Source organism: Eucyclogobius newberryi, unplaced genomic scaffold, assembly GCF_026437365.1.
Source record: "Eucyclogobius newberryi isolate DKJ021-1_F unplaced genomic scaffold, fEucNew1.0.hap1 SCAF_19, whole genome shotgun sequence".
Taxonomy (NCBI): domain Eukaryota; kingdom Metazoa; phylum Chordata; class Actinopteri; order Gobiiformes; family Gobiidae; genus Eucyclogobius; species Eucyclogobius newberryi.
Window position 1 is genome coordinate 26,687,042 of NW_027315823.1, and position 67,500 is coordinate 26,754,541.

A 67,500-nucleotide genomic window follows, 5' to 3' on the forward strand; every position below is an offset into this window, starting at 1 on the left:
CGTCTTTATTGTCCCTGTAGGAAGGTTTGTCCCGTGCATTTGACCCGTCTCCAGATCGTTGTGCTCACTGGACACAGGCTTGGTCAGGACTGCTGTAGCCGGAGGGTTTGACCTGTTGTGCATGTTGTGGGTTGATAAGGGAAACCGGAGTGCCTGGTATCTGTGATTTGTCCTGACTCACTAAAGCTTGGATCTTATTGTGCTGCATGCAAATAACCAAACATTTGCCATTCATGCAAGGAAAATGTACACATAATAAACATGGAGTCGCAAAACATATTGATACTGCTATTAATGAATTAATGTTTATTGTAACATGAATTGAGTATTGTGGCATTATTTGGTCACAACAGAAGTGATATTTGCGGAGAACTGTCGTCTTACCCGGAGATCGTCACGTTATCCCGGCGGATATCCTAAGGAAAACGCAACGAAGCAGACGGGCTGGACGTAAACTCTGAGAGAAGAGAGGAGAAAACAGGAAGTCGGTTCCCGTCGTAGTCATGGGTAACGTGAGGTCCCTTCAAAATAAAATGACGGAAATAGCGAGCCTCATGCGGTCCCAGAGGATTTATAGGGACAGCAGCGTCTTGATTTTCACAGAGACCTGGTTAACAGCAGAAATGCCAGACTCTATTGTAGGTTTGGACAATTTTCATCTGCTGCGGGCGGACAGAACTAGAGAATCCGGGAAGAAAAGAGGTGGAGGTCTGGCGGTGTATGTGAACACGAGCTGGTCCAAACCCGAACACTGCACAGTGAGGGAGCAGCTATGTAACAAGGATATTGAACTATTGGCTATTGGCATGAGGCCATACTATCTGCCCCGGGAGTTCTCACATGTGATTTTAATCGCAGTCTATGTGACCCCGTCTGCCAATGCTGAAAATGCTTGTGAAGCACTGCTCTCCTGCACTTGTAGGCTGCAAACACAGCATCCACAGGCTCTCTTCCTCATCTCTGGTGACTTTAACCACGCTTCTCCCTCTTCTGTCCTACCAACATACACCCAGTATGTTACCTGCCCCACCAGAGAGAATAGAACATTGGACTTGTTTTTTGCCAACACCAAGGAGGCTTATTCCTCTTCCCCCCTCCCTCCCCTGGGCAGCTCGGACCACAACCTTGTACATCTGAGGCCTGTGTATGAACCCATCGTGCGCAGGCAGCCTGTGGTGTCCCGTGAGGTGAGGATGTGGTCTGCTGAGAGCGAGGAGGCTCTGAGGGACTGCTTCAGCACCACTGTCTGGACTGAGCTTTATGACCCACATGGGGAGGACATCAACACCATCACAGAGTGCATCACGGACTACATCAACTTCTGTTTTGAGAACATTGTTCCCTCCCGGACGGTGCGGTGTTTTCCAAACAACAAGCCATGGATTAACCGTGAACTGAAGGCTCTGCTGAAGGAGAAGAAGAGAGCCTTCAGGTCAGGGAACAAGGATGAGCTGAGGACTGTGCAGAAGGAGCTGAGGAGGAAGATCAGGCAGGCTGAGGCCGGCTACAAGAGGAGGATGGAGGAGCAGCTGCAGCAAAAGAACATTCAGGGAGTGTGGAGGAGCCTGAAAACCATCTCGGGCTTCAAAATCCCCCCTGCCCAGACAGAGGGGGATCTACAGTGGGTGAATGATTTAAATGCTCACTTCTTGAGGTTTGATCGGTCACCCGCCCCTCCCCCTGCACAGCTGCATGCTCCCTCTTCCACAGCTGGACAATGCCCTGCATCTGTTCCTCTTCGCTTATCTGCCCCGGACCATCAGCTCCCCACTTCGCCTGGACTCACCCATCCCCCCAGCACACGGTCCCCCTGCCAACCACTGACTGTCACAGCAGCACAGGTGAGGAGTGAGCTGAAGAGGATTAAAGTGAGGAAGGCAGCAGGACCTGATGGCATCAGCCCCAGGCTCCTTAAGTCCTGCGCAGATGAACTGTGTGGAGTTATGGAGCATGTCTTCAACATGAGCCTGAAGCTGAGGGTGGTACCACAGGTCTGGAAGACCTCCTGTCTGGTACCTGTGCCTAAGACACCGCGCCCCAAAGACCTCAACAGCTTCAGGCCAGTGGCTCTCACGTCCCACCTGATGAAGACACTGGAGCGGCTAGTCCTGGACCACCTCCGCTCCACCGTGAGCTCAGCCATGGACCCGCTGCAGTTTGCATATCGGTCTGGCATCGGAGTGGAGGACGCCGTCATCTCCCTGCTGCACCGCTCTCTCTCTCACCTGGAAAAGCCTGGCAGCTCTGTGAGGATCCTGTTCTTCGATCTCTCCAGTGCCTTCAACACCATCCAGCCGCTGCTCCTGAGGGACAAGCTGGAGACGGCTGGTGTGGAGTATGACCTGGCAGAGTGGATCCTGGACTACCTCACAGACCGACCCCAGTTTGTGAGAGCCCGGAACTGTGTGTCTGACACTCGGACCTGCAGTGTGGGGGCGCCCCAGGGCACTGTCCTCGCGCCCTTTCTCTTCACCCTTTACTCTGCAGACTTCAGACATGACACGGACAGCTGTGTCCTGCAGAAGTTCTCTGACGACTCTGCCATCATCGGACTCATCACGGACGACGATGACGCGGAGTACAGAGGACTGGCGCAGGACTTTGTGGACTGGTGTCAGCGGAACCACCTCCTCATCAACGCGGGGAAGACCAAGGAGATGGTGGTGGATTTCCGCAGACGCCACCCCACTGCCCCCTCACCAGTGAACATCCAGGGACGGGACATTGAGAGAGTGGACTCATACAAGTACCTGGGTGTTCATCTGAACCACAAACTGGACTAACACAGACGCACTGTACAGGAAGAGCCAGAGTCGGCTCTACCTCCTGAGGAGACTCAGGTCTTTTGGAGTGACAGGGCCACTCCTGAAGACCTTCTATGACTCTGTGGTGGCATCAGCCCTCCTGTACGGTGTGGCCTGCTGGAGCAGCAGCATCACAGAGAGGGAGAGGAAGAGGCTGGACAGAGTCATCAAGAAGTCCAGCTCCGTCCTGGGCTGTGCTCTGGACTCGGTGCAGGAGGTGGGGGACAGAAGGGTCCTGGCTAGATTCACATCTATGCTGGACCATGAGTGTCACCCCCTGCAGGACACTCTGTCCGCTCTGGAGAGCAGCTTCAGTGAGAGACTGATCCACCCTCGATGTGCGAAGGAAAGGTTCCGTAGGTCTTTCCTTCCTGCTGCTGTCAGACTTTATAACAAAAACTGTTAGTACTGAACACTCGCAATACTGACCTAACCTAATACTGATGTGCAACTCTGTCATATGTGCAATTGCTGTTGGAATTCATGTGCAATTCATGTGAAATTCATGTGCAATCTATGTGCTGTCGTGACACATATTCATGTGCAATTACTGTCGTGATCACATGCAATGGTATTTATGTATTTATTTATTTATTTGTCTATGGGAGTTTTTATTTATTTATAGGAGATCTTCTACTGAAAGTGTTTTTCAGACTTCCTATAAGTGATCTGTTCTTCTGTATCTATCTCTGTATCTACCTGCGTTGCACCAATGAAATTTCCCCATGTGGGACAATAAAGGAATATCTTATCTTATCTTATCTTATCTTATATTTCTCTGCTTCCTCAATGTAAAAACAAAATCAAAATAGCTTTAATTTTCATAAGTGTATGAGTTGGTTGACTTTGGGGTTAAAAACGTGGATCTATCTATTATATTGTCTATTATATTATTGTTAAAAACCTATAGCCTTGCTTGCACCTTGCACTGGTTCAGTTAGAACGTTAATCCACAGTGATCAGAAGCCACTGTCCCATAGGTGGTATTGTTGTGTCCTTGAGCAAAACCCTTAAAACACATTTGTCAAATTTGACAAACTTTGACAAATGGGATTTTTACGTTGGACAATAATGTGCCTTAATTTCATTGGATGACTTTTGTGGCCCTTTTTCCTCTTTCTCTGGTTGTGTTCTGTTTCTTTCGATTCTGTTTTATAATGTTTGAGAACCGGGGGGAAAAAGAGAAAGAAATGAGAAAGTACGCAGACAATCCCAATCAGAGCTATAGATCATTTAAGATCAGCTTATGGTGAACTAGCTTATGGTCAGGCCAGTTAGGAACAAAGAGGTTTCCTGGCCGAGAAGGAGGGTCTAGCTCCAGGGGACATTGGGACATCTGTCTAAGGACAAGGGGATGCTGGGACATTTAAAATTCCCTATGAACATTGTTTAATCTCTTCTCACTGTCGCCCTTTGAAGCAAATGCTGTTTTGGGCCTCACAAAAATAAATGGAATTGAAGTGAATATATAGCCTGTCTCTGTAGCTTAAAAACATATTTTCTCCATTGTATTAAAAAGAAGCAGAACCTCAAATCGTTCCTGAACGACGCTGTGTCTTGAATTTCTGAACTTCTGTCGCGAAACAAAATCATGATAAAAGACAAACAGGCTTTTTGTTTATATCTCTTATGGGGGAAAACACAAGTGTATTACATTATAATGCATGACGCAGAATTCATGAACGAAATCAAGGGGAAGGTGATTTTAACCAGCTCACTTCAACATAAACACGTTTTTTTTCCCTCTCTCTCTTTTTGCTTGATACTTTGACAAAAACACATTTTAGATTTGATTGGACCGGTATCTAACTTGTATTCCTCCTGCAGAGCTGACCAGTGGGCCTCTGCTCACACCACAAAAGACTCTTCCCATCAAGATCCACTTCATTACCTCGACTAACACACAGCAAAAACGTTTATTCAAATGAGCCACAATCAAATCCTCTGAAACCAAAATGGGAGAAATATGTGCTGAAACAGATGATATTATTGCAGAGAGGGGGAAAACCCACATTCAAAATAATTACAACGCGCTACATTTCACGCGATATTTTCTTATTATGAGCTAATTTATTCTCTGTCAGTGCCCCACTTTGTCATCAATACGTGCCCTTTAAAGCAGAGTACAATTAAACTTTATCAGCCTCAACACAACAACAATCATTAGCGAGCGGCCGACTGTTCGTCTCCGCGCACGAGAAGAAGCCGTGACGTCCGCGCACGCGATTGGACGGTTTTAAAGAAAGACTCTCTCTATCTGTAATTGATTGGGCCGTGCAATTTTCCACCTGAATGGCTGTTGGTCACTCTCGCACAGTTATTGTATGACTTCTGGCAGCGCTTGGCCCCTGTATAAAGTGCATGAATGCTCTTAAAGTGGTGCCGCTCTGTGCTGGGGGAATGGGGCGCGTAAGGGGGGAGAGGAGACGGAGGGTGAGGTTTGTGTTGTGCCAGTGCGAGATAGGGGATAAAGTGACACGCCACAGTCTGTCCGGTCCCGTCTCGTCAGGAGCAACGCAGCAGATCCTCAACTGCAGTGACATAATGATCGGGAAGATCTCGTGCCACAACGTCTCACAAGAATATTCTGGACACTCTACAAAATAATCGTAGTAGATGCATTACTGATCAATTGGGAAAGAGAAGGTCATTTTGTTTTGACAGATGAAGAATGGGAAAATACAGTATACAGTATTTTCCAGACAAAAAGTCGCACCAGCCAAAAAATGTAAAGAGAAGAAAAAAAAACATACAAGTTGCATTGGAGTATGAAATGCGGTTGCAAGTGTGAAAATAACAAATAATATCACATTAAAGTCGCTCAGGAGTATAAGTATAAATATAAGTATAAGTCGCACCCCGGCCAAAATAATGAAAAAAGGTGCAACTTATAGTTTCTTAAAATACGGTGTATATATACTTCTCAATGGAGGACGGCAAAATCACATGATTGGAGGGAATTTTTCTTTTCTTTTTAATAGAACACGGTGTTTAATTGCTCTTGTTGCTTGGAGACGCTGTGGTTGGAGGTGGCCCGCCTTTACTGGGTTTAACAAAGCACTGCAGACTGTTTTTTGACGTCGCCGTCCCACTTGACTTTAGGACGGTGTGTTTGGGCCTCAAAACTCTTGCCACGGACACAATAAATGGACACCTTTGGAGCGCTTACTCTGGCAGCGGATGATGCAAACTGCAGCAACAACCAAGGACCTGGTCCAAATTATTCAAAAATTATTCAAAAATTAAAAATGCATTCCTGGTTTGAAAACTGACCTTTCAGACAGACTTTGGACCAAATGCAACTCCTGGACAACTTTATTTTCATTCATTTATATTGTGACATTGGAGGGTTTTGGGGTCATTTAAGCTCCATTCACACATCATTTCCAGTAAATTGCCATGTGCAGATTCACACTCAGCTCTGACCCACATTCACATGCTCTCTTCACACTTATCCTGGCATTTGTCTCTCTGCCTTCTATCGCTATGGCAATGTGCTGCATCATTTAAACTGAGTGAAAATGCAACTTAACTGCCCAGTGTAACCCGGGAAACCAAGCCTGTAAATAAAGAAATGAGCTGCAATATTTTGATACCGTAACTATTGTATTGTCATTGTAAATGTTTTTCTGTTATTAAGCTTTACGGTAGGCTTGTATAACATCGCAGAAAACCGCCCAACAAGCTGTAATTTATGTTAAATTCTAACTAAACACAATTTTTTATAGTTATTTTAGCACAGGCTTTATTGAGAAGACAGATTGGGAGGAAATGGGTTGAACTGACTCATGACATTGTGTCCAAACCACAGCGACCAGAAACATCACTGAACACGTGTTACTTACTGTATGTTTTTCACGGTAAACTAATCATTTCCATTTTCTCTAAAGTGTTCATTTTGCTTGTCAAATACAGTGCGAACAACAAAAAACAGGAAGACCGCCTTGTATTCATTTGACAATAGAAAAGCCTTGTATAACCAAAGACACAGCACGCCCTGTGGAATATTATGTGACATTAGCAGTCGTTCTGTTGCGTTAGCAGCTATTACAGTGCCTCAGCCTCTGTGTAAAGAGGATTTTGTTCAAAAACAGGACGCACTGACCTCACCGCACTTTGCCTTTTCATGCTGTGCTTCCCATTCCCTGCACTCGTGTGTTTTTTTTGTTTTTTACATCCACAAATAGCAATTCTGAGGCCACTTTTGACTCGGCTTTTCAGCTGGAGCCAGTATGTTTCAAATGCTCTTGAAGGAGGCAATGGTAGAGCTGCTGGATGACATTTATAAAGTCATGTTTGGTTCATTAATGCAGACCAGCATGGCCCCGACAGTCACAAAAGGTGCATAAATAATGTAGACAAAAGCAACATCAGATCAGGGAGAGGAGTCAGAGGAGTGTAGGACAAAGCCGGGTCGACTCATCTGAAGGACACAGGCGCAGCGTGACAAAAACATTATTAAAGCGGGAAGATCTCGGACCAAACTGTGAGAGGTGAGGCGAGACGTGACCGAGGAGTAAGTCAAAAAGAGAAAACTATTTAATCTGCTATGGGATAAAAATAACAATATGCTATAAGATAAAAAATAAGACTTAAAAAATATATATATATATATTAGCGATTATAGTAATCCAAATGGATCTTCCTCAGGTCACCTCTGGAAATTCAATTTTGGATTGAAACGTTATTGATTAAAAAAGAAGACAAGCCTGCACACTTAAATGCAGTTGGAGTAAGTGCGCAGGCTTGTCTTCTTTTTTCTTTTTTTTTACATTACAGTAGCCTGGCACCTACAGTGATTGTATACCTACATTATCCTACACTACAAATATGTCAATGTTTTGTTGTGAAAACACAAACATATATACAAGCAGTAACTGTATTTACTATTTGTTTAAAGAGGCCACAGATTAAATGTATAAACTGAATCAAAAATATAGCCGCAAGCGGCAATGATCGGCCCTCACCACGCCGCCACCACGCCACAAGAGGAGGGGGCACTAACGCGCCCCAATGGTCCTTTTATTACACCTACTGCTGGTCTGTGACGCTGTCACATCTTCTCCCCTTTGTTTGACCATCAAAAAGCAATTTTATTTTGAATTCTTGGCAAAATGTGCTGCACAGACACCGTGACTCTTTGAATAAAAATGTGCATAACTTTTGATGGTCCACCCCTGAAGATGAGTCTCACCAAATTTCAGTATGTCTAACGCCCTAAGAGGAGTTTGTGAAAGTCTAAAGTGTAAACATGTTCTGGCGATTTCCCCATTGGAATAACATGGAAGGTTTCTGTCATTGCTATGGCAAAGCCGTAACAATTATGACATGGGTCTCATTGACTTTGTTGATCGGGATGCCAAAATTGAGTTTTGTGTCAAATTTCTTAGAATTTCGCAAAACTAAACATTTAACCTGCATGTAAGATCTGTAGGGGGCGCTGTGGCTCCAAATTAATTTATTTCACTTCAGGTAGGTTTAGGGCAAAGAGTTTAACAGCTGATTCTAATTTGACGCAATTTGGACTTTATTTAACGGCAGCAAATTAAAAATTTGGGAAATTTCTGAAATTCTAGCTAAAGTTTGCGGCTTCGCCGCACAGAGACCGTGAGAGGTATCAATGTAATTTGGATAACTTTTGATGTCCCACTCCTCAGCACCATTTTCACCAAATTTCAGCTTTTTAGGGCCACCGCCCTGGGAGGAGTTCGTAAAAGTAGTCATACTTAGCCTTTTTTTAAACAAAATGGCCGACATTTGGTTGGGCGGACGGCGTTGCTGTAACAATAAAAACATATTATGTTTTTATTTCTCTTGTCACCATCTACCTCTGCGCCAAATTTCATGATTTTACGATCAGATTTTTTTGGGGGTAATTTCCTATCTCTCAATGCATTTTTGGTACATTTGGGGGCGCTTATGCGTCAATTTTTTTAATTTTAGAAAAAGGAGATAGCCAGAATGTAGAGGCACGATTTTTAGAGGTGTGCAAATTTGTGTGACTTTTCATCAATGTTCACTGGGTGAAAAATAGGGGGGTTGGTCCCGAGAAGAAGAAGAAAGAAAGAAAGAAAGAATAATATTCCGATGCAAAAACAATGTTTCCCATTTTTCAAATATCATAAACTATACATTTTCTCATGGTGTGGGTCCCTGGTCACTGACGGGTACTTTCGTTAATTTTGAGTGGGCTTCGCCCACTTTGTGTTTTTGGCCCTCTATACAGTAATAATGTATTTTTTTTGCATTACATGCTTATATGCACGGAACATGCAAGAGATGGGGAACGTATTCGTGAGGTACTTAGCGCAAATGAGTGCTTTATATGGGGATGACGACCGCGAAGCACTTGTTTAGTGCGCACTTTTGCACTTCGCCCGTTTACAACGGTAATGTTCCATTTTCCTACTACTAATTAGTATGCACGGGGCGTGCGTGAGTGGAGGAGTGCGTTAGTGAGTGTTTGGAAGTGGGCGAGCGCTTTCGCAGCCGTGCTTCGCACGGCCTTACGGAACTAATAGGCCTCTCGCCAGCTTGTGGCGCTCGGGACTAAATATGTATGTTTCTGTGATGCTTGTTTACAATGTTCATTGATAACTTTCAAATAATTGTTTGTCAGATTTGATAACATGACCTCAACAACAAAATCATTCTGCACACGTCAGTGATCAGTATAAGGTGATTTGTAAGTTATAAAAGTGCATGGATTTCAAATACAAAGACTCAAACTTCACTGTTCCACTTGTTGTCTAAGTTTCCCATATTCACTCTAATGTTGTGTCAACAGTTGTCTCCTTTCTGAGTGCAAAAGTCAGGCTCTATAGTCAGAAAATAACTTCAGGATTCAAAAAACGCAGGATGACCATCATTCTCCACACTTCTAACAACACAAAACCAATCTTTTTCGGTTTTCCACTCAATCCTCGGGTCTGTAATGATAAAGGTAGAAGGTGGGAGAGCAAAGCCTTCTGGGAGTCTGCAGCTCCAGTCGCACAGCCTCAGAGGACACGAGCAAAAAAATTACAAACAACAACGACCGTGGTCCAGGGCATCAGATAAGGAGACATTATACAAGACAAATCAATCAAGGTCACCCCAGCCTCCTTTTGCTCTGGCATTTACACATTTGAATTCATCATACTCTGAGAACAGGTTTATGCTTCAGACTGTGCCGGGCTGAAATCTCATATTTGATGGTATTTGTCTGTGAAGCTTGACCTTGGCATCTCTGGCTTTTGTTACTGTTGTCCTGCAGCGCCACCTGCTGGTTACAAATTATGAGAGCTTAGATTTAATAGAAAATAAATATACACAGCAGGAATGTTTTGATTAAAATGCATACATTGTTGTCTAGAGTAAAATGAATGTACATAAAATACGTTAGAGACCAATTATTTGATCAATGATGATAGAAACTCTTTATTTGTAATGCAAAATGTTTTTGTTTAAAGACTTAATATTGAACAGCCTTGGAATGATTAAATTATCAGTAACGAAGAGGAAGAGTTATTATGCAAAATATTTTCTTTTGACTGCTCATGCAAGCTGGTCGTTTTGGTGATGACAATCGAATCAGGATCTCATCCCCGTTACAAAATGCCTTTTTGGTTAAATACCATACCTATATTTTTCCTCTGAAATGCTCTGATTGAGCTGGATTTCACCAATTACAGTCAAGTTTGAACTCTCAGAAGCAGACAATAGCTTTATGAACCATTTATGCCTGGGGCACCTCATTTTCAAACAGTGAAATAAATCCTCGCTTTGGCACATCACTAGTATTCACATGCATTTATTGTTTTGTCGACTTGCACAGCTTTAGATCTAGAACAGCCGATCAGCTCTCAAGTGCCACACAGTATACTATACTGAGTATAGTGGATCTTTCTTATAAGTTTGAAAAGATCAAATGTTGAATAATTAGATGAAGACATCTTGGGTTGTCAGATTTCTCCATGAAGTTCTGCTCTTGGAAACAGGTGGAGGTGGAAACAGAATGTACTAATAATGAAAAAAGTTTGGTTCCCCAGGTTTAAGGCATACACAGTGAAGAGACTAACTGCCTGAATAGTGATCAAATTGAAAGATCTACAGAAAAATATATAAATGTGACTTGATTTTTTGTTATATCACCAAATGGTAAATGGTCAAATTTGTATAGTGCTTTTCTTCCTTCAAGGCAGGGTAAGCGCTTTACATCAAGGAACCACTCACACACTCAACACACTCACACACTCACACACCAGTGCACGCAGACTCTGGGGGCAGTTTCAGTGTCTTTCCCAAGAAAACCATAACAGTATTGACTTGAAGCAGCTGCGATTGCTCCGCCAACTTGTGGGCCAATGAATCCGACCATGAGCACTCTGCCACCAGTTTAGTGAACATAACATGATTATATGTAAGATTTTACAAACAATTTGCCAGTTTATAATGTTTATCCTGGTTGAACATGAGCAGATGTGACATATGGGGAGGTATCTCCACAACCTTCCTAGCAACTATACAGGAAACAAGGGCATAAATCCATATTCATATCACTTCCTGTAATATTCTACGTTTACTTTTCACTTTTGTCTTCACCAACTGCCACTTGACTGGTGTAAAACTATGAGAATTATTTACCACAGGTTGACTCCCACCAAACAAAATCATAATTTAAACAAAAACAAAAACATTTGCAATTTAAAAAACATCTTAACACATATATAACACATTGTGTATTGTGCTTTTCTTTCCTTTTGAACTGTCTCTCATTTAAATGTATTATTCCTTTGTATGTTTGGAGCACTTTTCTCCACTCCAGCCGGGGAAGCAGTTACATGTAAACTTTGCAGTCATCCGTGCCACCTCTCGTTGCCTGAGCCGTCCCAGGACCCTGTAGTTCCTCCCGCCTCCCGTGGGCTTTTTGTGGGACTGTATCTTCCACTCTGAGGGGTCGAGGTGGAGGAAGGCCCCAGAGCTCGGGCTGCGCCGCTGACACCTACCCCGGGACGAGCAGAGCGTCTGACTGCACAGGGCGGCGGCCGAGGTCACGTTCACCAGATATGGGCCCAGCGTTTCGTCGATGTACGATTTGACGGCCTCACAACTGGCCTGCAACAAAGAAAGAGACAGAAATCAACAAACCACTGTGTAACTAAACAACTGATATTAGCCTGTATATCATTTTAAATACAGTTACGCTGTTTGGTTTAGCATGTACGCTTTCTGCTCCGCCACCTGCCTGGAGATGTTATTGATTTTCCACAAATGTTCCAACGTTTGGCCTTAAAGTGTGTATGAGAAGTTTTTATGATTGTCTAATTTTGACTTTATTTGGATAATTTGTACCGGTTGTAAATGTAAATGATAGTTTTACACCAATCAAGTGGAAAAAATATGAAAAATCTGTAGAAAAAAACAGGAAGTGACATCACAACAGGGAAGTCTATGCATAATCTACACAATAGAAACAACTTTTCTGACCATCTAAACATTAATTTAGCTAAATAAAGGTGATCTTGTTTTTTTTTTTGTCAAATTTTGAAAAAAAAGAGACATTAGGTGAGTTTTGGCCCAGTGGTTCTCATTTATTACTGTGATGTCAGCAATTACAAACAGGAAGTAAAAAAAGGTAATTTAAAAATATATATTTTTTAGCAAAATTTCAAATATATTTATTTTAACTGCATTTTATTTCAATCACTAGTCCAACTTGTCATAGGCACTTTGAATTCACAGTAAATATCTTCATGGAGACGAGCGAGAGATGCAACACAGGGCAGGAGTTCTCATTTATAAAGCGTTTGTATGTTCAGAAATTATAAATTTTTGATCTATAAAAAAGCCAACATGACGTGGAAATGAGCGGTCCAGTCCAAAAACTCTGAACTTTTCGTATCGGTGCTTTCAGAAATGAGGCAGAAGGAGGTTTGTGCTCAAGTAAGACGAGAAATGAGGGAGTTTGTGTAGATGTGCGTTTTTATCAGGGTATTTCCGTAACAATAAAAATATCTGCTGTAATACAATCAATGCCAGACACACTAAATGAAATGGCAACTGGGAACCTTCAGTAACATCTCTATATAAAGAAGCAGGTGTCAAACCCTCCAGAAAAGTTACATAGTGCACCTTTAAGCACAGCATATACATGGAATTATGGATCAGACACATCAAACATGATATAATTTTAGTCATGAAATCTTGCTGCTGGTCTATCCTGGTGTAACGTTTTTATACTTTTAACACACCTTGAAACTTATTATGGAAATTACAAAGGGTTTTATAATAACTACTTATTAATTTGGTTATCTTCTTTTACTTATTGCAATGATGGTGCAAAAGTGACTAAAGCCCATCATCACAGTAAACTCTAAAGATGGAAAAAAAGAGGTTTCATTGTCACAAATGCACTTCTCTCATGGGTCAAAGGCAGGGGTAACCCATAGTAAGTGTCATAACAAGGTAATAAGCTCCGGTCACATTGATACAGGCATAAATGCAGTTAAATGTGATCAGCTGAGTCCTTTTTATCTTGAGATTACAGACCACACTTACTTTGCAGCATCACTGACTGCTTCCTGTTCCGTTCGGTCGATAAGCAAGCCCAAACTCAAGAGCACAAAACACTTCTATAAGTTCTCTTTTGTAGTCAGTCGCCGTGAAACGGTACAAATATAACTTTTCTTTGAATTTGCTGACGATTGAGTTTTCTGCTTGAAAAGGGCCAACACTGCTCTCCACTTTGTCAAACGCTTTATTCGGGACAGACATTTTACCGCAGACTAACGGGATGTAAGTGTGCAGTAAATATATGTTTATGTTATCACTGCACGTTTTAGAGTAGGATTGTATAGCTTTAATACTAAACTGTAGTATAGACGTTTAAGATTTATGAAGAGGTGATTCCCAATAACGAGTTGCTAAAAAGCATGATTCCAACCCTGTTATGTGATTGTTACAGTAATGATGCGTGTCGAAGAAAACAAAACAACAAAAACCTTAGAGCTTACAACCAAAACCTCCTTCAGCAGTTTTGTTTTACCTGAGATCTGGAGAACAGATGGTCTCCCCATAACACCACACCAGCCGATCCTAAAGCAGCACTTTCCCCAATGGTGTAGACAAGATGATCCTGCAGAAAGAGACAAATAACACATCAAAATCACAGTTTGGCTGAAAATGACTATAAGAACTGCACAAAGAAATCCTGTGCAGTTTAACTAATGACAAAACATTCAAACATCGACTGCCAACGGGTTTAAGCAAAACATTTCTTATTTTAGTCAGGTTGAAAAAAACAAGACTATAATGTCAAGATTATTAGGTTAGTCAAAAATCCTGATTATTATTATAATTGTCAAGAAAATAGAGTTTGTTTATCTTCTTTTACTTATTGCAATGATGGTACAAAAGTGACTAAAGCCCATCATCACAAAGATGGGAAAAAAAAGGTTTCATAGACACCAATGCACTTCTCTCATGGGTCAAAGGCAGGGGTAACCCATAGTAAGTTAAGTAAGCAGTTAAATGTGATCAGCTGAGTCCTTTTTATCTTAAGATTAGAGACCACACTTACTTTGCAGCATCACTGTTCCGTTCGGTTGATAAGCAAGCCCAAACTCAGCACAAAACACTTCTATAAGTTCTCAATAAACTCAGTCTTTTGTTAGTCAGTCGCCGCGAAACGGTTCGAATATAACATTTCTTTGGTAATCCGTACCGTAAAGTACCTAGTTAAATTTGACACAAACGTTTGACAAGAAACGTTATTTACAATAACTTTTCTAATCTGGCTGTTTGTGTCAAATTTAAGTTTATTTTGTATTTTAGAAAGTTTCATTTCGTAAAAGCCCACAAGCTCACAAACTTGAAGAACAGTAACATGTTAGACATCGGGAATGAAAGAAAATGAAAGATTTCACAGAATTATAGATAAATCACAACAATCAAAACAAAACTTTGACATCCCTACCTGCCACATAAACACATTTTGAAGCGCGATATATATTACGATAAATGATAATATGGAAATTACTTTATGCCACTGACACAAAAAGTTGCTGGAGAATTTAATAAACCTTATTCCAAATGAAATATAGTATTATTTAAAAATCACACACAAGCAGTAATAAATAAATACGGTGACTAGTGTCATAAATAAATAATTTCAATTTCACTGAACGAGCCCCCAAAATGATTGCTCCAGCTTTCATTTATTGAACGTCAAGTCGATATACCGTATTTTCCAGACTATAAGCCGCAACTTTTTTCATAGTTTTGGCCGGGGTGCGACTTATACAATATTTATACTTTACTTATATACTTAAACTCCGGAGCGACTTCTATGTGATATCACTTGTTATTTTCACATTTGCAACCTCATTTCATACTCCAGAGCAACTTATACATGTTTTTTTCTTCTCTATTATGCATTTTTTGGCTGGTGTGACTTATATTCCGGAAAATACGGTAAATATTATCATTATTGGCTGTGTACCTGTGAGAGAAAGTTCAGTGAGTAGGTGTAGACGATGCGTGCGTAGGGGAACACGGGAGGGGTTTCGGGAGTGGCTTGTGCCGCCGCCCTCATCGCCTCCAGGATGCGATGGTGACTGTACAACTGCACCACCTCGTTCAGATCCCGGAGCTGCAAACTGAGGTAGATGTCCGGGTACAAAGCCGACGACACGTTCCACAGCCAAAACAGCTCGTCGTTCCTCTTCCTCTCCGTCGGGGGACACTCCCCTGTGTAGTTGCCGCTTTTGTAATAGTTGTAGCAATTCGGAAAACCGTAAAACCCCCACAGACCGTCGGGTTTCTCTTCCCTTCCTAATTTCAGCGTCTCCTCCATGAACTGACGACCCGCTTTCTCAAACTCGATCCTGGCCTGTGTGTCGACTTGTGCCGGGCTCCAGTCTGGATGCTTGGACCGCACCAGAGCTTTAGATCCGTCCCAGTAGATCTGCTTCGTGTCCCAGTTTCTCTCCCAAACGGGGCGCCAGCTTTCCCAGTCCACCACAGCCAGACCCTGGAAGTCTCGTTTGGGAATGTAGCGCCGTATGTCGTCAGAAGCAGCTCGGAGGTGCTCGTCTAGGCTGGAGTTTTGTGGCACGCCTCCGTTGATCGGCGCCTCCTGGTTGCCGTACCTGGAATTGGGGATATCATATTCGTGAAGCTTGATTAAAAGTGCACTATGTAACATTTCTGGTGGGTGATCTGTGGCCTGCAACCTTCAAGAACATGTTTTTAAACTGTTAAAAATACTTTGAAATATGTATTACAATTACAAGCAAAGCCTAAATAAAAGACAGCTAAATTTGCATAAAAATAAGTATAAATTGGAATCTTATTGAACAACAATTAATTGCTCTATCTTTTTTACTTATTTATTTATGTTTTAGTACCTACCTTGTTAGATACTAGATAGATCTAAAGTTTGTGAGTTAAGGCAAAGGAAAAGAAATCCATCAGTCAATCAAAGAGAGGAGAAGCAGGGAAAACAATTGAACAAAAGTGTAAAAGTTAACTTGGTCGTTCCATTCTCTCCAAGGAGACAGATACTTTTAATTCAACACTGTGAAATGTTCATGGAAAAGCAATCGCATGGTTTTCATTTATTGCTTGAACTGTTGATTATTGATTATCGCTGACCTGGGATAAAGGCCGAGTTTGTCAGCGTAGAAGATTGTGACGTTGTCGCCCATGAAGGTCTGGTTTTGGTTCTGGACGATGTTGAACATGCCCAGGTCCAGGTCGATGCCATACTGGGACAGGCAGCTGGCGGTGGGGGCGTTCCACACCGTGAGGAAGGGCATCTGGGCAAAACTGGAGGAGACTGACTGCAGCGCTGAAGAAAACTGGGTCAAATGGAGGAGCAGCAAAATGACAGGCCAAAAGAAACCCATCCCTGTAACAAAGAAGTATATACTGTATTACCAAGGTCATTAGAGAGCAACGTGACATGATAACAATACAACCATAATCTGGAATTATCTTCTATTTACCAGACTTTAAAGTTAAGTTTTTGTTTTTAATGTTTTTAATGATCAATTATTATGAACAATAAAACAAAAGACTTAAAAAAAATCTGAACATGGCAGTAAATATTAAAGTTTCTAACCCTTAGCAAGACAGAAAAACATGTAGACCTATTGATGGGTCGTGATCACGTGATGTCACGACATCAGTCGATTGTGATCTAATATTTCATAAAGATGGTGGGCAGCAAAATATACCTTTAGATATTCCATGGCAAAGTCCAGTGTAATCAATAAAGAAAAGTGTCACATCATCACATTATGGAATGTGGACATATCGGCTTATTATTGATCTGAAAAGATTGAAGCTTGATTTGATTGACTGCACACCAGGTTCTGAACCTTCTCCAGATGATCTTCTAGCTCAGTGCTGGTGAGCAATGATAATGCAATAGTTTGTTTGTCCAATGGCTTTTCAACTAAAATAAGCAGAAAACAGTGAGCCTATGTCCAGGTGATTAGAAATCAACATTTCCTGGATACAAGCTGACAACCCTAAAGCAGGGATGGACAATATATAGGTCATTACCACTATCTTATCATGTAAAAAAATATGACATTTAGTGCTGGTTTTTGTTCTAAGCTGCTCCAGCTTCTGTGGATCCATGTGTCATTCCAGTTTGTCTTTTTAAACAGACTTATGAGTCAAAATGCAAATGAACAACAATGAAGTTATAGTGGCTGTATGGCTACACAAACCAAACAAATAATTTACCCTTGGAATAGAACGTATAATATTGACAATAACAAATCTTCCCAAGCCTTCCCTAAAATGCAGTCATAGTTAAAGTAGAACAAAATGTACAGAGATGAAAATACATAAGAGGAACTTTGTTTTTCTCCACCTCTCACACTATTACTGCTGTCCACAAGTTCTGCTTTGTGTGGTTTAATTATTCTCATGTAACAAAACATGACATAATGTATACTTTAAATTTGAATACAAAAGGTTTGGGCTACAATTACAAGCGTGCAGCTTGTGTCTCAAAACTTTAAAAACATCTGTATTTGCCTTTCTTCTTCTTTTAAAAAGTACAAACTAGAAATTTAACGGAATTTTCAACAGACAACAATAACGTGCCCACTCAATGTCACGCATGACAAGTGAATTACTCGTGTTTTTCATTACTAACCTGGTTAATAACTATATGAAGACTGCGGTGTAAAGTTTGTGGTGCGCGTTTCAGGTTCAGTCTCATGATCTGAATGAGAAAGAGGAAAAAGGGGAAGAAACCACAAGCGCTTGTGTCCGGAAAACCCAACAGCCAATCAGAAATGAGAAAGGGAGAAAAGGACCAATCAGACACGACCTCCTAATAACCCCTTCAGAATCCTCGTTTAAAGTTACAGGAGTGTTTAAAACCTCAAACTTTTTTTCATTTATATTTATTATAGTCAAAATTCTTTATAACAAGACATTTAGAACAAACACAATAACAGTTAAAAGGGAACTACCGCATTTAGCCTCGGAGGATTTGCGTGGTTTGCGTAATCCGTAAAGCCGCGCGCGTAATGACGTCTTCTGCCAGTGCCACAGTGAAATCCGCGCTTCATTCAACAGCGGTTAAAGTTGTAAAAATAACTCTGGGTTGGTTTAACGACACCCTGCAATTACATGAGGAGGGGGCCGCGCGCAGACTGAAGCTTGGAGAAAACACATCTCTGCCCCGAGGACGCACGGACCTGGCGCCTCCAGAAAGTGCACCATCCTCGGCCCTATAAAGCCAGAATAGCCCTGTGGACGACAAAACACTAGTTGTTGGATGATTTGACCACTGTGGCTGTTGAGAGAATAAATATCATGGACTAAAAGTGAATAGTTTATATAAGAGACTGCATCTGTGCTGCTGTGTATAACATAAAACAGCAGAACAGCGACACCCACTGGTACTTTCAAGTAAATAAATCATATCAATCAATAAACGGAAATAAAGTTACACATCATTTTAGATATCACTGTAATACATCTTTCACGCAGAAGACACAGTACACATATGTTCAGATAAGCATTTGGGTTAATCAATCTGAAACACCAAATTTCACATTCAACTGAATTGAAGGTTTGTCACAAAATAGGCTAACTATGGTCTAGTGTAAGAAACGGTCTTACAGTCACATTAGGTCATCGATCATAATCAAAATGTATGTGTCATCGTGTGGGCTAATAAAAATGCATGTGTTTCACTTTTCTGTCCATGAAAGTGTTTACTTATTTTTATCAATAGTAAGTTAGAAATAGAATGATAGATGACTATAACTGAATCTTTTTCTACAATGGAACACTCCTGTATGAATGAGGGATTACACCGACAATAGGATAATAAGGGATGAATGCATTTACAGCCCATTTTCATATTATTTCCAATAAAATAACAATCATTTTCCTGAGTTAGAGCTATAGAATAACCATAACTCTAGTGACAGCTGTGCCTGGTAATTACCATGTCATAACCATCATTAGTTTCCATGCTGTATCTGTGCTGTAACATAAAGTGCACATGGAAACATCAGTGGGGCATTAAAAAGTCTTCCTGGTCAGGGTTAAGAAATATATATCCTTCATATTGTAATAATTGATTTGTCTCAGAGTGTAATTAAAACTAATTCAACTTAGGTCCATATAAAGAAATGCACAATATAAATATTCAAATATTTACTTCTGTAAATCTCTGATGAATACGCTAGGATTATTATCACTTAATATCACATAATTTAACTAGTCACTTTAACAATAATTTGATCGAAAACCACTCATTGCACTGTTCCCTTTCTGCACTACATTTGTATTTGTCTATTTTTATCTTATTAGTTAACTTTATTTATATTCTATTTTTATGCATGCCTTATTTTATTTGATAGATCATGCTTTTATTATTGTTATTTTTTGTATGTTGCCCTGAATCACCAAAGAGCTCCTAACCTGTGAATTTTGTTCACTGACCTTTTCTGATTCTGATGTGGTTTAATCCACATACATAACATTTCATAAAAAACAAACATATATACAGGTGTATTTATTTATTTGGTGCAAATCCAATAATCAATAAAAAACACAGATTTCAGTTTATAAAATGCACCACACTGAAAATCAAATAGTAGTCATGATTTCAAAACATTTAGTAATTCTAAAATAAAATTCTAAATAAATAATACTGTCCACGACTTTGTTCATGACATAATCTGAGGCACTTTGCATGTCTTTAGATCCGAGTGCACAGATTTCACCTTTAGCACACTTACACACCCAAACCATTCTTCTTGAAATCGCTCCTAATAAAATAAAAGTGGAATTTGACACTTTTGGAAACAGCGGCTGACAGGAAGTCCTGGACAAAGTGTAAACAGTCTTTTCCAGCAAGGCCCCTCAAAATTTAAATAGAGATTTGTACAAAGAATCGCAAAGACCACCACAGTTATTTCAAATGCATCTAAAAATCAAACTTTATACAGCAATTGTGAAAAATCATTATACAAACAATGGCATAACTCAAACCAGTGTGCTCTTTGGTGTAATCATTGTGCAGCCCCAAACCTAAACAGATGGAGCCAGGAACGGCATCTGGAGTAAAAACAATGATTAGTCGTGATTAACCTGACAGGAAAGCAAAAAGAAGACTGGCCCGCGCAGGGAGGGCATCAGGCACAAAACAAATACATGACAAATCATTATGCAAATGACTGAACGGTGCGCTGAAAGAAAACATCACTTTGGCAGGAAAGAAGTCTGGCATTTGTAGAGGAAAGTTTTCAACAGTCCAGCGCAGCCTTTACTGCAAAAATGTGTTCAAATATCTCAAATTCCAAATGTCAATCTTAACTAGAGAAGTTTGGAAAATGTCTTTAGAATGTTCCAAACATTTCCTCCTATTTAAAGCCAATTTAATTGCCAACATATTAAAAAAGATTGCACTTAAACCATAGCAGATTTTGTTCTTATTTCAAGTAGTGCTTCAACTAACAATTATTTTGATAATCGATTAGTCTAGCGATTATTCTTTTTTGTTTAGAACACGACAGGCCAGTGAATATGAGACTTTTACTCTATTTTACCATAATAAAGCTGAACTTAATCCATTTGAGGACGTCCTGGAGGAGAATATTTTCAGACAAAAGGGTGTTTTGGAGTCTGTGTATAGATCAGTTAACAATTATTCAATTACTTAATTGATGCCTATATCTATAATCAATTAGTTGCGATTAATTCATTAACTTGTTGCAGCCCTAATTTCAAGCCTTAATATCTTTAAATCAGTCCGAAAAATTTAACCCACAATATGGATCATTACCATGACAAAAATACTCAAATCCAGAGTTAAAGTAAAATTTAACCCACGACAGATATTTATTTTGGCAGTGTGGATGAATAACACTGTAATATCCATTTGCATTTCTAAAAAAGGAATAGCTTTAGCATTAGGAGAGAATTAGACAAACTATCAGCACAAAAACACATTGTAAAATTGAAATTTTGGCCACATTTGCGCTTCCTCTTTGGTGCAGAGGATCTTTCTGCTGACAAGTCTCTCCCTGGTACCCGCTGTAGCACTGGCACTGAAAATCCATCTCAAACCTCATCTTCTCCGCTTCGTCCAGCTCCCCCGCCACCGCCAGACGGCCATTTTGACTGGTGATGGCGTGCGTCAGGGGGCTGAGGTGGAGGTAAACATCGCTGTCCGGGTTTCGTCTCAGGCATCGGCCGCGAGAGCCGCACAGGGCCTGGCTGCAGAGCTCGGCCGCCTGGGAAACGTTCAGTAAGTATTTGCTCAGCGGCTCCTGGAGATAGGCCTGGAGCTCCGAACAGCTCGTCTGGAAGGAGAAAATAATCAAACGGTCGTCAGTCAATCTGAAGGTCAAGGAGTCAGAGCGGAGTTTAAAACAGACACAAAACGGCAGCGTAGTTCTAAAGAATCACTATCCAAACACTTCTGTGTCGTGGTACCGATGCAAACCCTCGATTATATCCTGCAGCAAACCAGGACTTACACACGTTCAATTTGAAACTAGACCTGTCACCACAACACATTTTGATATATTAAAACAGTAAAATATCCCGATAAAAGATGACCCCAATAAACCCTTTACTGAAGAATACAATATGATTAAAAGCATGAGCTGCAATAAATACAATAAATGGATTACACACTTAAATATAAAAAGTTGGTACCTATATTTATTCATAAAACTCAAAAACAAAACTTTTTACGCTAGTGCAAAGAAAATGTATTAATATTGAGACCCAAAAAATATTCCAGCTTTTATTTAGTGAAGGATAAGTCGATATATGAATTGTCGTGACATGAAGCCTCTTCTGTTCTCACCGTATAACATCCCATACAAATGTTCACTTTCATGCAATTCTTGATGTAAAATGGCAGTAGCAGTAAAGTTTTAAAGTAATGTGAGGGCATTATTGATTAAAAACATTTGAATCTGTCAAGACCTGAGCAATGGAAAAGTAAGTTTTCATACTTTTTATAAAATACACTCTTAAAGGTGCCCTGTGTAACTTTGTCTTTTGTCTCTTTGGAGATGCTCAAGCTTTGCCAAGAATGTTCCACAACCTGGCCTTCGATACAAGCTAGAGTCGATCTACAGAAGGGGTCTCCAGACTTCTTGGAGGGGCCGGGGGCCGGATTACAAAAATGCACCACAATTTTATGTTTTATTTCTTTAAGATCCACAAACATCTCAGAGTGGCACAATTCAACAACAGAAATGGACTTACTTCACTTTCAGAGAAGTAAATAATATTATAACAATATTACATGACTAAAAACAGGACAAAAGCACAAAAACTCGAGTAGTGCAAAGCAGACCTGGACTAAGACCAGGTTTAAGGACTAAAGCAGGACTAAAGCAGGACTAAAGCAGGTCTAAAGCAGGACTAAAGCAGGTCTAAAGCAGGTCTAAAGCAGGACTAAAGCAGGTCTAAAGCAGGACTAAAGCAGGTCTAAAGCAGGTCTAAAGCAGGTCTAAAGCAGGACTAAAGCAGGTCTAAAGCAGGACTAAAGCAGGACTAAAGCAGGTCTAAAGCAGGTCTAAAGCAGGACTAAAGCAGGACTAAAGCAGGTCTAAAGCAGGACTAAAGCAGGTCTAAAGCGGGTCTAAAGCAGGTCTAAAGCAGGTCTAAAGCGGGTCTAAAGCAGGTCTAAAGCAGGTCTAAAGCGGGTCTAAAGCGGGTCTAAAGCAGGTCTAAAGCAGGACTAAAGCAGGACTAAAGCAGGACTAAAGCAGGACTAAAGCAGGACTAAAGCGGGTCTAAAGCAGGTCTAAAGCAGGTCTAAAGCGGGTCTAAAGCGGGTCTAAAGCAGGTCTAAAGCAGGTCTAAAGCAGGTCTAAAGCGGGTCTAAAGCAGGTCTAAAGCAGGTCTAAAGCAGGTCTAAAGCAGGACTAAAGCAGGTCTAAAGCAGGACTAAAGCAGGTCTAAAGCAAATCTAAAGCAGGACTAAAGCAGGACTAAAGCAGGTCTAAAGCAGGACTAAAGCAGGACTAAAGCAGGACTAAAGCAGGACTAAAGCGGGTCTAAAGCGGGTCTAAAGCAGGTCTAAAGCAGGTCTAAAGCGGGTCTAAAGCGGGTCTAAAGCAGGTCTAAAGCAGGTCTAAAGCAGGTCTAAAGCGGGTCTAAAGCGGGTCTAAAGCAGGTCTAAAGCAGGTCTAAAGCAGGACTAAAGCAGGACTAAAGCAGGTCTAAAGCAGGACTAAAGCAGGTCTAAAGCAAATCTAAAGCAGGACTAAAGCAGGTCTAAAGCAGGTCTAAAGCAGGACTAAAGCAAATCTAAAGCAGGACTAAAGCAGGACTAAAGCAGGTCTAAAGCAGGACTAAAGCAGGTCTAAAGCAGGACTAAAGCAGGACTAAAGCAGGACTAAAGCAGGTCTAAAGCAGGTCTAAAGCAGGACTAAAGCAGGACTAAAGCAGGTCTAAAGCAGGTCTAAAGCAGGTCTAAAGCAGGTCTAAAGCAGGACTAAAGCAGGACTAAAGCAGGTCTAAAGCAGGTCTAAAGCAGGACTAAAGCAGGTCTAAAGCAGGTCTAAAGCAGGACTAAAGCAGGACTAAAGCAGGACTAAAGCAGGTCTAAAGCAGGTCTAAAGCAGGTCTAAAGCAGGTCTAAAGCAGGTCTAAAGCAGGACTAAAGCAGGTCTAAAGCAGGTCTAAAGCAGGACTAAAGCAGGACTAAAGCAGGACTAAAGCAGGTCTAAAGCAGGTCTAAAGCAGGTCTAAAGCAGGACTAAAGCAGGTCTAAAGCAGGTCTAAAGCAGGACTAAAGCAGGTCTAAAGCAGGACTAAAGCAGGACTAAAGCAGGACTAAAGCAGGTCTAAAGCAGGTCTAAAGCAGGTCTAAAGCAGGTCTAAAGCAGGACTAAAGCAGGTCTAAAGCAGGTCTAAAGCAGGTCTAAAGCAGGTCTAAAGCAGGTCTAAAGCAGGTCTAAAGCAGGACTAAAGCAGGTCTAAAGCAGGTCTAAAGCAGGACTAAAGCAGGACTAAAGCAGGACTAAAGCAGGTCTAAAGCAGGTCTAAAGCAGGTCTAAAGCAGGACTAAAGCAGGACTAAAGCAGGTCTAAAGCAGGACTAAAGCGGGTCTAAAGCGGGTCTAAAGCGGGTCTAAAGCAGGTCTAAAGCAGGACTAAAGCAGGTCTAAAGCAGGACTAAAGCAGGTCTAAAGCAGGACTAAAGCAGGTCTAAAGCAGGACTAAAGCAGGTCTAAAGCGGGTCTAAAGCAGGTCTAAAGCAGGTCTAAAGCAGGTCTAAAGCAGGTCTAAAGCAGGACTAAAGCAGGACTAAAGCAGGTCTAAAGCAGGACTAAAGCAGGTCTAAAGCAGGACTAAAGCAGGACTAAAGCAGGTCTTGTACTATCAGGCCAAGTCTAGAAGAGGTCTAAATTAGAACTAAGTCAACCTTCAAATGTAGGCCACCTCAGGCTACCACAAACACAGCTAACGTTGCCATTTAGAGCAGTAAGAACAAACGCAGCTGTCACTCGGCCACATGCACAGTATCATGCATGTTTTTGGAGTTCTCTGATCTGCTGCAGCCATGGCATCTATTATTTCAACCTTCTTCACATCTATTAAATATAGATCACTAAAATGATGTTTGTTCTATTACAATCCAACGCATATTTAAGGAGAAATTATCTTGTGAAAGTGTCATCATCAATGAAGCTGTTATCTAGTGTAGCATCACACGTTTGTACTTTGACAGAGCAGTGTTCCAGATGAACCGGCTTTGGTCCGCGGACTGCCTATTGGAGACCCAGGATCGACAGTATATGGAGAGTAGGGTTGTCCAAACGTATCCACACCCAGATACAAATCAATACCAAAAAATATCCATAAATAGGACAATGTTTGAACTTTCCTGAATAGTTTCTGGTGGTATTGATCCATCTATAATCAGATTACAACTGTTATAAAAGACTACATGGGAATATTAAAGAAGAAACTCCTGTTATTTTGTGTCTTTATTATCTTTGTGGTTTTGAAATCAGCATTGAGTAGTACGCTTTTTTCATCAGAATCGAGCGTGAAACGTTAATATTGTAAAAACACACACACAGAGCAAGAAGTATGTTTTAAAGTATTATTCAGCAGTAAAAAACCCTGTAAATAACAACGCTGGATGAATACGTTTAATGCCACTGTGGAACATTCCAGGCAACGCAATAACAAGCAGATGGCGGCCGAGCCCTTGCTAGAAATGTTACACGGGGTACAACATGAGAGCGCCATAATTTATATTTGTTTGTTGAGGTGGGGGAAGCCAGAGTATTTGTTTTAATTAAGCCTAAAGCGTGAGAAATGAGTTACTTCACAGAATGAACAAAAATGGCGATTGCTGCGCTCCGGGAGACGGATGATTTGATGTGCTAACCGCAGAAGGAAAAGTAAACAAGATTATAAAAATGTTATTACAGCAGTATTGTAAATCAAAAAAATCACAGAGAAAATAAATCTCTCTCCGTCCAAGCCAGTGATAATAAGTGTCCCATGTGCTGATTTATGACTCAAACATATCACTGGACATTCTTCTTGTTAAATAGTTAAAAAAAACGGTTGAAAATGTCATAACTCTGTGGACTTGTGACCGTCCTGCCCAGAGGAGACGTGGCCTGCGCTCAAATGACTGCACATGACACACAGCGGGACAACGTACAAATTCACAGCCTGTCGGTGCACATTCAGGACTTACTTTGCTGCTGGCGTAGGTCACATCCCCCCACAGGATAATGCCCGCCGCTCCTAAAGCCACGCTCTCCCCGATGGTGGACACCAGGTCAGTCTGGAAAGGACAACACAGATCATGTTACAGCGCGTGCAGTAGAGAACAAAATATCAATATCAATCTGAACGAATGCAAGATTGGAATATTTGGTATTTTGTTTATAATAAAAAGGCTGCAAAAGTGATATTTCTGCACTTTTGTGGGTACATTTACAGTAAATTCACATTTGTCTTATACTACTAACCTCAATTAATACTTCAAATGAATACAATACTGTTGGACGGACAATATCATCTGAGTATTGTTATTGGGATTGAATATTGTCCACCCCTAATGTAGAGTGTCTAGTTACACTAATATGAGCAGAGCCAGGGATGGAAGTAAATGATGGGTAAGAAACTACAACTACTACAATACTACAGTGGTGGAAGAAGTACTCCGTGTTGTTACTTAAAAGTACAGACACAGGAGCAAAGAAATACAAAAGTAAAAGTGTAAGTAGCACATACAAGATCTGATCTACAATCAGATTTTGAGAACTATCAAAGCAATAACTGCAGTGATTTTGTTTAATAATTGGAGGTTTAAAATCTTAATTTTTCTTGTGAATTTTATGTGTAAATTTTGTTTGGCCTTGATGTCACCGTGAACGTACTAAAACCAAACCCCAAAACAAACAGAAAATATGTTCTATTCTTTTCAGTCCAGTTCAAAAATGTAATGGAGTAGAAAGACATCTGCTCTGAAGTAAAAGTATGAAGTATCCACAGTAAAATGTAAGCATTTTAGTTTAGTTTATTACCTAACTTTGCACTTAGTTTACACTACTGAACAACTATTACACATACAACTAAACTAATTCAACTTCTATTTCAATTACTACAAATACTTCTTCTACTACAAAACCTAGTACTTCAAATTCAACTTCTTATTTTACATTATTTGACCCTCATTTTATGTAGAATACAATCAAATTAATAAAAAAAACCTCCACTGCTGCTACAGTGTCTTACACAATACAAAAAAAAACATTAAATCCTTATTATTTACAATGACAAATATAAAAACAAAAAACTGTACATCACACTACAAACTGATAAGATTATTAGAACTGTTACTGTGTCAAAACGGTCAAAAGTACTTCTAGTAAAAGTAAGCATCAGTGAGAACAAAGGCATTAAGTAACGTGTTGAGTAACTCCCCGTCTCGTGTTGACAAAGGTGTGCCACTGTGCTACATCAGGCCCAGTAATTCTTATCATCTGATTGTCCCATCGGGGGGGAAAACAGGGTGTTGGTGACATTTTTGATCCGGGGCCACTCCCATCCTCCCGCCTAATTCACACACAAATCACTGATATTAGAGCGAGCGCGGGGCTCCTGGACAGGAAGCGCTGCAGCTGCCGATAAGGATGGGGCCAAAAACACCACGGAGAAAGTGCTACTGCTGACGGAGCGGAGTTCACCATCAGCAAAAAAAACAACAATGTGTAAAGATTGTGGCTGTTTGGATAAACCGTCCAAAAGTGACGTTAGGTTTGTGTCGCCTCGGTCGAGGGAAGTGGCATTTGAGGGCCTGGTGAAAGGTCAGAGTACAACAATTACATGTGTCAATGATAAAAAAAAAAAAAAAAAACATAAAAAGCAGAAGTTCAACATTTGAGAAGTCTTTTTGTATATTTGCCATAAACGAACCATAAAAGGCCGAGCTTCCATTGACTTTTCAACAAGTTCAAACACTAAAGAGTTTAATGGAACAAACAACTATGGGATGACTAATGTGCAGAGTTTTTACTCCAAAAAACACATTTAAAACATGAATTTTGGCTAAATGCTTAAACAACTTTGCAATTTCAAACGTTTCAGATACTGGTTTTAAATGAAGTTATAGGTCTTGTGGAGTTTACTGACCCCAGGAAGCTTTCAAACTTTAAATATTCTCTCTTACTGGAAAGTCAATGGGGAAATGGATGAGACATTTACCACTGACCTCATGGTGGGTGGTCACTTCATATTGGCTGCTGAAGAAGCAGAAGTACAAAGTAGGGTCCAAGAAATGACTCAAATACGAGTGCAAGAGTCAAAATGAGCTAAAATTAGGATAAAAGGGCAAATGTGTTTAAGTAATTTTAAGAGATTTCAACAGATGTACAATTTAAAAAACAGCTCAATTTAAAAAATGCAGGAAAAAAACTTCTGGTATTTTCCAAGAATAAACAACAAAAACCTTAACCTTGAAAAAGGCAAAATGATATCTGAAGGAGCAGTGCAAGAAATGTTTTGTGTCATACATTGCCTCTAGGGAGCGATACCGCGGTGATATTATTGCAAGAAGAACATTAACACGAGGATCAAACCGCAGGGAAATCCTTCATTTTCTTTCATTCACACGTCACCACTCCTCTATATGTGACCGGCTTTATTACATCAAACCATCTGAACGATAAAATAAAAGGGAATTTGCCATAAACAGCCAGATTTAGAGAGAACTTTACATTTTGATTTATGTTTCTGACGTAATTTTGCTTCTAAAACGGTGCCGATCATTATAATTTAGCCCTTTGTGACCTAAAAAAAATCACATCTATCTGTTAACCGAATAATCCCGACATCCCTAATCGCCACAGCTTCTCGGGACGGTCACATTAGACTCTTAATTGTCACTTCAGTACCAAAAGAGGTCACTACCGTACGTCACCGACACACTCCCGCCTCGTCTAGTTGGCATCACCTCTGTCAGCGGCACCAGTGAGTTGGCGTAGGTGGGCCTGGCGTAGACGAACACGGGTCTGGCCAGCCCCTCCCCGGACGAGGCCAGGCGCATCCCCTCCTTCACCCTGTTCCTCACAAACTGCCGGCCGGAGCGGGACGACCTCAGCATGGCGCTCATGTAGATGGAGGGGAAGAGCGCCGTGCTCTCCTCCCACAGCCACTTCAGCTGCTCGTTCCTGGCCTCCTCCACGTCGGGACAGCGGCCGGTGTAGTTCTCCAGAGTCCTCCTGTAATCGTGATTGTAGCAGTCCGGGAACAGATAAAACCCCCAGAGCTGGTTCGGCCTCAAGCGTTTGGCCAGTCTTAAAGTCTCCAGCATGAATTCCTTGGCGGCCGACTCGAACTCCTGCTGCGCCGCTCTGAACACCTGCTCCTCGGGCATCGTCGGGTGCTTCTGTCTCACCCATTCCCTCGAGTGTTTGCGATAAATATCTTTAGCGTCCCAGTTCCTGATCCAGAGCGGGCGCCACTCTTCCCAGTCGATCACGGCCAGCCCTTTGGCGTCCGGCTCTCGGATGTACTTCTGCACCACCTCCGGCATCTTCTTCAGGTGCCGAGCGAGGCTGGCCACCTGAGGCAGCCCGTCGTTCACCGGTGACTTGTCCTCCTCGAAATACGGGTACAAGCCGAGCCTCTCCTTGTAGAAGATGGTGAGGTTCTGTCTGAAAAAGGCTTCGTTGGGTGAGGCCACAATTTGGAACAGGTCCAGCTGGAATCGGACGCCGTGCCGGGGGGCGCAGTCCTCAGTCGGGGCGTTCCAGGCCAAAATCAGGGGCTTTTGAGAGTACAGTGGCCATCTTGTGGGACGCAGCTCCAAAGCCTGAAGCTGCCGGTTCCATAGAAGAACAATGACCATCAGTATTTTCCAGTCCATAAATGTCCAGTACATGTCTTCTGGGGTGAGCTGTCCCTCTCTGCTCTGCAATTAACAGAAGACCGGCAATTTAGTGAATAGGCACTTCATGGGCATTCAAAATACAATCTTGAGGCGACATACAATTTCATATAATTGGTAAATTGTCTTTGGTAATGGTAGACTTAGACCATGCATTACAAGTTCTACAAAATTAAGCCTTTAAAGCGTCTGTTTGCACTAAATACACTTTCTTAAGGTCGCATTTTCTTCAACTTGTTGCGTTACGTTATTTGCAAAGTTAGTGCAACATTTCATTCAGTCCACGCGCTGGGAAAAAGAACCTACCTTTCCTGGCAGATCGAGGGGGACGCATTCCCAAAAAACAGAAGCCGCGCTGCTGCTGCTGCTGCTGTTGACTCAAAGTAAACTTGGAAGACTTTTAGGAGCGGATCGACACATTTTTATTTATTTCCTGGACGAGAAAGCCGTGACAAGGACGGAAGTGTGCAGCGGCGGCGTGCGACGTCGACCCGCGCCCGTGGAGAGTCCGGGGGTGAAGCGGAGTGAAGTGGAGCGACCCCCTGCGAGGTTGTCAGCTGCAAACGCGGCTCGCTGGACTGTGCCAAACCCGCTCCAGGATGTTCCATTTAGGACGCGGCGCGCGGGGGGGAGTGGCGAGCGGACCGGACGTCCCAACGACTCCCGAGGGTCCCCCGAGAGACATTAGCTGCCTTTTAAGTGTCCCGGGTGCGTTTTGTGACTGATGTTGCGGGACGGGTTCAGGGGTTTTGCAGTTTGAGTCTGAATCAACAGCTTGAAGCGGGTCCTGCTTCACCTCCGCGCGTAACGTTTCAGCGCGCGGAAGGTCATGGCGGCAGCGAGCGGTGCCAAGTGTCATTGTATGATTTGTTATTTTATTATTAGTTGTAGACCTAGTTTTGGTGAGTTTTGATCAAGTTTATAAAATGAAAAGGTAACGTTTTTACTCAAGAGTGAGGGAAAAATGCTGTCCCCTGAGAGTGAGTGACTTCTTGTTTCAGCCAGTTTCCAGCCCTGATAAAAAAAATATATATATTACTTTTCACTGGTATAAAATGGAAATTAGTCTTCATCAATTTACACATGACGTAAACAGCTCCTGTGTGGGGCGTCAGTCAAAAAAGAGGCTAATAAAAGTCAGCAAAGTTTGCCTCTTTAGTTGTTCTGTAAATAATACTTTACATTAATAAGGGTTCCCAAACTTTTCAGGTTGAGACCACCAAAATCAATCAATCAAACTTTATTTATAAAGCACTTTTCATACATCACATGTGACACAAAGAGCTGTGCATTACTGTCCCATGTCCTGCCCAGGCGACCCCTACAACTGTCTTATCGTCACATGCACCCAGCATGCACCGCTCCACAGAGGGAACACTGGACTGTAAAGAGATAAAGGGTTCAAATAAATAAAAAGTTAAAATATTAGTAAAAGCCAAAAGTATTAATAGATACAAATTAAACAATAATTAAAGCCACGCTAGCAACCGTTGTTGTTGTTGTCGTTGTTGTTGTTGTTGTTGTTGTTTTATGGCGGTTGGCATCCGAGTGTTGCATTACCGCCAGACTTTATTCCTCAGACGTTTCGTAGTCCTCAGACTCTGTCGTAGTCCGTTGTTGTTGTTGTTGTTGTTTGTCGTTGTTGTTTGATGGCGGTTGGTATAAGTGTTACATTACCGCCAGACTTTATTCTTTCGACTTTATTCTTAAGACTTCATTTAGACTTCTTCTTTATTCTTAGACTTTATTCCAGCTGGCCTTCTCCCACGCCAGACTGTATTCTTTAGACTTTACCCTATCCCCGCGTGACCGTGTTTTGTTGTTGTTGTTGTTGTTGTTGTTTTATGGCGGTTGGCATCCAAGTGTTGCATTACCGCCAGACTTTATTCCTCAGACTTTGTCGTAGTCCTCAGACTCTGTCGTAGTCCGTGAAAGTACTCCTTCCATTGCTTTGGTGTTACAAAGCCCATGAGGTCATGATATGTCTTTGTGACTAGAATAGTTGTTGTTGTTTCAGAGACCAACCGGCGGTAATGCAACACTCGGATGCCAACCGCCATAAAACAACAACAACAACAACAACAACAACCGGCTTTATTCCAGGGAGACTCTTCTTCATCTTTCTCTCCTTCTTTGACGTTCGGTGCTTCCACCGTACAGCTTTATTCTTTAGGCTTCATTCTATAGGCTTTAATATGTCCACTGATGTCGCTGCTTGGTAGCCGTGCGTCTACGAGACTGGGCGAGGACAGGAGACCACCCCCACCCCCATCTCGTCACTCTGATCACTCTGACTCCCCACAAGCAGACCCCCATCACTCCGACTCCCATTTAGCGCCTTTAGCCTGTTTTCTATATCTGCCCAATCAAGCTCCTTTGTTCCAAGGAATCTCCCTGCAGCTTTAGCAATGATCCTGATCCTTTCAGTTCTGCTTTGAGTCTGAGCAGCACAGTTTACAACATCCACCATAAAGAGTACAAAATCCTCTCTATCCACAACCAGGGTATTCTCATTAATTCTGGAACCTGCACACTTGGGACCTCCCCTCTTGAAACCTTCACACTTCTTCACACTTCACACTTCATTTCGCCCTGGCTGGGAGCAGCGCTGGCTCCCCTCTCTGTATTTACTCTAAACTCGTTACTTGAAACTTTCTTGACTGCATCTGCATAGGATATACCTTGAGAGACCTTTATTTTCTGCACCTCAGCAGCTCTTTTGCTAAACCTGCATCCCCCGTAGGCAGAGCTATGTTCTTCCCCACAGTTACAGCACTTCAGTTTTGCTCCCACGTCACACCTCCCATACTCGTGATCTCCTGCACATTTACCACACCTTTGCCTCCCTCTACAGACCGCTGCAATATGCCCAAAGCGCTGGCACTTAAAGCAACGCAGGGGCGGCGGAACATATGGCCTAACGTCATGGCACATGAACCCAATGAACACCTTACTAGGCAGGCACCTCCCTTCAAGTGTTACCATTACCGACAAGCTGTCACATCTTACCCCAAACCGGGTCACCTTCAACCGCCTAGCGTCCACCACCGTAACTCCAGTGTTTTGATCGTGATTGCCCCAACACTGCAGTTTCTTAGACTTTATTCTTTAGACTTTATTCTTTAGTCTTTATTCTTTAGACTTTAGTCTTTATTCTTTAGACTTTATTCTTTAGACTTTAGACTTTATTCTTTAGACTTTAGACTTTAGACTTTATTCTTTAGACTTTATTCTTTAGACTTTATTCTTTAGACTTTATTCTTTAGACTTTAGACTTTATTCTTTAGACTTTAGACTTTATTCTTTACACTTTATTCTTTAGACTTTATTCTTTAGACTTTATTCTTTAGATTTTAGACTTTATTCTCTTAGACTTTATTCTTTAGACTTATTCTTTAGACTTTATTCTTCAGACTTTATTCTTTAGATTTTATTCTTTAGATTTTAGACTTTATTCTTTAGACTTTGGACTTTATTCTTTAGACTTTATTATTTAGACTTTATTCTTTAGTCTTTATTCTTTAGACTTTATTCTTTAGACTTTAGACTTTATTCTTTAGACTTATTCTTTAGACTTTATTCTTTAGACTTTATTCTTTAGACTTTATTCTTTAGATTTTATTCTTTAGATTTTAGACTTTATTCTTTAGACTTTATTCTTTAGACTTTAGACTTTATTCTTTAGACTTTAGACTTTAGACTTTAGACTTTAGACTTTAGACTTTAGACTTTAGTCTTTAGACTTTATTCTTTAGACTTTATTCTTTAGACTTTAGATTTAGACTTTAGACTTTATTCTTTAGACTTTAGACTTTAGACTTTAGTCTTTAGACTTTATTCTTTAGACTTTATTCTTTAGACTTTAGATTTAGACTTTAGACTTTATTCTTTAGACTTTAGACTTTAGTCTTTATTCTTTAGACTTTATTCTTTAGACCTTAGACTTTATTCGCTGTACCCCCTCCTCCCTGTACCTCCGTCACCTAGCAACAGATACCCGCTGCTAATGCTGATGCTAATGCTAAGACCACGGCACGAGAGGAAACGTTCCATCAAAATAAAAGAGGAAGTGAAGGCATTCATTGCGCCTCTGCTGGCCAATTGTGAAAAATACACAATATCTTTAATGCACTTTTTTCATGGCGTCTCGAGGAGAATATAATCCATGAGTTTCAAACAAATCAGACAATGTTGAGTTTTTCACACAATGGGTAGGGGGCGCTATAGAGTAAATTTGTTACATGGGTATTTATTTCCAATCAGACATAAAAACGCATTAGTGAGTGAAATATGAGCTCCGTAGATCAATTCCAATAGGCGTGACTTGGAAATTAAGCCTTTTTGAGGGCGTGTTACCCGAAGACCGTAAAGGAATATCATCATTTTTTTAAATCTTTATCAAATTTCAATATCTCTAGATGCAAAAAGTGTTGTTTTGAGCTTGATCAGACAAAAAAAAAAGTCAAACGTTGCGGTGCCATTTTGATTCAACATACTGACTTCCTGTTTATCATAGAGCGATGCTGCCAGGTGTGTTTTACTCGTCAAAGGTCAGAGGTCAAAGGTAGCTCTATCACTGTGCCAAGTCTCATGTGCCTAGGCCAAAGATTAAGAGTTTCATGTTTTTTCTTTTTGGCTCTAGGCGGTGAAAACAAAAACTCTTTGCATTCCATTCTATGGAATGGCTCGAGCCAATTATGAATGAAAAGCTAAGATAAAAAGGTGGCTCTTGAGCCTGAATGATCTCAATTAAACAACCTTGGGCCTCACTGTGAAAAGAAACCTACACCTGTAGTTTAAAGTGACAAAACATTTAAACTCAGGTTGAGCACTATTAAATACTCTTTTGAAATAAAAAAGTAAAGTAAAATGATGTCTTCATAATCATATTGTTATGAACATGTTTATATTACATCTGATTAGTGTTATTTTGGTTAAATGAGGACTTCATTAGCACATGGATGAGATAATACTGTGGTTAATAATTACACACCAGAAGTTTATGAAGAAATGTTGAGTTGGGGGTTTAAAAAAAATAAATAGAGCTGAATCCTTTTTATATCAATATTCAAAATACCACCCAAATAATTTGTCTGGCCATTTAAACACTAATTTAGCAAAATAAAGATGTGGACATATATTTTCAATTGTAAAATATTATCTTTTGTTGTAAATTGGACGAGCTTTGGCCCATGTTTACAGCTGCCTAAGGCCGGCTGGAAATACATTTATAGCTAAACTTTACATAACCGGTTTAAGAATGCAATACTAGTCACAATGGGGTTTTTTTGTTTTGGTTTTTTTCAAAATCTTAAATATAAGCATGTTAACTGGGCTTTAGTGTCAAGCGGAGTCCAACTGTCAGGTGCGCTTTGGTAAAATAGCGTGTTCTGTATAAAAACGACATTGCTTTTCGCTTTCTATATTAGACCATTTCACCCCAACAAAGACAGATACGTTCACATTCCTCTATCAGGCCCAACGTGGTAGAAACAGCACAAGGTCATGTTATGCTCCACATTTATTTGACACAAAAACAAGAACTCAGATGTTTTTTCACCCTCACCACCGTTAATTAACCCGATTAAACTGTAACTGTTTATTTATAGGGTATTTCGGCATTGATGTGCTATTTAAATGACTTTTTCCACGTCAGTCTTCACAACATTTGAGATATGAGCATCTGGTGTGCACATGTCACTTTTACCCAACACCGATGACAACCACGGGCGGAGATTCAGCCCTGTACGTTTCAAAGTACATGCACAAAGTATCGGGTGGTGCGTACTGTTGTACTGGGGTTTGAGTACAGAAGTAAACGCTATAATAGAGGGTATAATTTGGACAGAAGGTTAATCTTGATGTGAATATTTTCAAGTTTAGTTTAGGTATTATCAGAGGTTGGTGGAGTATCCAAAAATTGTACTCAAGTGAGAGTAAAGTTACTTCAAAATACTATGACTCAAGTAGAAGTGCAAAGCAGTGGTAGTACTTTTTATGAGTAACTGTTTGGACGTCACATCGGATTTCAAATTTAAAGTTGATGTAATTGGTCTGACAAAACGTTAAATAAAGCACAAAGTCTGGTATTTTCTAAGGATTGACACAAAAATTAGAAAAACGTAATCATTTCTGACGGACAAAAGTTCAAAACATATCATATTATCAACATAAAGCCTTGTCATTTTGTAGATCTGCTCACAGTGGGAAGAGGAACCAAAACGTTTACTCAAGTAACAGTACAATCACTTCAAACTAAACATTACTCGAGTGGAAGTAAAAGTACAGTGTCAGAAAGTCAGACGTACAATCTCCTTTAAAAAGTAAATGTAACTGAGTAAATGTATCTGGGTGCTATGACCTCAGGGTATTATAATGTTTTTTATCTTTTATCTCTAATGTATTTCTCTTGTCAAGCTAATATGCCATTTTCTTATGTAAATGGGAATATTTCTAGATCACTTTTGAAGGCTGCTGATGCTCAAACTATTTTTACTAATAGTAAACTGCAGACTACTAATACCACTACTACTTCATTCTACTTCCACTGCTTCTCTTATGGCCCCTTCTATTACTACTACTGCTGTTGTTTTTGTTGCAAATACTCTAACATTATTATTCTCAGCATTATCCCTTGTATCTGACTTTCAATACTTTTGGAATCCATAATCCCATCTAAATTACTTACTAATACATGTACTGCTACTCTAATTACAGCTAACACTGGTCTTACTGTACGGAGTAGGAGATTTATTGCTCGACCTGGAGCCTCAGGTCCTCTGGGCAGAAGCTGCTGATGGTCCCTCGAACATGTTTTAAACCTCGAAGAGATTTGTCGTGCCCCAACATTGGAACCAGCCTCTCCCTACGTTCTTTGGACTCCGCAGACGTCTATAACATGTTAGCATTCAAGCCTTTCTGACTCAGCTGCTAAAATTGACTGTATTCTTGTATATGTTTAAAGTCTACGTGAAGGTTCTCCTGTTTTTCTAACTATGACTTCGTTTAATGGGATATAACCTGAAGTCAGTATTTATCATGGTTTTACATGCCTTGAAGTTACAGTTTGTGAAGACATTTTAAAATAACAGGATGTAAAGCTGACTTCTAAAACCTCTGATGTCATTAACGTTTACACACGACTGACACACATTTCTGACAGTTTAAATGATCATTCAACAAATTATTATTATTTTTCTGTTAACTGTTGTGTAATTAAAATTGATTTTGGCTTTTGTTTTCAGTGTGGTTGCTAGGTAACCATTGTGGCGTTACCTCTATGTCATATTTGCTGCCCATGTCCAACCAGGAAGTACAATTATAAACTTCACAGAAATGGTCAAACTGGGGACAAAATGTTTAGTAAAATCTGAAATACAATAATGTTCACTAGATTTGAGTGACATTTGTATGAAATATTTGTCGTTAAACAGCTTGGTTAAACAGGACATCATTTATTTAAAGTTTTGCAGTCAGGGTTCAGAGCCCACAGCACTGAAACTAGTTAAAGTCACTAATGATTTGTTATTAGCTGCTGACGATAGACTGGTCTCAATCCTGGTTCTGTTGGACCTCAGCGCAGCGTTTGACACCATCGACCACAACGTTCTACTGCAGAGGTTAGAATGTGATGAGTGTCAGAGGCCCCGCCCTCAGCTGGTTTAAATCCTATTTATCTGATAGTTTATTAATGTAAACCAGAGCTTCTCATCTTGCTCTAAGTAACTCGTGCCGCAGGGTTCAGTATTCAGTCCAGTTCTGTTTACAACGTTGATGCCGTTAGGTAACATTATCAGAAAGTATGTGATTAACAGATAATTGTGTTGTCTGCTTCTTGACCCTGAAAGAAACATAATTTGACTCTTTATCTGAACAGATAGTTTTACTTGACAGTGCCAGTGTAGCCTTCAGTTCTACTGTAAGAAACCTTGGAGTCTTGTTTGACCAGAAGCTCTCATTCAAAGTGCATATACATCACAGCCTACTTTCTTCTGCGTAATATATCAGAAGAAGAAAAAAATCTGAAAAATCTAGCCTAAAAGTGAGGCTGAAAAAACTCACCCATGTATTTGTAAATTATATATATATATCTAAATTAGACTATTGTAACTCTTTGCTCGCAGCGTGTCCTAAAAGCTCTATAAAAGCTTTCAACTGTTTCAAAACTAGATTAGAATCAAATTTAAAATTTAAACTCCTCCTGACTTACAAACCCAGAAATGACATGGCCCCACCTCAAAGATGCTATAATACCAACTAATCCAGACAGAGTCTGTTCATTGTTGTTCACATGTTTTTCTCCTTTCACTCCTGTCGGGGAGTGGAACTGTTTCAGTCTCACGGCCCTGACCCTGTAGATCCGGATGCTCTTCAGCTGCCTGGATGAACTCTCTATACAAGATGAACCACCCTCTCTCCTCCCGAGGGGTTCTGGCCCCACAGTCTGCAAATTGAGGCGTGTCAGTCCTGGACCACCTGCAGTCTGGTCCGGTTTTATAGAGCAGCATGCAGCAACAGACAGTGTATGTCTGGATGCATGTAAAAAGTACTGCATACTTTCATTTGTAAGCGTTTTTTCACCAGGTCCAGATGCCCTTCATTTCCACTTTGGTGTTTTCTCTTTTACTCTGGTGACGTTTATAGTCATATGTGTCCTTGTTGCCTGGAAATTTGTGTAATTCTTAAATATTGAAATGTAAAGGCATATGTACCGTCTCTGACTCTTTCTCACACGTTGAACTGAATTGAACTAGCCTCAGCACTTCACAGGAGCATCACTCTTTCCCGGATGCCTTTCACTGAACAGGGATAAGGACATTTTGCTCTCGGAGGACGAGGACCTGGAAGTGACATTTTCCTGTTTCTGAAAACGTGTCTTTCCCGCTGACTCACCATTGCATCGACGCCCATGCGATGTGGCTCTGTGTGTTATGTGGGAAAGCAAAATTCTATTGAATAAAAGGTGAGAGGCAAAGAACAAAGCCTGGAGTTCCCCTGGGTCGACTTCCCGTTTGACCCTTGACCTCTGAACTAGAAAGCATTACCTCAGCAGGAGTTGAACAGTGTCAGGAAACGGCAACAATGGCAGGCAAAACGCCCAAAACTCCCTTTGCTTTGGGCATTCCTTCAATGGTCATTCATATTATATCCAAGAATGTAATGTTGAATACCATATTTTTTTAGCATTGTTTATTTTTCCCTTCATCACCAAATGTGGCGTAGTTACTTGTCATGTAATTGTCAATTCAAATACCAAATCATCTTCTAAAAATCAATGTTGTTGATCACGTTTTCTGTACTATTCAAAGTCTCAAGTCACACAAAATGACCAGAGAGTATAAATCAAAAGAAAAAGTAGACATTAACCAAACCTAAATACAGACAAAACAAACAAAATCACAGCGTAGTTGAATTAAAACACACGTCCCATTTGGTCCAAAGTCCAATTCTAGTCCAATTCTAGAATTGACAGGGTTTTAACAATGTCAAAAACAGTCTGCAGTGCATTATTAACTTCAGTCCAATATTTTCGAATGACAGGACAGTCCCAGATCACGTGATAGTGGTTTGCCTCCTGGCTGCCACACTCTCTCTCCAACAGTCTGCATTTCCCTGTGAATAATGGGCACTTTGACAGAGGGTTATACATGCATTCAGCTCAACTCATATAAGAAGGCTGCCTTCGAACTAGGCCTGGCTTCAAAATGACTTCTTTTCAGCACATTTTGACTGATATAACCTCTGAAGATGGCATATACAGTACACAACACAAGGATCATCATCACTGCTCCTGACACACAAACCCAGACGACGCACAATGTGGTCCATCTGCTCAGCCACTCTGTGTTTGTTTACGCCGTGTCACGGTTTACAACCTGCAGTAAATTCTCTTCAAGTCGGGTTTTATTGTTAATAAAAGTAGACGGAAGTATCCTGGCAACACCGTGCATCGTCTTTATTGGGTATTTCTGAAGCAAAGTGGAGAGAGGTCGTCAAAAAGCGTAAATGTACTGTCAACAAAGCAACCGTATTCTTCTGTTGGTGGTGTAAAGAGCACTCTTCATTAAGACCCATGTGGGGTTAGTTGTGGTTATGTAAAGTAAGTAAAAATGATATCAAATGAATGCCAGTCTGCAATTCACACATAAATACACAGCACATTAAAGGACTAAACCCTGGACTAAACCAGAGCTAGAACAGGACCAAACAAATTCTACATCTGGACCATAGTGAGATTATACTAAGACCAAACCAAATGTGAACAAGTAAAAGTCAATCAATCGAGCTGGAATAAGTAATGTGATGTATAAAGGAACAAAATAAGCGTGGATGTGGATTTAGTTCTCATCAATACGTTGGGTTCACTTTCCAGAATTTAAAGCACTTCTTAAAATTTATGGATTGGCCTGGATTTTCTCTTTTCATCTTCCTTATCTTTGTGTACATTGTGTTTTTATTTGGCATGCCATAAATAAAGATTGTTTTTATAGAATTGGATCATTTCCGATGGAGCGCAGAGAACTGTATACTGCCACTCTACGGGAGATATTTACACCGTTTTTGAAATAAAAATACACAGTTATGACCCCCAAAAGTTGAACCGTATCATTGCCAGTTATGGATCGGCTCCACAAACTTGCCATGTTAATCTTATGTCTTTTCAATTTACAACAATCACTTTTGCTTGTTTGTGTTGACAGAGAAGACGAGGACGGGGACAGTGATGACAGAGATATTTAACCATAAACCAGGTCAACAAATCTGCAATCTGACTGTAATTCTGGAAAGATGTGATGTGTGTTTGAAAAAAAAAAAAAAACACTGTAAAATGCATGATAGTTTTGCTGCTCTTGAATGACACTCATGTGAAAGCTGCATCCTCTCGATCACATGCGCTTTTTCAAAACCCATAACTTCAAAGGCCGAGAGGAGAGGAAATACATCAAAGTGAGTGACCTCGGGCTCCCAGTGCAAACCCGACCACATTCCACACAATTAGAGAGGAGCGGCCCGAAAGAGGAAGCCCGGCCCAAATATGATCACTTAGTTACCATTGAAATCTCCATAAGCAGCTGCAGCGCACAGATCCGGCCCCCCGAGTCAGTTTTAATTACAGCTTCAGAGAGAGCAGTGGATGAGTGCCATATTTCAAAATGTCAGGGAAAAACGTGACCCTGCTCTGGTTCTTAAGTCTTGCTTTCCTCCTGAGGTCAACGCAGTAAATTATCTGCATTGTAGAGTGAATTTTAATGTGCATTTTGTCTAAGAGTTATGTTAAAAGCTTCTCTGCAAACTACGTCTTCAAGTCAAATTGTTTATAGGCAACACATTCATGATTTGTGTTACATAATATACAAATGAGGCTGTACAAATTCACTTTAATGAAAAACAAGTTGCATTATATAAGCTTTTCTGTTTATTATATGATTAATTCCTTCTTTCATAAGTTTTCCTCAATTTTATTTTGGGACAATAACTAAAATTAGCCCAAAAAACCCAATTTGATTCATAGATAATTCGACTTACTTTACAGTTTGTTCATTTTGGGGCGGATGTGTTTAGAGAAACAGTTTTCTTATTGTGCAAAATCATGATGTAGTTTGCTCCAGAGTTTGAAAATGAATGTCTTTATGCAGATTAAGTTCTGGCTTCACTTCACTGCTCTCGAAAAGTGCAATTTAAGAAAACAGCTAAATATAGTGTAGAATTGGGTCATAACTACAAGCATATACTTAAAACAATCTCCAAACTACCACTTAAGACTTGTGAAATTACTTTTAGCCAACCAAAATGAGGCACACTGCAGTGACTGGCTCAGCAAACCGTTTATTCAAGTATTCAGAATAAAAACTTTGTATACTGTACACTATGTTCACTAGTGTGGGTCTGACCCTCCAGAGACATGACATTTTTACAGGAAACTTCACAATCCAGCTCAGTCCAAACCCTTTTCGACAACATTTTTGGACACAAAAATGTATTGCACTTACTTTGTAACAATTACAAAGACACACACAAAGTCTAACACAAGGAAGACCATCACATGTGTTTTCTTCAAATGTTCGGATGAAATGTTTGACTTTCTGTTGACACCACAGACAAAAGTGTTGAGACCAATAAACTGGACCTGAACTGCAGGCAAACCATCAGGTCCACAAGAATCATTTTATACTTCTTTAAACTCACATTTGCCTGGCCAGAAGGGCTTTAGTCAAAGACATTTAGTCCCCTAAAAGGGACGTGGTGCTGGCAAAAGCTCTCATAATTAGGATCTTACACTAAAACTATGTATACAGACAAGTCGTAGTAAACAGCCACTGGATCCGCCTATTTTTCCCGTCAACAATATTCAATATTTAGTTCCCCTGTTGTCTGTTCATTGCAAGTTATTCCTTCTTCCACTCACTGTTGACTTTCTAACTTTTTGAAATTTTGAAAAGCCCTGCATGGTGTGATTTCGGGCTTTAGACATTAAAATGATTATAGAAGAAAAGGCAGAATAAACCAGTGTTCAAGGGAAAAAGAGTGTGCATTGGGAAAAATGCATCATTTTTTTATCAGCCCAAGCAAACAAACAAAAAACAGAAAAGCCACTGAAACTGCCCCTGATGCTAAATCCCTTGTGCCAGAAACAGTGACAGCTTCTTCTACTGTTTTAATGGTGAGGTGTGCCGCAGCATGTTTTAAAATAAAAATAGTGTCACTATTCCAAAAAACATGAAAAACACTGGATTAAACTGTCCAGTTGTTCCTAAAAATGCAAGAAAACTCACTCGCAATCACTTTTCTGCTACGCTCCATCTAAATAAATATAAATTATTTAATGAAATAATTGAGCAAGACTCCAACAAATAATGGACTAAACGCCTAAAGCACTACAGCACGACTGGCCAGCCAAAGTTACTTTCTCGTTGGAGTTAGGGCAGTTACCAGTTTGCCACAGTTGCTTCCTGGTGCGTTTTTATCTAAACTGACCACTGCAGATCATAAGTATCACACAAAATCAATTACAAATTCCCTTAATCCTCGTCACATTTTAGTCCTGGTTTACCTCGTCCTACTTTTACACTTGACATATTTACTTTGAGGACCAAATGTGTTTCCTTGCCGCATTTTACCTGAAACATCCATTATGAAATGCAATAAAGAAGAAATATTGCCACTGGTTGTTACGATCAAACAATGTAAACCTTTCCACACTTTGAGGGAAGACGGCATCTACTTCGCTTTTAAATGAAAGGTAGACGGGTTCTGTGTGTCCTGCTAATAAAATGTGTGTACGAAACAACTTGTATCTTCGTGCAAATGGCGATGTTCTTGAAGAGAGTCGAGCGTAGCAGTGCAGGAGGCCCAAACATAAGTCCTTAATCCTTTTGATATTGTTCAGCCTTCGCAGAGAATGATGGGAAAGTCTACATGGATACAGGGAATGTCCAGTTTTATTATGCCCTGCAAGAGACACAAAAGCGCACGTAAATGAAAAGATAATCCAAAACTGTTGAGGTAAAAAGGTGCCCCTGGTCTGTAACTCACCTGTGGTATTAGATTTTTCTGTATCCTTTTCAACTTGGACTTTTTCCTGCCGTTTTTGGTCACAACAGTTTCTTCATAAAATTCATGAGCGAGGTCGCCGTCTTCGTCAAAGTACAAGGAGCTAGAAAGAAAATTGTATAGGATGTAATTAAGAGTCTTGTTTTAGGCCAGATTTAAAAATATTAAAAATGTTATTATGTAGCAAAAAGGAAGTCATTATTTAATACATTTTCATAATCAAGCCACAGTATACCATTCATAATTACAATATCAAATGACATACTCAGAGATTTAAGTCATTGTCAAACCATATACCACTTTAATAGGTAATATTTTATTGTATTTTGTGCATACAGACAAAAACGTACTACAAAATGAAAAACCCTGTCGTAAAATAGTGTTGTTACATTACATAAACTTCCAACTTTCCAAAGACTTTGATACTAAAGGCGTAAACTTGAGTCTGAATGCCGATTTTGATACAATATTTTTTTTTTTTTTAAAGCTCTTTTTTAAGTCAAAGTTTAAGACAACAGACTGACATTTTCAGCACTAAATAAAAGTACTTTGTTAACGTAACCATGAGGTCTAATACCAATTCTGGAAAAAGCTCATGATGATGCTAAAACTGCTCAGATGAGACCAAATATTGTCCAGTTTGTTGAGTATCGATAATTGCCCAAATCAGTATCTTTAGGCCTTCAGATAAATAAATGGACCCTTCCTCATATTTCTCATGCATTTCTCAAGCTGTAGACCACAGTGTAGTGACCCGTGCATTATTCACCTCCTTCTGGTAAAGATAAAAGGTGTCGTCTTTCGGGCTCCTTTAAGTCGCGCCACAGACTGCTCGCTCCCCTCCGAGGTCGTGTCCGCTCCGGGCCCCAAGCTGGACCCTTTCGACTTGGACCCACTTCCTCCCATCGTTCTCACAGTGGCTGATGAGACATGGCGAACATCACATCACACAGGGCCCTGCACAGTCTCGTCTGGATCCTCTGGAGACTTCAGGAGAAAGGACCTGGAGAGTAAAATGTTAACCAACAGACAGATATTTTAGGCATTGGGGTCATAAAAGCAGTCATCCTATTTTTGTCAATTATTTCTTGGCTGCAACAAACAATGATTTTAGAAGTAAACTAGTCAGTGATTATTATTTTTGATAAGTCAACAAGTCAAACCATTATTTATATTGTACATTGACACGTTTTAGGAAACTTAACCACATAAAGGTAGCTGTAGAAGGTCGATTTATGGCAGGTGTTTTATACAGTCTGTATAGTTCCATCAACAATAACAAAAAATAATAAGAAGATTCCGTCTCGCTTATTCATATTAATTGCTGCAGCCCGAAAAATACTTACATTTGTATTTTAGGATGCTAAATGGAGAGTACAAATTACATGCATACAGCACTTTATTTAATTATTTTGTGTTGCATCATTTCAGCACGGATTATGATTTATTTAGAGGTTATTCAGATATTTTGTGAATCATATAAAGCATACAAACTCTCCACAATATATTTATGAAGATGCGACAATATGACCTGATCTAGAATTTTCTTTAAACCAATCAAGAGGAGCTTCAGATTTGACCCAGTTATGAAATTACCAAGAGACCAAGATAGATTGCATTGCTATAAATAACATTATTAATTGCATTTCTTCATTTGAATGTCGTTTTGCGTGTCTTGTTATAAAAATCGGGTTATTAAATGTTACATGGCTAAACGTCTGAGGGCTAAACGTAGCCGAGCCTGTGACGCAGGTGTGCGATAACTGCGGCCGGGAATGAAGCGAAAACGACTGATTTACGGGGTTGATATTCATAAATCACACTCCTCATCCTTAACAAATATTACTCGCGTTCCATCCTCAGCAGTGATCTTGATGTCGTACCTTTAATTCCCTGTTAAACCCGCATGCTCTGGATACGTGCCGCTGCTAGCTTGTTAGCTGTTTTGCTTCTAGCAATCAGCTGATTGGCCAGCGCGCCTTAAAGAGACAGTAACCAACCGGAAATCACAGACACAGCGCATGGGGAATTCTAAACGTTCATATTTTTTGGTTGTCCGGAAAAAAATAAAGTAGGCGAACCTGAAAAAAAAAGGATACTTAAGAAATGATATATAAATTATAGAGTTTAAATGTGAGTGAATACGTGTTTCCCATAGATTCTGTTAAGACTATGTGGTGCAGGCAATGCCATTTCTATTTTAGACCAATTCTGGAGTATAAATGTCACTTATTCAATTTTTAAACAGTTTTTTTAACAGTGCCTGCTGTTTCATGCACATAAATAAATCTGATTATATTTATTGAGTTAAAAGATTATTAAAATATGTAAACGTAACTCATCTGATTTCTTACTTATCGTGATCCCTCTGAGTACTTGTTTCAGATTGTGTCGTTTGCCTGTCATTTAAATAATCTTAAAGGTCCAAAAATCAAATGATAATCAGGTTTTGGTGTGCACAAATGTAGCCAGTGTTTCTTTTTATGTTTTTTAAGAGAATACAAGCGACAGACTCACTTTTTACTTTTCTTGGTGAAGGTCAACCCTTATGTCGATTACTGTAGCCTATTATTTGTCAAATCAGTTTATTTTCAAGCATGTTTTTTAAGACTGTGGGGGATTAAATTAGATTACGGGGCCCATCAAACCTGTGCCACATTCTTTCCAGAGAGTATAGTGTTTTTGCATAGAGGCTTATTATAATCATGTTTTCTTTCCTTTTTAAATACTGAATTTAAATGTTTTATTGCTTTGATTTGATTGGAAAGCACTTGTCGCCTTAAGTGTAGTAAAGGGCTGTATAAATAAAGGACGATTGATTAATGAATTATTACAGTATTTTGGCATGTGCTGGAAATCATTTGTCGGTAGGCCACATTAAACGTATAGGGTAAAAAATACAAAATCTTGTGAGAGAATGTAAATAATCCTTTACTGATTGTAAAAGACATCGGCACAATTTGTGGCTTTTCGCGTGTAAATGTGCATGAACGGATTTTTTACAAAAGAACATTTGTCAAACAAGACATTTTGTAAAACAGAACAGCATAACGACAGTACGGACAAAGGACAATCAATGAAAAGGTTGACAAAACGAGTCATTCAAAAAAAGGTGCTGTCAAACCAGGGTGTAACATTTCTCTCAGACGTGCGAAACGGCAAACAAATGTCCACAGTCGTTCTTCCAATCAACTGTTAAAATGTAAAAAGAATAAAAAAATAAAACCATCGAGTTGAACCCATCGGGGGCTTAGAGAGGACATGGCAGTGACAGAGCACAGACGCTGGGTATTCTTTAGTTTGCCTTCTGCTGACTGTAACATTGTATTTCTTTACATATAATACAAATCTGTGTTTACCTACAATAAAGTGACTCCTCTGTGATAAAAGGGTTTAAAATTATTAACACGACCCGTTTCTTTTCACGTCTTCAGTGTTTCCCACAGGGTTATACTGAGACTATGGCAGCACAAGCAATCCATACGTTAATCATTTTATTTAAAACTATGTATATATTACAATTGTCACTTGTGTCTTCTTTGGGTCCAAAAAGGACCAATTACAGATTTAATATATTGTTACACTTATGTTTATACTACATGCAGTAAGTATCATTTGTTTTACCGGTTTTTAAGACTATTTTAAGAATATAGTCGCTTAGCACTTAGATTTATATGACTATTTTATGTGGAGTTTGAGGGGTTCTGCAAGGTTTATCGTTTTTAAGAGTGCATGAAAGTGACAAAAATATGCATCTTGGAAAAATATAAGCTGATGAGATGCCACCATACTTTCATATTAACATATTAACAGGAAACGCAGCAACAATGCATATTTTACAGGTATTGCTATCACTTAAATATGGCTTTTGTTACGACACAGTGTGATAATTGTATTCATTTGATTTTAAAAGGCACTATTAAATCCAGCGTCGGCTCATCTGTCAGTCCTCGTCTGTTCTCAACTCATTCAGGCACTTCAGACTCTCCAGGTGAAAGGCACTTCACGCACACGCACAGTTCGCGCCCGCCCTGTCTCTTTCTCTCTCTGACTCGCGCTCGCTCACTCGCTCAGTCACCGAAGAGGCGATTTGACTTGGTTTCTCTGGGATCTTTCGGATGCGGCCGTGACTGGAGGGGCCCAGAGCACACGTGCACGTCGAAAATCCTGGTGAGGAGCGGCGGTTTCAGCCTGGGGTGGAGCCGGGCAGAGCACTCTGCATCCGGGTGCGGGCCAGAGCGTAGCGCTGCACGATCTGCTTGACGTGCTCCTCCTCCTCGCGCTGAAGAATACGCAGGAAGTTTTTCAGCTCCGGCATCGAGAAGGCGTGCCACTGAGAGAGAGAAGTGAATGGAAAAGTTAGATTTGGTAAAGCTAAGAGGATATGAGACAATATGGTTTAGTTTTATAGACACTTTTCATTCTTCTTAGTCAGGGAAGTGCATTAAAAGATCATTCGGATAAGAAAAAGGTAACCATTAGACGCCAACAATTTGGATAGTTTGTTTACCTGCCGAAACATGTTAAGCAGGTAAACAAAACATTTCATCTCATAGCTTAAAACTTTGCATTTGGGACTTTTTTAAATCATGAAACCTTAAAACAGCTTTTGATGTAGGGCTGCAAACAATGACTAATATAAATAACGGTAGTCGTTTGAACAGTCGACTCCTGAGCATTGACACTTTCTAAATATAATCTCAATCTTATAAAAAGGTTGATAAATTATGACTAAAGTGTATAATGAATACAAATCTCAAATAGTTCTATTCTTTTTTGACACTTTGCTGTAGTCTTTGTTACAAACACAAGTCTTTTCATGCATTTTAGAGCCTGTATAGTCCAGACAATGATTATGATGATCAAACTACGACTACCATTTTTACTCAGTGGACTTGTCACGATTAGTGGATTACCGGTAAACGTTACAGTTCTACTTTGAGGACTATATTTGAAAACATGTTATGGTCTAAAGAGGCTTGGTGTTTGATAGTACATTTTCAGTAGATGAGAATGATTGGTTTGGTTTTCAGTGGGTGGTCTTCACATTAAAACATTTTCCAGTGCAGCTCAGACGCTTGTGCAGACAGAGCAAATGCAGATAAATGCTGCCAATGCATTTCCACAGCCAGGCGGGTGGTCCGACCGTAACCTCAGCCAGACTTTAAACAGGGAAGTGCGCATTTGTACAAACTAAATATTTCTGTAATGTAAGTGAAATAGACCATAATACATTTTCAAAAAATAACTGACAGCAGATACGACTGCTAATGATTTTATCTATTTGTTTAATTTCCAGGCTAGAAATGGCAGTTTGTTTGTTAAAATAAGTTTAAATCCTTTTTTCTGACCCCACATTTTTAGTTAAAGGTGGTATGGACGATTTTTTTCAGCATTTTTTTTTTTTATCATATTTCCTCGTGGCGTGGATAAATCATTTGTCCTGCCACGTATCAATCATAAAACGCACCTATCGCTCACCTGCAGCCGCGTCAGGTTCGTCCCCACGTTTCCGGGTGCCTAAGCGCATGGATCTATCATAATATAGTTCCCTCAGTGTACGGGGCAAAATGAAGACGGAGAAAGACAGTTCGAGCTGACGCAGAAGTGGACAGAAATCTACGGGAGACGAGCGATGCGATGCGTTCCGTTGCGCTAATAAACAAACGCACGTGTGTGTTGTATCAGTCCACACGGCCTGCGTTCTCAAATCGCCGAAACATCGTCCATACCGCCTTTAATATAACAAACTCTTTTGTGTTTAAGTTTGTAACAATTATAAAATGATAAGATAGATAAAATGAAAAACTATTGTGGAGTCAACAGTTCCGTCTTGTCCAGTAAAACCTAATAATCAAGTATAAATATGTGTATAGCAATTGCTTGTTAATTATACAAATAAATATTTAAATAAAATAGCAGAAACTGTGTAACTTGGTGTCACACTTAAGGCTCTTACATTGACTTCCCCAGTTTCATTTTCCTTCAAGACAAAACTCAGCTGCTTCTCATTGGGTCCAGTATCGAGACGCAAACGCAGAGGTCGCTCGACGTCAGAGAGCTTACGGACATAAACTGTAGAACAAAAAACACAACTGAATATGAAGCCAAACGAACACATCCGAATGCCCGACTGAGGGTGCGACCTCGAATACCTTGATCGTGCCGCTCGCTGCGCTCGAACAGCGCAAACTTCCCCGGATTGTCGACCACCGTGAACTTCTTGAGCAGGGCTTCGATGACCTCGCGGGCCGTGGTGCGGGAGCTGATGTGCAGGTGCTTGGACGCATCTTTGGGCAGGTAAAAAGAGGTGCGGCGCTTCACCCCAGCGGACCTCCTCCCGCTCTCTTTCTTTGGAGGAGGAACTGAAACGGGCCGCGCCAATTTAAACTGCACCTTGACGAAACCTGTGTAAGAGCCGTCCTTATTCTGAAAGATAAAATAAAGGTCAGATTCAACAAGGAGGCTAATTTCACATCAAACTAAATAAAAGATTATGTAACGGTTTTCTGCAGAACTTCTTTAATACTGATCATTGATATTGTGTGAGTGTGAATAAACTAAACTACTGTTATAAGAAAACAAAGACGCTTTATTTAACTTACCACATTCATAAATAAATTGCTGTTGATCTGTGCGTTGTATTCCTTCACTTTCTTCTGGATGTCGGGGGTCGTCAACTCCTGCTTTTCAGCTTGTTCATCCTATAAAAAGAGAAGTTGCACAGTTAAACCACCAGGTGTCAGTGTTGCTTCACCCTCCACTGATCAGAGACTGGATTGAATGAAGTTGTAATTCAGAATCAGATCTGAAGATTTTGTTGTAATTTTGTTTGAGGTGAAGCTTATACTGTAAAAAAATGTATTCGGTTAAATATTAAAAATGGCAACTTCAAGAAAAGAACAATCACTACATTTCTAAACTCCACTTGATGGGCAAGAAAACATCAGACACTGAGGAAGTCAGGATTTTGGCAGATATATTACTGGAAATATAATGTAGACATCAAAACTTTGGCGTGACTTGTTGCATCAGCCATTCCACTTCCTGTGGGTGTAGTAGTGAGGGCCTAAACAATGATGTCAGCTCTCCCTAATCCCCCCTGCCCCTGTCGCTCCCTCTAAAGAGAGGGGAGGGATAAAAAGAGGGCGTGACATGAGAGAGATAAGGGCACATTGAAAACCTGCAGCTGTCTGTACCAAACCGGACCAATGACTTGATACAGCATTCCTCAACTCAGTATTAGTGTAAAAATAGCCTCCCTCTTCGCCGGCTCACACAAGTGGTGGGTCGACAAAGCCCACACTTGTTTCCAACAGACTTCCTGTGCAGTCAGCTGCCCCGTCACGCTTCAGTCACGCACGCTTGGCCAGCAGGGATTGTGGGACCTTTGCGCCAATTAGGCTTTTCCTGTATCTACTCACCAATGGCCTTTGCCCTGAATCATAAAGTTTAGTTTTAACAAAAAATGTATAAGCCACAGAAATGTGATGACTCTTTGCAAGCAATGACAAGCTGCAATGGCTTTTACTGTGTCAGTCCTAAGCCTGGATAAAAGAGGAAGGTTGCAATGGGGAGGGCATCTGGTTTAGATCATTTGATTGTGGGAACATTTCCAGAAAAGGATTATTCTGTGATTATTCCAGTTGCAATATAAGGTAAATGGTAAGAACTAAAAACTAATAATTGTGACCATTTTAGAAGCAACATTTCAGTCATTTTAATTTAAAGAACACTTAAATTAATAGTACTTTTCATGTGGTCGTTTATATGACCTCACCTTTACTTCTGCCTTTAGAATGTTTGATTTCATAAAGCTGCTCACATAATATGGAAACAGTAATGCAGTATTGTATTAGAATGAAAGAAAAGTAAGGACTTGTGTCTTGCGTTTCTCCTCGCTATAATAAATCGTGACACTATATTTTATATCGTTTGCAGTATTTTGAGCCAATACGGGATAGAAGAGAAGTAAAACACTGCTGCACCAACGAGCCAGGGCGTCAAAGTGTGCATTCACGTGCCAGTCCAAAGCCTGGATAAATAAAAAGGTCTGCGTCGGGTAATAAAGCATTTGGTGTTAGAATTGGCTCAGATCAAGATGCAACAAGGTCATTGGCTAAGGAAAATGACGCAAAAGTGTAAATGGCATAAGGGTCATCAGCAACACTGGGAGTTGAGAGGCAAATAGCGAGGCAGCAGTTTGGTTTAAGTGCCCCAATTTAGCGAGTCAAATAAATCAATAGCTTTTTTTGTGTTTTGGCAATTGACAGGAATGGCATCTGGGCTTTGGCAGGTTCACAAGGAGTGCCATGTCCTCAAAACACTCATCTGTTTGAATGTTTCGCAAGCGGGACAACAACTAAGGTACAGGAGCTAATCTGGAGGAAAATTGCCAAAATCCCATGACTCATTTGACTTAAAGATGAAAAACAACCTGAGAGGAAAAACAGTGGTGGGTGTAAAAGATGAAACTTGAGATGACAAGCTGACGTCATGTAAAATCATAACACACCATGGGGTCATTTTGGGTGGGTGCTCCTGCAACTGCATTTTCAGTACCATTTCACACCTTAATCGACCCTTTTCCATCTTAATAAAAGTAGTTCGTGACTTACATTTAGTTGATATGGTTTGACAGAAGTTTATTTGTTCAAAATCCGGAAGAACTTGAAGTGGAAGTACGTTTGCAACTTCCTCTTTATGCCTACTTTAATGACTTAAACTAACAAAACTAATTCTTGGCAGCAGGTTTTACATTGCCTTTAGCAAATACCAGAGCGGCACGTGAGTAAAACAGGCTTAAAATAAATAAAAGCTCAAAATAGACGTTTTAATTGGTGCATAAAGATGATAGCGACGCGCAAACAGCATCTGATATTTACGCACAATATATGTAGCCTGCAAAGACAGACATTTGATAGTCATTCTTAACCATTTAATATCGGTATTTGTCTTGTTTTGTGGGTTTTGGAAAGAAATAGTTCCCGTTTGGCTCGTGCGTAAAGGCGGTGGCGCGGCGTAACCGTTCCAGTTCCCTTTTTCTTCTACACTTCCCGTTACTTCGGATCAACTTTTACAACATTTGACACGTTTACTTGATGTTGCTCCTCACCTTTTTGACAACGACACTTTCTGCTTTCTTGGTTTGGGGGAAGAACGATGTCCGGGCGGTGAAGTACTGCTCGAACTCGGAGTCGGACTCGTCGCTGCAGTAGCCGCTGCTGGCGGAGCTTCCCCAGGTCATCTCGAACGACGGAGTTTTATCCTCGCACTTTGCCATCTTTCCCCTCACAACTACGTGTATTCCTCGTCTAAACTTGACAAACTTTAGATTTTCGCGTTCAAATGACACAAACGGATGAAACACGCGCTACTTCTCACTCGGGAAACGGTGCGTGGCTGATCGAAACGCGCGCTCGGCAACAATGAATATATCGCAATAAAACTTTATCAAAAGACGCGGTTAAATGTGCACGATCTCCTTTTTTCCCTCACAGTCCACGTTTCCACTGACTATCTAAACCGTGTGAAACAGGATGTCACGAACTTCAGAGACGCCGCTTCCCTCGCGGCTCCACAAGCTCCACCCAGAACCGTTGAGTTGGAACTTTAGAAAATACACAAACCAGCGGAACCGGTCGCCATTGGACGCCAAGCGGAAATACCGATGACCTCACTTCCGCTGCTCCCAAAAAACCCCCCTACAGCTCTGCCACGTGCTGCCCGGGATCAGCTAGCGAGTAATTATCATGGATGTATTATCTGTAGGACTGCAATGATTAATCGACTAGTAATCGTGACAGTCGACTTAAAAAACAATAGTCGTATTTTCTGTCATTGTTATCTAAAAAAAAAAAAAAAAAAATCACATGAAAAGGGGATCGTCAAGTCAAAAGGGAATTGTATTTGTAAATATTCTCAGTTAAATCAGCCATCAGTCAATCTTTTCCAACCTTTATTTGGTCAATGGTGTATTATTAAAGTCTCAATTAATATAAATAATTGAATGAATATAATAATAGTCGACTAATCTAAAAAATAATCGCTGACAAGTTGACTGCTATAATAATCAGGTTTTTTTTTTTTTTTTTACATAAATATTATTAAAACAAGAACATATGATGATAATAATTGACAATGTACCACTAGTAAACCCCAGTTATCTGTCCAAAACCTGAGTTAGGGTGTACTCAGAGTGTGACAGGGCCAGGGCTATTCAACTTAAGGTTCAAGGGCCAGATCAGGCCCTCCAAACAATTTCATCCGGCCCGTGACCCACAGTCCAAATATTGAAAAATATTTGGGGGTTTTTACTAGTTTAATTTATGGTTCAGTTTAGATAGTAGGTTGGTTTAGTCTTTGTTTAGTTCTGATTTAGACCTGTTTTCAGTCTGAGATTGTCCTGGCTCAGACCTGGATGGTATATCGTCCTTCCATTCTGGTTCAGTACTGGACTGGCAGTTATTTTATCATTTCACAGATGTAGTGTTTGTAGATATTTTGTGGGATGATGTTAAAGTGGTGCCATGTTGTGCACCTCCTGCCCAGAGACCACGGCCCTACCAAAAGTCTGACCCCTCTGGAAAGTGAAGTTGAACAGCCCTGGCTTCAGCGTTGCTCTAAACAAAAAGGCTGTTCTATAGATACTACGCCCCCTCACATGTGTCGTACAGTCGCTCACATGATGAAGAAGAATCTGTCACACACACAGAGCCAAACAGCACGTGACCGTAATGTTTCCCCAAGGCTGCAGCGCAAAGAAGAGATAAGGATTTAACTCGTTACTAGTTAACTAGTTTTGCCAGACTTAGGACAAGACTGAAATACAATGAATAAAGACATTTACAATAATCAAATTATGTTTAGCTGGATTCTACTGCTACAGTAAAGAAGCACAGAAGACTGAGTACAATGTTCCTAAACATAGCCAAGAAGAATGTGTGAATTATGTCTATTAGGACTCTGTTCTATGAAGCAGAACTTTGTCATTCTTGGAAGACAGATGCATTATGGGAGAAGGAGCAGCCAAAAAGACATCGTGGTCACTAAAATCCAAATAAATACACATTTTACAACATGATTTATGAATTACTGACTTATTTTTCACAATAGGTAAATTATTCAACACCAAAGACGTAGAAGATAAGCCATAAAATTGATTTGGCGAGTTTGTCGCTTAGTGTCACGATACTAAAATTTCAGACTCAATTCAAAGGAAAAGGCTTAATGTGCGATACGATAATTTGTCACTGTAATACCTCATTCGTCCAGGAGGCCAATGTTTCAAATGTAGGACAACGTTTCCAAATCACAAAAACAAAAAATCACAAAAGTGCTCGTCTTTTAGACAATAGACAATTTCAACACAAGAAGTACTTTCTTTATGTTGTTGGATAAAACACAAGCTCCAATAGTGTAATTTGTTAGTAAGTAAGGTTTATATTTGTATAGCACCTTTCACGGACATGGGTGACAAAGTGCTTCACAGTGACATAAAAAATATTAAAACACAGGGAATGCTTGCTCTAAAAGAAAGGTTTTCAGCAGTTTTTTAAAAGATAGAAGTTCATTCCAGTTTAGAGGAAACCGCTTTAAAGGATCTGGCTTGTGAGTATCTAGTTTTGATACTAGTTTTAGCATTTATTAGAATCAGATTGTTGATAAGACTCAACATTTGTGGATCATATCTAAGTTTAGATATTTCTTTCCAAAACAGTACATTTCATTAGAGTTATAAAAGTCCTTGTCCTTCACCTGAAATTTTATTAAGATTTATAACGTGAATGCCACCAATTAAAGCCAATGCAATCTTTCAATTTAACTCATATGTTCGTCCTTGTCCCTTAAACTTACAGTAGTTTTTCAAAGTTTCCACAGAAGTAAACGCTTTTGCAATATCATAAAGCGTTTTCAATAAAACATTAATAGAAACATTCTCTTTTTGACATGCGCTGAACATTACCACAACAGCACTATCTATCAAAATACAAAGTTTAAGACCGTCATTTCGTAGAAAAACCTTTCTTTAAGGTAATGTCTTATTACAGATCCTTTCTTTTCAACTGTTGAGGGATTAGGCCTTGCATGTATTTTCTTTGTGGCTGTGACAAAGGCATTATCTTATCCTTCTGTTATAAAGTGGCTCATGAGGTTGGCATGTCCTATTCAAGGCTGATGAGAATGTGTTTACTTCAACTCAACCACAAAGCACCGAGGAAAAATAGGCTCAAAACGTCACAAACGTCCTCTTTAAGTTCATGGAAGCAGGTGATAAAGAGTTGATAATAATTACAGTCATAATAGAATGCATCGGTCGTACATTGTGTTATTTTCATATTATGATAAAAGATAAGCGTTTCCTTTAATGCAATCAATTTGAAATATATTCCCGAGCCAGAATGTAGTTATTTACCTTTACTATTTCTTTGATACATTTAAATGATTTGGTGTTTATTTTGCTGTTGATACATGAAGCAGAGGATAAGAAATAAAATGCATGTTACGTCTACTATTTCACCAATGACGCCTCAATGTTGCCATATCTCCTTTTGAGTAGAGCTACAAAAATGTATCTGAATAACTTGTCATTATCTGGACTATATAGAACAAAAGATCTTTTACAGCAAAAACAGCAGCATTATTCAATCAAAATGACATTAAACATTTAAGCGATTTGTGATTTTAATCAACAATATACATTATTTTACAGAATATTTTATACATAAATCTATAAGCCTTTTGTTGGCATATTTATCTATAACATAATCTCAGTGTACAATAGAATAATCGCTTGACTCGTCGCAAAAACAAAATAATTGATAGTTGCAGCTCTACAATTGAGGAAACCAGATGTATCAGATCGATGCATCTGAATTAGCAGTTACATCTGTAGTATATTAGTATTAGTGTATTATGCAACTTTTCAGGTGGCGTGGGGTGATTCATCGAGTTCTTGGGAAGTTACTGCTTCACCTGGTATTGCTTTTATTCTTATTTTTTTTCTGACAGCTTATTGTTATCTTTATCCCATAGTAGATTTAAATTGTTCCTCTTTTGACTTATTCATGTTCACTGTTTTATGTTGTCCGGAATCACAAAGACAAGTTCCTGTGTTTATGAATTTTGTTCAAGGCAATAAACCCTTTCTGATTCTGATTCTGATGTTCAGTATGGCATTTATTTTGAGATGAGTGTTTTTATTGCAAAACACCTTCAAAAAACACGCATTGTTTCCCCTCAGATGGAGAACGATGGGTTTAATGCAGCGCTGTGAAACATTCTAGGCAAAGCGATCACAGTACATACTCTAAGTGTCATTGCTCGTGGATCGAACAGACTTTTATGTCTGTTATGCCGTAGTACAAACAAAACTTACGTAAACCCGCCGGCAGGAAAGAACATTCCATCTCTTCCATTTATAGCTAGATTTTATGATCCCAAATTAATTTTACAGCTGCTTTCATGAAGTGGAACAAGGAGTGATTAAAAAGAGTTCTCTATTTCTCAACATACTTTAAAATGTCTTGTAACAATGACAAAACATGTGTTGCCCAGTTGTTGTTGTTGTTGTTGTTGTTGTTGTTGTTGTTGTGTAAATCACGGTGCTTACCACATTTGTGTCTGTTTCTATGGTGTGCTCGACGACACATGCGTTTTCAGACAGCGAGCCCTGGTCCCAGATGCAGTCCAGCTGGATCAGGGGCTGGCAGCGGTAGTGGCAAGTGAACTTACAGTCTGCAAGAGAGAGAGAGACGGGTCACAGGTCAGATCTGTGGAGAGGCGAACCCAGCTCACAGTAGTTATCCATGATTCTAAGGTTGTTTTTTTTTCAATCATAAAAACACGTGCGTAAACGAATGAATGAGGATGAGTTTAATGCTTCATGCGGAGGTAACGCTCCAGGCAAAGCAACGACATCTCCATGGAAACAAGCAGAGGTAGCAGACCCTCCACCTGAAAAGTTATACAGTGCACCTTTAAAGTGTGTGTATGACGTCCTCTTCTGTTCAACCATGGTCACTGCACTCTGAAGTGAAAAATAATCAGCCGGTAGTGTAGCCAATATTTTAATTGAATACAGTAATATATTAATGACTAATACTTTTACATTTTTTCATGAGTTATGGATGTTTGTTTTACTTCCTTCCACCCTCAAGGACACGCATTTAAAGAGGCTCTTAAACGCAAAAATGTGAAGAATCGTCAATTTGTAGGCAAAATTCAATCAATTTTTAATACTTTTCACTACCCTTATTCTAGTTATTCTACCTATTCTATTCTGTCCTTTAAGCGCCTGAAATATAACCCCACATTTAGACTTTGATATGTTTGTTTTGTAATGTTTTTAGTGGTTATTGGCTGATGTAAAGGAAGTTCAAGGTTGTCGTGAGTGTTGAAATACGCCTCTGCAGTGGCCTTGTGATTCCACCACAAAAGACAAAACAAGAAGCGTTTACCAAAAGTGTCACACTGTTTGTTCGTCAGTGGTGCTCCACAACAAATGCATGACGATTGCCTCATAATGTATGGTAAAGTAAAATAAAATACAAATAAAAACCAGCACGTCAGGATGGAATGTGAGTGAATTAATTTGAAAAGTGTCAAAAACCTTTTTTATATTGTCTTTGTTATAACACATTATCTGTTTTTTTTATTATTGTGGTTTAAACAAAACAAAAAAGTGTAATATTTTATCCTAAATATTTCACATTCAACCTTCAATGAGAAATACATCTCCATAAAGGGCCATGAAGTGGTTTAAAATGTCAAAAGTACTTGTTTTCAGGTGTGGAGCTTATTATTAGGTCAATACAATGTCAACTATTTGCTTTTGAGAAAATGTCAATTTCCGTCACTGATTGTGGACTTATAGCGATTGGTTTTCTGCATTTGACCCATTAAACCAGTGCAAGAAAAGCCAAGCAGAGAATGACCTCAGTTTAGTTAGATGCGGGAAAATAAAACCACGCAGACAAATGGAGAAAATAAAAACTACATATTAAGTCCATGTATGTTTAAACTACACATTTCACTAAAACAAAAAGAGTCAACATAATTATATTCAAGATTTACTCTAACATGGCCAATTCCCAGTTTGACAGTTTTGTGGGAGTTTATGACTGAATTTCCTGGTTGGACATGGGCGGTCCAAATTACACTGTAGTTATGATTTGACAAATAATAATAAATGATAACATCAAATCAAATCAATCAAATCAATTTATTTTTGTAAGGCCCAAAATCACAACAACAGTTGCCTCTGAGGGCCAACATCTTTATTTTGCTAGAATTCCCGTATTATGTTCAACTGATTTTGGGGAGATTTTAAACTATTGTACATCAAAACAATCCCCAAAGTAGATTTAATCATTTGAAAAGGGGGAGGGGTTTTCGGAGAGCCAACATCTGCACCCTCTGTCCCAACAAATATGACATGGTAGAGATACTCCACCTCCTCCAGGAAGTGTTCCTGTCTCTGCCCTGTCTGTAGAAGCAAGGTTTACATCAGAAACCCACTTGTGTCACATCGAGAGGTTTCTGTTCATTATGTATGTAAAAAAAGATAATCTATGTCTATCTCTATTCAGCAGACACGCCCCGGAACGCCGACCAGAACACTGTACCTGCCAACACTGCATTCATTTAAACTCACTTTGCTTTAAACAACTTATTTTCTTCCCAACACTGCTGCTGATGCCACAACCGTTTGTATTTAACCACGTCAAGAAATGGCATTTGATTACGATTGTGTTATGCATGTTGCACAACTCAAAATATGATCACAAATGTCCTTAGGGTAACCTTTTTTCTGACGACCCACTTCTTGTAATTGGTCACCTCTCGCGACAAAACCTACCTCCTCATGAAACAGGAAATAGGGCAATATATGGGACCTTTAAACTATTGTTCAAACGGTCAGAAAAATGCCACTTTTTGATGGCATAGATTGAGGTATTTAGTTTAGCAGCTCTATAAACTGCCTCTTGACGGATGTAAAACTGTGATAAACATGTTCTGTCCCATCAAATAAAGTAATAATTATTTTTTTTAAACGTGAGAACCTATCATGTGAACGTTAACCGCTATGCCACTGTCACATATCTTTCTCCACAGATGAGCCCTAAAAGTGTAATCACAAGTAATCCTACTCACTAACACAGCGCAGACTCTGCTTGTACAGCCCCCAGATGAAGTCCCCACACAGGTCGCACCAGGTGGGCTGAGTGTGGCTGCAGGGCTGAAAGTTGTGGCCCTCTCCGCGCTCCTCAACGAGCTGGGGGTCACTGTGGCTGCTCAGGACCCTGATGATGCCCACTCGACTCAGCAGCTCCGGCACCTTCCCCGCGCTGATCCTCAGGGCGTTGGTCCTCTCCAGGCGCGGAGGGCAGCACGGGGAGCGGGACCCCGTCAGCTCAGTGCGGTCTCGGCCTGGGACCAGGTCTCGGAGCTCGATCAACTCACTCACGGACATGATCAGAGCAGCGGGTCAGCCATTGTCTAAAAACAACAGGTTTAATATTAGGGTTGGGAGCATTACTTTCTACATGGTCAAGATGTGCAGCACCTGAAGGAGTCACGGGGGCCTGAGGGGGCCTGAGGGGGGCCTGAGGGGGCCTGAGGGGGCCTGAGGGGGCCTGAGGGGGCCTGAGGGGGGCAGTGTTGCTCAGGCAGTGTACATATTTCTCAGCTAACCAAAAGAATAGCAAATAATCCCAACTGCCGGCATGGTATACCATTGTTGTGTCCTTGAGCAAGGATGTGAGGGTTGATCATAGGTTGTCACCACTTCACGACGCTATTGTGAAAAAATAATTGCACTTTTGTTTATTTGTGCTGGCAGAGAAGAGGTTGAGCTTTGTGTCAGTTTCTGTTTCATGTGGTCAGGCCAGAGACTTTAACCATAAACCAGAACAATTCATCTTCGATTTGAAAGTTAAACACAAAATTCTACCTGATAATTCTGATCTGCTGCAGCTCAGTTTTAAACTACAGGGATTCTGGGATGTTGTGTCACATGACTGCAGACGGTACAGGTCAACAAGGATGTTGGTACAGAAACAAACACAATACAGTGCATTATAGTTCGAACATTATTATGAATATAGACAATATTCATGGGCTTCAGCTTCCTGTTATATGGTGCCATTCTGAGGACAGTTTACCATGCAAACAATATGTTTTAATTCAAATAGTTCAATGTTGTTTTATTCATTCATTATAAGTGTATATGAACTGGGACACATTAATCTACATGTCTGTAAATGTGCCAGTAATAGCTGTAGTTTAGCTGGTTATGGCAACGGCCCTGCCTTTCCTGGAACCCATGGATAGACGTAAACAAGACTAGTTGTTATTAATAGTGTTCTAATACTTGTGGGCGTAGTAAAGCAGCCTGTCATACTAGACTCAAAGAAGTCAGATTAAATAATGATCAAACAGCAGCCTGGCAGTTAGTTTTTTTTAACTTTAAATGGATGAGAGGAAGAGACACACTTCTTTTCTATTGGTGGCCTACGTTTGATCAGATTTGTTTGTTACACTGATCGTGTTATTCTTGCATTTTTGACAGTAACATTGACGTAATATATACTATAAAAACCAGACTGGAACAAGAACACAGTGTGCCTTTAATACAGTTCTGACAACTCAGATTTACATCCACAGACCAGGGGATGACAGTATCCAGCTGTAAACCTGATTATGTAACAGTTACACAAACCAGTTAGACCGATCCCAACTCACATCTTAGCTTTAGATTTTCCCTTTAGACGTGATAAGGTCTCAAAGGTTTGCTCTTGTTGTTGTACGCGTGGCTTTATTTATTTATTTATTTTTTTGAAACAACGGACCTTCTGTAGGACGCGCTCTTGGACGTCAGCGATCTACGTAGTATCCAAGCAACGGAGAAAGTTAGCAGAAGAGAGTGCTAAAGCGCGCGCAGCTGAATTAAAACTAAAAGGGTAAACGTGCTTACCGAAAACAGAGATGGAAGTATCTCAGCGTCAGTTAAAACAAAAGCGGAATCCTCCATCTGAGTTGTTTCCAGACTCGCGGTGGATGAAGTGGAGTCTATAAAGTGACGCGTCTTTGGAGATTAAAACTTCTCAGTCCGCACAGAAAACAGTCACGCACAGTTCAAACACGCGCTCACGTTTCCAGTGCAATCGTTTGTTTGCAGCATTGCAGAGCTGGAGGTGGAAGCGCGGCTCTTGATAAAGGATCGAGTGATCAGATGGAGACTGTAACATCCGGAGTGTGCGTGCTTCTCGAAGCAGCACCACCCACTGCCCCCGACCACAGACCCGCAGACCCACACTCTAAGTAACACACACTCTAAGTAACACACACTCTAAGTAACACACACTCTCACAGTAACTCACACTCTCACAGTAACACACTCTCACAGTAACACACACTCTCACAGTAACACACACTCTAAGTAACACACACTCTCACAGTAACACACACTCTCACAGTAACTCACACTCTAAGTAACACACACTCTCACAGTAACACACTCTCACAGTAACTCACACTCTCACAGTAACTCACACTCTAAGTAACACACACTCTCATAGTAACACACTCTCACAGTAACACACACTCTCACAGTAACTCACACTCTAAGTAACACACACTCTCACAGTAACACACTCTCACAGTAACTCACACTCTCACAGTAACTCACACTCTAAGTAACACACACTCTCATAGTAACACACTCTCACAGTAACTCACACTCTAAGTAACTCACACTCTCACAGTAACTCACACTCTAAGTAACACACACTCTCATAGTAACACACTCTCACAGTAACTCACACTCTAAGTAACTCACACTCTCACAGTAACTCACACTCTAAGTAACACACACTCTAAGTAACACACACTCTAAGTAACACACACTCTCACAGTAACACACTCTCACAGTAACACACTCCCACAGTAACACACACTCTAAGTAACACACACTCTCACAGTAACACACTCTCACAGTAACACACACTCTCACAGTAACTCACACTCTAAGTAACACACACTCTCACAGTAACACACTCTCACAGTAACTCACACTCTCACAGTAACTCACACTCTAAGTAACACACACTCTCATAGTAACACACTCTCACAGTAACTCACACTCTAAGTAACACACACTCTCATAGTAACACACTCTCACAGTAACTCACACTCTAAGTAACACACACTCTCACAGTAACACACTCTCACAGTAACTCACACTCTAAGTAACACACACTCTCACAGTAACACACTCTCACAGTAACTCACACTCTAAGTAACACACACTCTCACAGTAACACACTCTCACAGTAACTCACACTCTAAGTAACACACACTCTCACAGTAACTCACACTCTAAGTAACACACACTCTAAGTAACACACACTCTCACAGTAACTCACACTCTAAGTAACACACACTCTCACAGTAACACACTCTCACAGTAACTCACACTCTAAGTAACACACACTCTAAGTAACACACACTCTAAGTAACACACACTAAGTAACACACACTTTCACAGTAACACACACTCTAAGTAACACACACTCTAAGTAACACACACTAAGTAACACACACTTTCACAGTAACACACACTCTAAGTAACACACACTCTAAGTAACACACACTCTAAGTAACACACACTCTAAGTAACACACACTCTCACAGTAACACACTCTCACAGTAACTCACACTCTAAGTAACACACACTCTAAGTAACACACACTCTAAGTAACACACACTTTCACAGTAACACACACTCTAAGTAACACACACTCTAAGTAACACACACTCTCACAGTAACACACTCTCACAGTAACTCACACTCTAAGTAACACACACTCTAAGTAACACACACTCTAAGTAACACACACTCTCACAGTAACACACACTCTAAGTAACACACACTCTAAGTAACACACACTCTCACAGTAACACACACTCTAAGTAACACACACTCTAAGTAACACACACTATCAACAGTAACACACACTCTAAGTAACACACACTCTAAGTAACACACACTCTAAGTAACACACACTCTCACAGTAACACACTCTCACAGTAACTCACACTCTAAGTAACACACACTCTAAGTAACACACACTCTAAGTAACACACACTATCAACAGTAACACACACTCTAAGTAACACACACTATCAACAGTAACACACACTCTAAGTAACACACACTCTAAGTAACAAACACTCTAAGTAACACACACTCTCAACAGTAACACACACTCTCAACAGTAACACACACTCTCAACAGTAACACACACTCTCAACAGTAACACACACTGTCAACAGTAACTCTCACACACACACACATCCAGAAAGTCTCACCGCTCTGATTCAAAACACTGCTCTGAACTTTAATCCTGCCTCGTTTTATTGACAGATTTGCATATGCTGTTCTGAAAATTGGCCCACACACTGTTGAGCTTTTAGTACAAGGACGTTTGGGCTAAAGTTGTATTTCAAATGTAAGAATTAGGTGTGATGTATGTATTCATTTATTCAAATGGAATTAATAAAAATACATAACTCTACTTTAATTGTCCATTTAAAACCAAATTTAGTGATAGCTTTATTATTTCAGCCATTAATACATTTCACAAATCGATTTCAAATACTGGTTTATTGGAGCAATTATTCTTGAACGGTTGCCTCTGAGAGCCACAGTGAGAAATGAATCAACAATGTCTGGGTGGCGATGGAGTCAAACAATGTCTGTGGTGGCAAGGGACAATGTCCCAGAGTCCTCTGTCCTTAGACCCTCCTTCTCAGCCAGGAAAAAACTACAAAAAACCTCCTGGGGAAAAAGTAGAAACCTGGAGGAGTTCCAGATGAAGGAGAGATCTGACTCTCACAGACGGACACGAGGGAGTCGAGCTGGACCCACTCTTCAGGCAGATGAGGGACCGTCTGTGTCGAGCTGGACCCACTCTTCAGGCAGATGAGGGACCGTCTGAGTCGAGCTGGACCCACTCTTCAGGCAGATGAGGGACCGTCTGAGTCGAGCTGGACCCACTCTTCAGGCAGATGAGGGACCGTCTGAGTCGAGCTGGACCCACTCTTCAGGCAGATGAGGGACCGTCTGAGTCGAGCTGGACCCACTCTTCAGGCAGATGCGGGACCGTCTGAGTCGAGCTGGACCCACTCTTCAGGCAGATGAGGGACCGTCTGAGTCGAGCTGGACCCACTCTTCAGGCAGATGAGGGACCGTCTGAGTCGAGCTGGACCCACTCTTCAGGCAGATGAGGGACCGTCTGAGTCGAGCTGGACCCACTCTTCAAGCAGATGAGGGACCGTCTGAGTCGAGCTGGACCCACTCAAGACAACAGTCAAACTACTTTTTTATCCAGGACTAAACTACTGAACATTTATGTATCTATTTATTTCAGGAACAGTGCATATAAATGAGTCATAATGCTTCCTCCATGTGTCATGGGACTTTTCAGTTTAACTGAAGAAATTATGATTGGGTCAGGGCGCTTCAATCTGGAACATTCCCAATGTCTTTGAAAACTGCGGTCATAAAGCCTCTCCTGAAGAAGAGCAGTCTTGATGCCGCAGTACTGAGTCATTACCGGCCCATCTCTAATCTGCCATTTTGGGGCAAAGTCCTTGAAAAGGTTGTTTACCAACAGCTCACAGATTTCCTCTTAATAAACAACTCATTTGATGTTTTTCAGTCAGGTTTTAGACCTCATCACAGCACTGAGACTGCTCTTGTCAAGGTGACAAATGACATCCGCCTGAACACTGACATGGGCAAAGCCTCAGTCTTAATTCTGTTAGATCTGAGTGCTGCTTTTGACACTGTCGATCATGGGATCCTCTTACAGAGACTAGAGGACTGGGTGGGCATCACTGGCACTGCCCTAAACTGGTTAAGGTCCTATCTGGAAGACAGGAAGTACTTTGTTGAAATTGGTAGCTGTGTCTCAGACCACATGACCCTGACCTGTGGAGTGCCCCAAGGGTCAGTCCTGGGTCCCCTTCTGTTCAACCTCTACATGCTGCCGTTAGGTCAGTTGATACGCAGTGAAAATGTGTCCTATCACAATTATGCAGACGACACTCAGATCTATGTTTCACTATCGGCAGGTGACTATGGACCAGTAGATTCACTCTGTCACTGCATCCAACAGATCAGTTTGTGGATGCAAAACAACTTTCTCCAGCTGAACTCAGACAAGACTGAAATAATCGTTTTTGGCCACAGAAACAAAGAGAAAGTGTTAGCGGTCACCTCCAGAGTCTCACTCTAAAACCTTCAAATCAAGTTAGAAATCTGGGGGTAATAATGGACTCAGACTTGAACTTTAACAGCCACGTCAAATCAATAACATCAGCAGCTTTTTACCGTCTAAAAAACATTGCCAAAATCAAAAATATAGTGTCAAAACCAGATTTAGAGAGACTTATCCATGCGTTTGTCTCCAGTAGATTAGACTACTGTAACGGCCTGCTCACTGGCCTCTCCAAACGAGCTGCAGTACATCCAGAACGCTGCTGCTCGGGTCCTGACTAGAACCAGGAAGTACCATCACATTAGTCCTGTTCTCAGGTCTCTGCACTGGCTCCCTGTGGCTCAGAGAAGAGACTTTAAAGCAGCTCTGCTTGTGTACAAGTCTCTCCATGGCCTAGCACCAAAGTACATCTTAAGTATGTTAGTGCCATATGAACCATCTCGGACTCTGAGGACCTCAGGGACCGGCCTCCTGCTGGTGCCAGAGTCAGGACTAAACATGGACCGGCCTCCTGCTGGTGCCCAGAGTCAGGACTAAACATGGACCGGCCTCCTGCTGGTGCCCAGAGTCAGGACTAAACATGGACAGGCCTCCTGCTGGTGCCAGAGTCAGGACTAAACATGGACCGGCCTCCTGCTGGTGCCAGAGTCAGGACTAAACATGGACCGGCCTCCTGCTGGTGCCAGAGTCAGGACTAAACATGGACCGGCCTCCTGCTGGTGCCCAGAGTCACGACTAAACATGGACCGGCCTCCTGCTGGTGCCAGAGTCAGGACTAAACATGGACCGGTCTCCTGCTGGTGCCAGAGTCAGGACTAAACATGGACCGGCCTCCTGCTGGTGCCAGAGTCAGGACTAAACATGGACCGGTCTCCTGCTGGTGCCAGAGTCAGGACTAAACATGGACCGGTCTCCTGCTGGTGCCAGAGTCAGGACTAAACATGGACCGGTCTCCTGCTGGTGCCAGAGTCAGGACTAAACATGGACCGGTCTCCTGCTGGTGCCAGAGTCAGGACTAAACATGGACCGGCCTCCTGCTGGTGCCAGAGTCAGGACTAAACATGGACCGGTCTCCTGCTGGTGCCAGAGTCAGGACTAAACATGGACCGGCCTCCTGCTGGTGCCAGAGTCAGGACTAAACATGGACCGGTCTCCTGCTGGTGCCAGAGTCAGGACTAAACATGGACCGGCCTCCTGCTGGTGCCAGAGTCAGGACTAAACATGGACCGGTCTCCTGCTGGTGCCAGAGTCAGGACTAAACATGGACCGGCCTCCTGCTGGTGCCAGAGTCAGGACTAAACATGGACCGGTCTCCTGCTGGTGCCAGAGTCAGGACTAAACATGGACCGGTCTCCTGCTGGTGCCCAGAGTCAGGACAAAACATGGGGAATCTGCGTTTCAGTTTTATGCAGCTAAAATCTGGAACAGTCTTCCTGAAGATGTGAGACAGGCTTCTCTGACAATGTTCAAATCTAAGCTAAAAACAGTTTTGTTTAGCTGTGCATATGACTGAAAGGATTTTTCTTTGCACTCTTCTCTTTTATGACTTAAATTGTTTTTAATTAGTTATTTTTATTGCATTTATGTTTCTGTAATTTCTTTGTGATTTGAATGCATTTTTCCTGCTGTGTGAAGCACTTTGAATTGCCTTGTGTATGAAATGTGCTCTACAAATAAACTTGCCTTGCCTTAAAGGTGTATTACCTGATAACTAACCTCATGGAGGGTTCACCACCTACTTGTCTTCATGTGATGATATTGCATTAAACATATCTATCTCTATGGAAACAAGCAGCCGCAGCTGACGCCTCCAGGTTGCAGGTCAGATCTGCGGAGAGGCGAGCCCACGCACATTGGAAGTTTAGTTTGTAATTGAATAGGTGCACGACAACAACACAACAGTAAGTTAAACATTGCTGTGGAACATTCTAAGCAAAGCAATAACATCTCCA

At 40.7% G+C, this 67,500-nt stretch overlaps 5 protein-coding genes across 7 annotated transcripts in view; all 5 read right to left on the reverse strand.

Annotated features, from left to right (window-relative positions):
* Positions 1-11,334: 11,334 nt before the first annotated feature.
* Positions 11,335-16,693, reverse strand: hyal1 (hyaluronidase 1). The gene is made up of 4 exons (XM_072452492.1): positions 16,440-16,693; positions 15,286-15,934; positions 13,831-13,920; positions 11,335-11,900 (listed from the first exon to the last, which is right to left on the reverse strand). Exons 1-4 carry the CDS (start codon positions 16,691-16,693, stop codon positions 11,571-11,573), a joined length of 1,323 nt encoding a protein of 440 aa, XP_072308593.1. The 3' UTR covers positions 11,335-11,570.
* A 3,135-nt stretch (positions 16,694-19,828) lies between these two features.
* On the reverse strand, positions 19,829-30,204 carry hyal2a (hyaluronidase 2a). Its single transcript, XM_072452493.1, has 4 exons — positions 30,018-30,204; positions 28,776-29,735; positions 26,013-26,102; positions 19,829-21,631 (listed from the first exon to the last, which is right to left on the reverse strand). The coding sequence occupies exons 2-4, from the start codon at positions 29,703-29,705 to the stop codon at positions 21,239-21,241; spliced, it is 1,413 nt and encodes a 470-aa protein (XP_072308594.1). The 5' UTR covers positions 29,706-29,735; positions 30,018-30,204; the 3' UTR covers positions 19,829-21,238.
* Positions 30,205-41,519: 11,315 nt separating this feature from the next.
* On the reverse strand, positions 41,520-45,272 carry tusc2a (tumor suppressor 2, mitochondrial calcium regulator a). Of its 2 annotated transcripts, XM_072452495.1 has the most exons (4): positions 45,146-45,272; positions 44,032-44,265; positions 43,245-43,365; positions 41,520-43,160 (listed from the first exon to the last, which is right to left on the reverse strand). In XM_072452495.1, exons 2-4 carry the CDS (start codon positions 44,166-44,168, stop codon positions 43,095-43,097), a joined length of 324 nt encoding a protein of 107 aa, XP_072308596.1. In that variant the 5' UTR covers positions 44,169-44,265; positions 45,146-45,272; the 3' UTR covers positions 41,520-43,094. The 2 variants fall into 2 exon arrangements, with proteins under 2 accessions (XP_072308596.1, XP_072308597.1); XM_072452496.1 differs by lacking the exon at positions 45,146-45,272 and having other exon boundaries at positions 44,032-44,325.
* Positions 45,273-46,938: 1,666 nt separating this feature from the next.
* On the reverse strand, positions 46,939-59,762 carry LOC140365906 (ras association domain-containing protein 1-like). 2 transcript variants are annotated; one of them, XM_072452514.1, is made up of 6 exons: positions 59,418-59,762; positions 56,875-56,999; positions 49,868-49,966; positions 49,418-49,691; positions 49,222-49,337; positions 46,939-47,595 (listed from the first exon to the last, which is right to left on the reverse strand). In XM_072452514.1, the coding sequence occupies exons 1-6, from the start codon at positions 59,734-59,736 to the stop codon at positions 47,449-47,451; spliced, it is 1,080 nt and encodes a 359-aa protein (XP_072308615.1). In that variant the 5' UTR covers positions 59,737-59,762; the 3' UTR covers positions 46,939-47,448. The 2 variants fall into 2 exon arrangements, with proteins under 2 accessions (XP_072308615.1, XP_072308616.1); XM_072452515.1 differs by lacking the exons at positions 56,875-56,999; positions 59,418-59,762 and adding an exon at positions 52,378-52,600 and having other exon boundaries at positions 46,961-47,595.
* A 7,659-nt stretch (positions 59,763-67,421) lies between these two features.
* Positions 67,422-67,500, reverse strand: part of zmynd10 (zinc finger, MYND-type containing 10) — an 11,154-nt gene continuing 11,075 nt past the window's right edge. Inside the window, exon 12 of the mRNA XM_072452932.1 lies at positions 67,422-67,500. This exon is cut by the window's right edge and continues 236 nt beyond it. The gene's annotated coding sequence lies outside the window, so the exon portion shown is untranslated.

Excerpts from the sequence above, each read along its gene's own strand:
- tusc2a (XM_072452495.1), bottom strand. The coding sequence starts at position 44,168 with ATGGGAGGAAGTGGGTCCAAGTCGAAAGGGTCCAGCTTGGGGCCCGGA. Across the intron at positions 43,366-44,031 it reads TTTATCTTTACCAGAAGGAG|CTCCTTGTACTTTGACGAAG; the intron begins GTGAATAATGCA and ends TTTTCTTTCTAG. Across the intron at positions 43,161-43,244 it reads AGAAAAATCTAATACCACAG|GGCATAATAAAACTGGACAT; the intron begins GTGAGTTACAGA and ends TGTCTCTTGCAG.
- hyal1 (XM_072452492.1), bottom strand. The coding sequence starts at position 16,693 with ATGGGTTTCTTTTGGCCTGTCATTTTGCTGCTCCTCCATTTGACCCAG. Across the intron at positions 15,935-16,439 it reads AAACTCGGCCTTTATCCCAG|GTACGGCAACCAGGAGGCGC; the intron begins GTCAGCGATAAT and ends CCCCAATTCCAG. Across the intron at positions 13,921-15,285 it reads CACTGAACTTTCTCTCACAG|GATCATCTTGTCTACACCAT; the intron begins GTACACAGCCAA and ends CTCTTTCTGCAG.
- LOC140365906 (XM_072452514.1), bottom strand. The coding sequence starts at position 59,736 with ATGTCCGTGAGTGAGTTGATCGAGCTCCGAGACCTGGTCCCAGGCCGA. Across the intron at positions 57,000-59,417 it reads GCAGAGTCTGCGCTGTGTTA|ACTGTAAGTTCACTTGCCAC; the intron begins GTGAGTAGGATT and ends TCTCTCTTGCAG. Across the intron at positions 49,967-56,874 it reads TAGAAACAGACACAAATGTG|GATGAACAAGCTGAAAAGCA; the intron begins GTAAGCACCGTG and ends CTCTTTTTATAG.
- hyal2a (XM_072452493.1), bottom strand. The coding sequence starts at position 29,705 with ATGTACTGGACATTTATGGACTGGAAAATACTGATGGTCATTGTTCTT. Across the intron at positions 26,103-28,775 it reads CACTGGTGCCGCTGACAGAG|ACTGACCTGGTGTCCACCAT; the intron begins GTGATGCCAACT and ends TGTCCTTTCCAG. Across the intron at positions 21,632-26,012 it reads TGACCTACGCCAGCAGCAAA|ACGAGCTGTTCGGAGCTCCA; the intron begins GTAAGTCCTGAA and ends TTCTCCTTCCAG.